Source organism: Hemiscyllium ocellatum, chromosome 8 (genome assembly GCF_020745735.1).
Source record: "Hemiscyllium ocellatum isolate sHemOce1 chromosome 8, sHemOce1.pat.X.cur, whole genome shotgun sequence".
Classification (NCBI taxonomy): domain Eukaryota; kingdom Metazoa; phylum Chordata; class Chondrichthyes; order Orectolobiformes; family Hemiscylliidae; genus Hemiscyllium; species Hemiscyllium ocellatum.
The window spans coordinates 35,178,387-35,239,334 of NC_083408.1; the positions used below are offsets into that span (position 1 = coordinate 35,178,387).

General features: G+C 45.3%; 1 protein-coding gene across 2 annotated transcripts; it reads left to right on the forward strand.

Annotated features, from left to right (window-relative positions):
• The first annotated feature begins 12,057 nt into the window (after window positions 1-12,057).
• On the forward strand, window positions 12,058-60,494 carry LOC132818111 (sushi domain-containing protein 6-like). Of its 2 annotated transcripts, none has more exons than XM_060828808.1 (6): window positions 12,058-12,301; window positions 20,564-20,709; window positions 52,277-52,474; window positions 55,887-56,025; window positions 56,285-56,700; window positions 59,512-60,494. In XM_060828808.1, the coding sequence occupies exons 2-6, from the start codon at window positions 20,607-20,609 to the stop codon at window positions 59,535-59,537; spliced, it is 882 nt and encodes a 293-aa protein (XP_060684791.1). In that variant the 5' UTR covers window positions 12,058-12,301; window positions 20,564-20,606; the 3' UTR covers window positions 59,538-60,494. The 2 variants fall into 2 exon arrangements, with proteins under 2 accessions (XP_060684791.1, XP_060684792.1); XM_060828809.1 differs by having other exon boundaries at window positions 52,280-52,474.
• The last annotated feature ends 454 nt before the right edge of the window (window positions 60,495-60,948 follow it).

A 60,948-nucleotide genomic window follows, 5' to 3' on the forward strand; every position in this document is an offset into this window, starting at 1 on the left:
ACTGAGCATCCTCAGATGCGTGAATGAATGAATTGAATTTACTGTCACGTGTACCGAGGCACAGTGAAAAGCTTTGTCTTGCAAGCAATATGGACAGATCCCATAGTTAAGTAGCATAGATAAGTAAATAATTAGGTGAACAGCAGCAAAAACAAAAACACAGGTGAATGTTAAGAGTTTGTGAGTCCATTCAGTATTCTAACAACAGTAGCGTTAAAACTGTTTCAAAACCTGCTGGTGCATGTGTTCAGGCTTCTGTACCTTCTCCCCGATGTTGAAAAACATTGCCAGGGTGGGATGGATCTTTGAGAATGCTGGTGGCCTTTCCTTGACAGCGGGCCTGGCAGATGGGAAGTTGGCCTTTGTGATTGTCTGGGCCGAGTTCACCACTCTCTGTAACCATCTCCGACCTTGAATGGTACAGTTGCCATACCAGGTAGTGATACATCCAGACAGAATGCTCTCAATGACGCGCCTATAAAAATATTTTAACCAATCCAATTCTGGTGCTTATTAACTTTAGGTCGAGCCAAATATTTTAGCACCTCCACTGCATCAATTTTTAGTGCACCTGATACCTCACTTGTCTTCTCTTTTGCAATGACTGAGGTGGCATATTCTTCCTTGTTAAAGACAGAAACAAAGTGTTCAGTTTGGACCTCAGCCATTTACTCTGATTCCATGTGTAGGTCCCCTTTTTGCCCCCTAATCAGCTTCATCATTCATCTTGCCATTCTTTTACTATTTATATGCCTGTAGAAACATTTAGATTGCCTTTTTATGTTAACTAAGAGCATCATCTCTCACTCTCTCTTTGCCTCTTTGATTTAATTTCACATTTCACCTTTGAATGTTCGATATTGAGTCAGTTGTCATTCATATTATTAACCAGACAATGTCATTTTTGTCCGTATTTTCTGCTTCATTATATGTTCTATCCTTTGGGCATTCAGGGAGATCTGACCTTGGATGCCCTACCTTTCCAGGTTGTGGGAATGTTCCTTGATTTTACCCCAAACATATTTCTTTAAAGGCAGCGCATTTTCCAGTTATAATTTTCCCTGCTCGTCTTTGATTCTAACTTATGTGGGATATGTCCATTCTCAATCCACTACGATTGTTCCTGTTCCAATAAAATACTTCCCTTGGCTTGTTTTTTCTTTCCATTTCCACAGCTAATCGAAAGCTTATGACATTATGATCACGGTTTGCTGCATATTTCCCTGGGACATTTGATGCATTGACCAAACCAGTACTCAAAACCAGATCCAGCAAAACTTCCTGGCTCTCTAAGCCACAGACATGGGACAGGACTTATTGAAAGGCAGGGTTTCCTACCCAGCTCTCTGAATATTCAGTAGGAACTCATCTCCACCAATATCAGCTGCACTGCAGTCACAGCAAGCGGCAACTAGTGGGAGATGGATGGGATTTCTGCTCTTCACTGGGTTGGATGCCGACTTTACAGGATGACTTATCTATGTTGCGGCAGTGCTGGTGACAGCAGTGCCCATGACTGGGACAGTATGCAGTCCCCAACTTAAAATTCCAGATAAAGCACCAGGCAAGTACTCTAGGAGTCATACCAGGCCTGGAGGGGCTGGGGTCATGATGGAGGAAGAAGCACGCATACACCTACATACACGCACACATGCACTGGGGAAGACTTTGGTGAGGGAGTTAGGCAATAGGAAAAGGAAGCCATTGAGGAAGGCACACTCCTCTCTCCTTCACAAAGCTCAAGCACGGTATCCTTCTGGATTTCTCTGCTGTACCAACTATCAACCTCACCCCTCCCTCCCCCATCCCGACTTACTCATTGATTTTAAACATTATGTGGCTGGGCCAGCATTCATTGCCCATCTCTAGTTGCCCTTGAGAAGGTGGTGGTGAGCTGCCTTAGATTCACAGAGATGTACAGCACGGAAACAGACCCTTTGGTCCAACCCGTCCATGCCAACCAGATATCCCAACCCAATCTAGTCCCACCTGTCAGCACCTGGCCCATAACCCTCCAAACCCTTCCTATTCATATACCCATCCACCTTTTAAATGCTGCAATTGTACTAGCCTTCACCACACACGCACCACTCTCTGCATGAATAGGTTGTCCCTTGGGTCTCTTTCATATCTTTCCCCTCTCACCCTAAACCTATGCCGTCTCATTCTGGGACTCCCCCCAACCCAGGGAAAACACATTGTTTATTCACCCTATTCAGGATCCTCATGATTTTATAAACCTCGATAAGGTCACCCCTCAGCCTCAGACACTCCAAGGAAAACATCCCTAGCCTATTCAACCTCTCCCTATAGCTCAAATCCTCCAACCCTGGCATCATCCTTGTAGACTTTTTATGAACCCTTTCAAGTTTCACAACATCTTTCTGATAGGAAGGAGACCAGAATTGCATGTAATATTCCAAAACTGGCCTAACCAATGTCCTGTGCAACCTCACCATGACCTCCAAACTCCTGTACTCAATACTCTGACCAATAAAGGAAAGCATATTGTGAGAAACGAAGCACACTGTTTGATAATTTCGGTCCGAGTAAAATTCTGAAGTAGTTTTTATTCATAAGGTTTTGCAAGCCGGGTGACCACAAAGTAGGCACATCGATCAGGAGGCTACATTACAATTTATACAGTTCAGTTGAGTCTTTCGGTACTCCCCTTTTACTTCATAACTGATAGTTGTATTGCTCTGTGCAGCTGCTAATCTAATCAGCTTACCACATCTGTCTGTGACCTGTTGTTTGCATGCAACCCCCCCTTGAAAGCTGGGTCTTATTACTTTTGCTGACGCAACACTGGGTCTTATTTGGTTATCTTGTTCATACTAACTCCCTATGTGCGTGACAATTGCAACTGTCATGTCAATACATCTGTCTCTACCAGTTGACCACCTCCCTTTTCGTTTAGTTATTTCTTGGTCTACACCCTCGTGATTCCGCCTTGTGATTTTTGCAGAAGCAAGATGCAGCTACTTGTAATTGTTTGTGCAAGTATACCTAGCTTAACATACAATGCCCCACCATGACTCAGCCTTGTGATATTTACAGAAACAACAACCTTCGCAAGCGCCTCTCACAATACCAACCTCCTTCTTCACTATCCTATCTACCTGAGACTCTACTTTCAAGGAGCTATGAACCTGCACTCCAAAGTCTCTTTGTTCAACAACACTCCCTAGGACCTTACCATTAAGCGTATAAGTCCTGCTAAGATTTGTTTTTCCAAAATGCAGCACCTCACATTTATCTAAATTAAACTCCATCTGCCACTCCTCAGCCCATTGGCCCATCTGAACAAGATCCTGTTGTAATCTGAAGTAACCTTCTTCACTGTACACCTCCAGTTTTGTTGTCATCTGCAATTTTACTAGGTATACCTCTTATGCTCACATCCAAATCATTTATATAAATGACAAAAAGCAGTGGACCCAGCACTATCCTTGTGGCACACCAGTGGTCACAGGCCTCCAGTCTGAAAAACAACCCTCCACCATCACCCTCTGTCTGCTAGCTTTGAGCCAGTTCTGTATCCAAATGGCTAGTTCTCCCTGTATTCTGTGAGATCTAACCTTGCTAACCAGTCTCCCATGGGGAACCTTGTCGAATTCCTCATGGAAGTCCATATAGATCACGTCTACCGGTCTGTCCTCATCAATCTCCTGTTACTTCTTCAAAAAACTCAATTAAGTTTGTGAGACATGATTTCCCATGCACACAGTCATGTTGACTATCCCTAATCAGTCCTTGCCTTTCCAAATACTTCTTGAACTAGTGCAGTTCATCTCTTATAAGTTCACCCACAAAATCCTCAGGGAGGGAATTCCTGGATTTTGACCCAGTGATAGTGAAGGAATGCCGATATATTTCTAAGTCAGGATAGTGAGTGTCTTGGAGGAGAACTTACAGGTGGTGGTATTCCCATGTATCTGCTGCCCATGTCCTTCTAGATGGAAGTGGTCATGGGTTTGGAAGATGCTGTCTAAGGATCTTTGGTGAATATTTACAGTGCATCTTGTAGATAGCTTACACTGCTGCCACTGAGTGTCAGTAGTGGGGGGAGTGGATGCTTGTGGATGTGGTGTCAATCAAGCGTGCTGCTTTGTCCTGGATGGTGTCAAACTTCCTGAGTGTTGGTGGAGCTATACCCATCCAGGCAAGTGGGGAGTATTCCATCACTCTCCTGACTTGTGCCTTGCAGATGGTGGACAGGCTTGATGAAGTGAGGAGGTGAGTTGTTTGTCACAGTATTCCTAGCCTGCTCAAAATTTTCAAGCTACTCAAAATACCTTTCCTACTAGTTGGTGGCTGACAGTATTTAACAAATGGTGTAATGGTAATTCTATTTATCCGTAAGCGAAAAGGTATCTCCTGCCTAAAGACAAAACATTAATAAAACTTATCAAAATTGAGCAACAAGTGGAAGATCTCAAAATTGAGGCTTGGCAGGAAATGAATGTCAAGTTGTCATTAATTAATCACCCATTAAAGAGCTTATGTTTGGGCAAGCATGGACAGGCCACCCAAGGCCTCACCTTCCTCTTCGCTCACAAGTCGGGATGAGGTGGGAAAACAGTGGGTAGATTATGCAGAATTTTACAGGCAGGCACACCCCGACCCCACCCGCCCCCAACTCAGTCTAAAAATCTGTCAATGTAAGACAGTAAAAGTACCAAGAAAATGGTACTAAACACATTCCACATTTTCTTCCCCATCCCTACCCTTCAGACTATTAATATTCCAGTCCATATTAGGATCATTAAAACTTCCTATTATCACTTCTCTGTAGCTCTTGCACCTCTCTGTAATTTCCCCGGAAATCTGTTCCTCTCCATCTCTCTTGCTAGTTCGTGGCCTGCTGCGGTCCCCAAGTGGTTTGGTGGTACCTGGATTTTTTTTTAACCCTAGCCACACAGGAAGTGCCTGCACAAAGACAGAACCTGAATGGAACAGTTCAAAAAGGCTATGGGGAGAGTGCGGGTAAATCGAATTGAAATGCCCATCAGCTATGATTGAATGGCTGAGTGGAATCGATGGGCCAAATGGCCTTACTCCCACTCCTAGGTCTTATGGTCTAAAATTGCAGCAATGAAACAGTTTTCTTTGTGAGCAGTAGAAAGTGTATGATTTTGTGTTTGATGTCTGCATTGTTGCCTGGTGTTACTTTTCAGGTGTTAGGTAAGGGGTAAATGTAGGGGTATGGGTGGGTTGCGCTTCGACAGGTAGGTGTGGACTTGTTGGGCCGAAGGGCCTGTTTCCACACTGTAAGTAATCTAATCTAATCTAATCTAATAAGGAGTGACAAGCTGTGGCCAATCAAGTGATTGTTGGAAAGGAATGGAGTGACTCGTCAGAAAATCTCTGATAAGGCAATGAATATCAGCTGGTGCATATTCGCCCACAAGTCGGATGGCAATTTGATATTGACAATCCAACACTGTAGCATACAAACGTGCCAGACCCCTTTATTTTAATGTCCTTGGGAGCATGTAACCAGCAGCTGCACTGTGGACCAAGTGCATATGTGCTACTGTTCCTGATGCCTTTCTGGTGTGTGCACCAGGATTTATAGTGAGGCTTCTATCCCTTCAGGGCATCTCGTCTTTTCCCAATTGGAATATTTATCTTAATCAACACTGCAACCCACTCCAAAGATTTAGTACCCAGTGCTGCCCTGTATAGAGCCCAGGACTTGTCTGCTCCTGCAGCTATTTATCATACTTTGTCCATTTACATTGATGCATCCTAAACTGAATTTAGTTACCCTGGATTGATTCTGATAATCTGCACCTGCCCATTCACCCCTCTTTCAAAGCCATTATGTCCTTTCTGAAGTCTACTGCCCAGGAGTGAAAGCAATGTTCCAGATGGGATATAAGCAGGATTCTGTACAGTTATAGAGTAACTCTCATCCCGTTGTATTCAGGATGACACAGCTGAGAAAAACAAAGAAATGAGCAGTCTTCATTGGTTGCAGGCCTGTGTTTTGACATCTAATATATACGTAGCACATTAGTGGTCCTAACTTTACTTACAGTATGTATTTCCACCAAAACCATTTTTTAAAGCATCTTAATTAAAGAGGTTTCACCTGATTTCGCTATGATGAGTTATCAGAACAAGCTATTTTCCTCTCTGTTTCTTATAGAGTACTAGGAAATGGAATCGGTCCATTAGTTATACCCTGCAGTGTTTGTGTGTGTACCAGAACACAACAGATGGATGAAACAGTTTGCCATATGGAGGGGAGGTTGCATGCAGGGCTTTCTCTGAAGAAAGCTGACCCTCGACGGAAAGGGTTCGTTAAACTTGACCCACCACTTCTCTCCACCTCCTCTCGCTCTGAAAAACGAGATGTGTCAGAAAATGTTTAGTGAGGTTCTGTTGTAAAAGTAATGAACAGTCCCTAAACAGAATTGGCTAGATTTCCAAAAAAAAGCAAAAGCAAGGCTGACTGTTTAAACCATTGATGGATTCATTGCGCTCTCTCTCTCTCTCTCTCTCTGTTCTTTGTGTCTATAAGCGTGCGTTTGTCTACTTTGCAGTCTGTCAATATACACTGATTTGTACACACATATCCAACTGTGTCAAACTTCGTGACTCCTCTCTGTTTCATCTCCCAGTCTTTGCATCTGCGAATCTGACTTAAGGACTTATCTTATTGTCTCATTCTGTCCCTTCATCTGTAAATGCCTCTCCATAGGATCGAAAAGTCTGTTAACTATGCAATTTCCTGCATGCTAAGTGCATTTGAGATCAAATTTGCCATTTTAATAGATGGCATTTATTTGTTTAAGAGAAGCAAAATTAACGCCTATGTTGTATTACTTTCACTTTCCCATTAACCCTGTTTTTCTTGACTTGATTCAATGCGAGAGTGAAATTATGAATGTGTGAGCCTTTTTGACTGTTGAGACTGATTAGCCTTCTGCTTACTGAATCGTATTAGACATTTATTTAAGTAAATACAGAAATGTCAACAATCACCTGCTTTGTGAGAGGTTTTCTATGAAAATTCATGCATGCAACTAAAACCAAGCTGCACCCATAGTTTATCAATGACTTCCATTGGACAGCACTAATTGGTGAGTTATCTGTCTTCTGCTGCAACCTTCTTCATCTCTCCCAAAGAAGCGGAAAGAACACATTCAAACTGCTACAAACAAAAACCACAGACTGAAGCCAACACTTCCCCATTGCAAATTGCTTCACAGCGTAATGCATTTACTCAATAACTTGTTCTGGGGCCCAGATTTGGAAGACAAATGCATTTTAAAAAAATTCGTGCAAGGGATTGTTGTCCATTCCTAATTGCCTCTGAACTGAATGGTTTGTTAGGCCATTGCAGAGGGTAGTTGAGATTTATTTACATTGCTGCTGTAGATTTGGAATCACTTGTAGGTCAGCCTAGATAAGGGCAGCAGACTTTTATCCCTAAACAATTTGGCTTTTACAAATAATCAAGTATGGTTTCATGATGATTATAACTGAGACCAGCTTCAATGCTCCAGCGGCCATGACGGGATTTGAACCTATGACTCCCAGAGCATTGGCCTGGCCATCTAGGTTACTAGCCCAGTGATGTTACTGCTATAAGATCGTCTCCCTCAAATGCTATGTAAAAAGAACTTAAAACGCTAGAACTAATCGTTGGTCCAACCGCAGCTGTGAAGGGAGGAACAGCTAACATTTCAGATCAATTACCTCTTTCTGTCCTGAGGAAAAAAAAATTGAAATCAATAGATTTTAGCACGAAAAATGTATAGGTGGGAGAAAGTACCAAGTGGGAAGTTCTGTGACAGGGCTTGTGCCAGGATTTGAGCCACAGAGTGGTAATGAGGTAAATAACATCAAGCAATGGATCAAAAAGAGATGTAAGTGGCGATAACAGAATCACAACCACCAGTTCCTGTCTGGAAAAATGGGAGCATAATCTGCCCTTTCGGCAGTACCTTCTAAAGTATAGCACCTAGGATTTCACAAGCAATAGGAGCAGGAGTAGACCATTTGGCCAATCGAGTCCACTACAGCCTGATAAGCTCATACTGACCTGCTTGTGGCTACTTTATTGTCCCCAGAAGTCTCGGCTCCCTTATCAAACAAAAAAAAAGCCCAAATCAACCATGATGATATTCCATAGCCCACCCTCACTGCTCACAGGAGTACAGAATTCCAAAGGTAAACAAATCGCAGAGAAATTCCTTCTTGTCTTGCTCTTTTACATACTTCTCATGACTTCAGGACATTCCAAAACAGTTTACAATTAATTAAGATAAAACAAAAAAAAACTGTGCACAATGGGAATCTGAAACAAAAACAGCAATTGCAGGAGAAACTCAGCAGATCTGGCAGCATCTGTGGAGAGAGAAAGCAGGGTTAATGTTTCGGGTCTAGTGGCTCCAAAGAAAGGTCACCGGACTGGAAAGGTTCACTCTGTTTTCTCTCCACTTTTGCTGCCAGACAATTCTCCAGAAATTTCTGCTCTTTGTTATAATCAATTACTTTTCAAGTGTAGTACCTCTGCAAGGTAAGGGATTTGGGGCAGCCAATTTATGGACAGCAAGCTTCAACACAGAGAAATGTGATAATGAACAATAAATGACCTGATAATCTGTCTTTTGTAATGCTGTTTAAAGGATAAATATTGGCCACGATAAAATAGTGCAATGGATATTTTTATGCCCATCTGAAAAGCCAGTGCTAATTATCAATCCTCAGTTATGGTTGTGGATTTTCTTGATCTGTTGCAGTCTTTACAGTGATACCATTGTTACTGATGGTAAGAAATTCCAAATGACCCCCAAAAAAATGGAGGGACAGTAGGTATATGTCAGAATGGTGCGTGACATGGATGGGAACTCAGAGGTGATACCATGATGTTCCTATTGTTCTTCCTATCAGCAGTCAATATAACTATGTTTATAGTCAAGAGGCTGGGAACACATAGGCCAGTTAGCCTACATCAGTCATTGGGAAAATGTGGGAATCATTAAGGAGGAGATTTAAAGAAGCAGCAAGGATGCCAGGAAGGCACAGAAATTATAGACCAGTGAAAACACAAGAGAGTTTGGCAAGGTTAGTTGATATTGATTTTAATGCAAGGAGTCAAACGAACAAAGCAGATGGTTGCGGACATAAATTAAAACATGGGCGCATTATGTCATTGCTGTCCATGAGACATGGCTGAAGAAAGGGGTGGGATTGACAGCTCAATATTCCAGGATACAGGGTCTTCAGTGAAGGAAGTAAAAGAGGAGGAAGAGGAGGTGTTGTAATATTGATCAGAGAATCAGTTACAGCAACAAGGAGGGATGACATCTTAGTAAGCCCCACAAATGAAGCCATAAGACCAGAACTTATAAACCAAAAAGGAGCAATCCCATTGCTGGGAGTGTATTATAGATCTCTTGATTGTCAGAGAGAAATAGATTAGAGTGGTGCTGGAAAAGCTCAGCAGGTCAGGCAGCATTCGAGGAGCAGGAAAATTGACGTTTTGGGCAAAAGCCTTTCCTGATGAAGGGCTTTTGCCCGAAATGTCGATTTTCCTGCTCCTCAGATGCTGCCTGACCTGCTGTGCTTTTCCAGCACCACTCTAATCTGACTCTGATCTCCAGCATCTGCAGTCCTCACTTTCACCTAGTCGGAGAGAAATACGTAGACAGAGTTTAGAGATTGACTTGATTTGATTTATTACTGTCATGTGACAGTTACTGTCAGAGAGAGAGAAAATGAGACAATACACATGAACAGGGGTTAAATGTTTGCTAATGGATGAAGGTGCGTGCTGTGAGGGTCACATATGAGAAAGTTTTCAGCCATCCCTGCATTGCAGGGGAATAAAGAAATTAAGTCTCTCTCTCTCTCTCTGCTGGGAAACAGACAAGGGACAAGTCTGGAGTCAAAAGGAACTGACTGACAAAGCCACACATCTCAAGATATGATTAGATTCCGTACAGTGTGGAAACAGGCCCTTTGGCCCAACCAGTCCACACCGACCCAACCCCCCCAGCTCTATGGGCAATTTAACATGATCAATTCACCTAACCTGCACGTCTTTGGTCTAGGGAAGGAAACTGGAGCAAACCCACACTGACACGAGGAGAATTTGCAAACTTCACACAGACAGTCACCCAAGGCTGGAATCGAACCCAGGTCCCTAGTGCTATGAGGCAGCAGTGCTAACCACTGAGCCAACATACCACCCTTCAACTGCTGACCTGCAAACAACAGCACTGTTGTTATCAGCCAACGTAACTGCCACAAGATCCCATTGTCTACTCTTCATGGAACACACAGACTGATCCACATACATCTTTCTTTATCTTTTTTCTTTTGATCTCAACTCATTTCTAATGTGTGTTTGTGTATGGGTGTTGTGTTTTTATTTTTTCTTGTTTTTTGTAACTAATAAACACTTGCTGGTGAATGAAGAAAGCCTGGCTAAATTTATAACAGATAATGTTTTTCAATACATAATTTCATTTGGTTCCAGCATCAATAAAGGAAGGGAGCCTTTTCAGGTTAATCCCTTGTTGCAACCAATCCAAAGCTGGAGAGAACAGGGAGACCCTGTGTATCCCTCCTCAGCTGAGGGCTTGACAGTTTGACGTATCCAGTGTAGAACTGTAATAAGTTGGTGAACCTCACTCCAGGGACTGGTTGTAACAAGGACCATTAGTAACCTCTGATGCCCCTGTAATTAATGGTAAATTTTGTTAGGCTATGTTCTCCAGGGCAAAGAAAATTAATTTTATACTGAGAAAACATGTTTGTCTAAACTTTAAGGTTGTCAATTCCCAGCAGGAGGAGGTGTCCAAAGCTTCCAAAGAGTGATGTTAAAATCTCAAAGAGTCAAAGGGCATGGTAATACAGGAAAACAATACTTTCAATTAATGCACAGCAAGATCCCACAAAAAACAATGGGCCAGAGAGTCATAAAGCACACAAAGACCTGTCGATCCAACTCATCCAAGCCGATCATGTCTCCCAAACTAAACTAGTTCCACTTGACTGCATTTGGTCTCTATCCCTCTAGACATTTCCTATTCATTTACCTATTCAAATGTATTTTTAATGTTGTAACTGTAACTACATTTATCACTTCCTCTGGCAGTTCAGTCCACATATGAACAACACCATGTGTGTGAAAATGTTGCCTCTCAGGTACCTTTTAAATCATTCTCCACTCACCTTAAAAATATATCTCCTAATTCTGAACTCCCCCACCCTAGGGGAAAGACCTTTGCTACTCACCTTATCTATGCCCCTCATGATTTTATATACCTCTAGAAGGTCACCTCTCAATCTTTTACACTCCAGTGGAAAAAGTCCCAGCCTATCCGTATGACTAAAACTCCTCCTGTCCCAGCAACATCCTAGTGAATCTTTTCTGAACCATCTCCAATGTAGTATATTCTTCCTCTAACTGGGCCACCAGAACAATACACAGTTCAGTACACCAAAAGTGGCCTCATCAACTTCCTGGACAACCACAAAATGATGTCCCAATTCCTATACTCAATGACCTGAGCAATGAAGGGAAGCATGCTAAACACTCGAGGTTATGGCCAGGTTATCTGTTTTTAAGTGATTGGGCGAGAGATGGACACTTGTGGAAAGCCTTTCGAGTAGGGACGCGGGAGCTTTAAAGTCCACCTCAAAGGGCAGATTTGTCGACTCAAGTGCTAGACATTTCCAGCAGTCCCTCAGCACTGCACTGGGTGTGTCAGTCTGGAAGATCTGCTCAAAACCGTGGGGAAGGGGTCGAATCCATGAAGCCAGAAGGCCATTACTGAATCACCAAACAGCAGAAACGGTACAGATTAAACAGCAGCAACCGACTTGTTGCAAATACAGCCATCCGGTTCTAAAGCGGAATGCTCTTAAAATACACAGACCACTTCAGTCCTTTTGTGCAAACGTCACCGTTGCAAACTGACGGGAAATGTGCTGGTAATAAACAGACGAAAAAGACGAAGGATTTGTTCCTTTAAGAATTCGCAAACCCAAAACATGACCGATTTGACCCTGTGTTCTCATTGGTGGAAGCTGTGACGACTGCAGTTGCTGAGAGGAGGAAGTGCGGAGTGGAGGTGCGATTGGGTCCACGGTCCCTGCTCAGCTCCACTGGCGGCCAGATACATTTTGGAATTCTGATACACGGCCTTCTGTTCGGATACATTCTGCAATTGGATACACCGGCTCCTTCCCTGGGAAACTCCCCTGTGTCTGCCATGGGATACAGTGTGAATGTCTGTCTGTGCTGCTAACCGGGCGATCGCTTCACTCGGAGGTAAGTTTCAATCCTGTCTTTGTCACTTTCAGCTGGGCCTGGCTTTTTTCTTTGGGGGAGGTGGTGGTGGGGGAAATGCGGGCTGGTCAATTTCAGGATAGTCAATTTCAACCCGGTCTGGGTTGCGGGGGGAGGGGGATGGTCAGTTTCAGCTCGGCCTGCTTTTGCGGCGACTGGGCAGTTTCTGGATGATCAAATTTTGTTTTCTTTTAAAGCTCGGTTTCAGTTGCAAATTTGCTGGCTTCTTCCCCCCCCGGGTCACTGCAACGGTGGTGGGCAGAGCGGTGGAGAGGAGCAAACTGAATTAAAACCAGCTGAGTGTGTCTGAGTAGACTGATCTGACGAGCCTGTCACTGTTATTGCTATCAAACCCTCTGGGTGTTTCAGACAAAAAATACAGTAAAATCAAAACTACAATGAATGATATCACCCGGGTGAGAGAAAGTTTATTTTAAATATTTCGCAACCAGGGTAATGTTTCGATCCAGATCATAACACACACTTTAACAACCATTTTTAAATGGCGATTGGGTCTGCGCTCAATTTCTCGAATAGGGAGCATCTTTTGTGTGTTTTAAAGGGCTTATTTATAGTTACAGGTTAGCTCACAGGATTCAGTATCTCAGGGATATTTAAGATACATTCTCAGGTTGTGGCCTGTCCGCCTACAACTGTTACTGTATCTAGTCGCTTTAAGTTTGCCGTTTTTTTTCGATCAAACAAACTGTAACGACAAGAAAACAAAACATGACCAGGCCTCGCCTTCTGTTCATTTGTCTACTGACTGGGCCGGGGGCAAAGTTTGGTGGTTGGGGGAGGGAGGGAGGGAGTGTAAGCGAAATATCGCCCGATCAAACCTGGGGGCTGCTTTGACAGCTGTGTGTTTATCGCCAGAGATGATGAGAGATATTTCTTTCTTTTAAAAAAAAACTTCGGCAAACTTGCCTGCTTGCAGCAAAAGTTTTTTTTAGACGAAGCTGACAGAAAAAGGCGAAATGCCTGATAGAGATCACTAAAGCAAAGTATGTACTGTACTCTGCGACAGCACAGGCCCCAGTCAGTGCACCAGCTCTCAAACTGGGTTGGCTGACTGGCTGTCAGTACCTAATCCTTTTAAAGGCAATAGGCCAATAATTCTGTGGAAGGAGGGTCACATGCACACCTTCAGGATCCACCCGTTGACAGAACCTCCAGCCATTTTCAGGTTTTTTTTTTAAAAATCGTGTTGAAATCTCTGATTCAGAGCTGCTAAACTGGGTCATTTTTTTTCAACCCAAAATAAATCAGCTTTCGAATGGGCTTTGTTCACAATTAGTCAGGGAGAAGTCAGGAGGATAGCAAGTTGTACTTATGCAACATCTTTCACGATTGGTTTCACAACCAAATAATTGTGAGGTCTTTCATGTTGGAAACAGAGCAGCCCATTTGCGCATACTGTGACAAACGCCAATGTGATGACCAGATAATCTGGGTAAACGTTGGTCAAGCACAATAATATGTACAGTCCTGTCCTTTTTGGGACCTCTTGCCTCTCCCTGAGAGATCAGTAAGGACCATACACAGACATTGCTGGAGAAAATCAGCAGGCCGGGCAGCATCCGTGGAGAAAAAAGCAGTGTTAATGTTTCAGGTCCTGTGACCCTCCTTCAAGTAAGGACCTCAGGTTAACTTCACACCTGAAACGTGGCACCTCTGACAATACGACATTCGCTCAGTACTGCTCAGGGAGAGTTAGTGGATTTAGAGGCTTAACTTCCTGGGAACGCCACAGTTTTGAGGCAAATGTGCCACTGAAAGAGACAAGGCTGGAGCCTCTCATTAAACCAGTGGGTGACTCTGGACTACTCTTTGGCAGAATGGGATTGGCAAGTGACACCGAGATTCTTCTGAATCAGCTCTGTGCAAGTTTTTTGAAAGCTGTCATTTAATTTGCCACAAGTCTCGGCCATATCGAGGCCGTCACACTGAGCAGAGAATGTGATATCTTGGCTTGGAGGAACTGCTGTATCATTTGAGGAAGAATGACTTTGCGGGTTGGGAGCAGCAGGGATGTGAGGAAATGGAACTTTATTAATGGTGCAGATCATGAGCACAGAAGCATTCAAAATTATAAAGGGTTAGTACACAGTAATTAGGTGCTTGATGAGCAATCAAGACATGATAGGCCGATGCTGTAAGACTCCATGAGTCTAAAGTAAATAAAAGCAGACTGTTTCCAGTGGCTTGCTCAAGAATAAGGGGACATAGCTATGTAAGATTCAACGCAAGGTGGATAAGGAAATGTAAAAAGGCAGGATTATTGCTGGTGTGGGATTCAAGCGCTAACACAGAAGGTATTGTCAGAATTGTCTATTTTCATGTATTTTCTATTCATTGCATGAATGCTTTTCACCACAGCTAAATTACTGTTGTCAGTAATGGGAGCCCTAATTGATTTTTTTTTCTCTCTCAGTTCTGGACAATTTGAAGCCTTTTTCATGCCCATTTCAATGGAAATCTCTGACCAGTGTCAGTGATAGTGCCCAGCTCTGATCGAGTTGATACTATTAAACTCAATGGCTGGTCAAGCCTGCAGCTTTTCTGAACTAGTATTGCTCAGCACTCTACCAAAGGGTGTTCACCCGCTGAGTTAGCTTAGTGGCTGGTTAGCTCTGGCATTCCTAATGCTGGAGATCTGTGAAATCCTCTGGTCTTTCCAGTGAACTCCTTTATGACTGTAAAGTCTAAATTTTTTTCAAAGAGCATCTTGAGAAACCGATGCAGTCACAGCACCTGCTTCCTGTCACCACTTTGTTGGCGTAGTGCGCTTATTTTAATATCAAATATACCCCAAGACAGTTATAGCATTGGTTAGATATAGAGTGAAACTTTTTTATCTGTTCTACACAGACCCATTAAACACTGCATCAAACTTCTGGGACTGCATAGGTTAGACACTAAGTAAAGCACCAGCTACAATGTCCCATCTTTTCCAAGCCAGATATGCTGTGAATTCAACACCGTTAACCTGCAACCTGTCCCTAGATGCAAACACTTTGGCACAAATTTGTGATGAAGTAGAATTCTTGTGTCCTAGGGACCAGTATTACTAATGACAGGGCTCAGAATTATCCAACTATATATTTCTCTTTATATTTCTCTTTGAACGTTACGCTGTGGGAATCTCACTGAGGAACCTAGCGAAACAAAGCCCAATCTGTGCCTGGATAGACCACATTTAGTCTCCTATTGGAATTAATCTTAAGTTTCATCAGTGGGAGTTTTGATGAAAGTGATTGCAATTCTTGAAAAAAGAAGTTGAATTGTTCATTTTCATAAATTTAACTGGGGATTTTATTTTGTTAAATCTGCATTGGGCTGTGTTGTGGGAAGCCTCTGAGATTTAGAATGCAGAACAGACTTTGTTTCACTTCAAGTGGTTACTCATACTTTGTGTAGGCTGTACTTATGCCCACATCATGTTTAATTGTGTCTTAATCACCATCCCTCTCTCAGTTCCCGGTTCTTGCATGTCGCAACCTTAATTTTGTGTCTCTGAAATCCTTCTCGGATTTTCGTTGTGTAGAAGCAGCTCTTTGCTGGAAACCATTTTTGGAGCTTTACTATATGTTTCTTGACCACCTCCCCACCCCGGTCTAATGACAATATCTGTTCAAAGTAAGAAAGTATTTAAAAGTATTGCCTTTCACAATGCCACAATGATGTGCTTTAGTAATTTTTGAGTCGTTATCACTGTTTGAGGGTTAAATATTGGCTAGAGTACCTTGAAAGCGTTGCCTGCTGTTTTGAGCAGTGCTGTGGAATCTCTTCTGCTCACCTGAGAGAACAGTGTGTTTCATTTTAATGTGCTCAATGTACTGTACTGAAGTGTTCAGATGGTAGTTGTCTCTCAGCATGGTCTTTGAACCTACAGCCTTCTGACTCAGTGCTATTGCCTGAACGAAGGTTGGCAAGTTAAGATAAAGAATTGGAGGTTTTCACAACACAAAAATTAATTGTTTTAAAATTCATTCCTGTGATGCAGACATCCTTAGCAAGGTCAACACGTATTGCCCATCCCTAATTTCCCAGAGGGCAGTTAAGATTCAACCATATTACTGTGGGTCTGGAGTTACATGTAAGCTAGACCAAGTAAGGATGGTAGATTTCTTTACCTAAGGGACATTTGTATAGCAGATAGGGTCTTTTTCCTGACAATTGACAATGGTTTCATGGTCACCATCAGACTCTTCTTTTCAGAATTTTACTAAATTCAATTTCCACAATCTGCAGTTATGGTATTTGAACCCAGGTACCTGAAACATCAACCAAAATCGAAAAGTGTGGCCCTGAAAAGTACAGCAGGTCAGGCAGCATCCGAGGAGCAGGAAAATCGGCGTTTCGGGCATAAGCCATTCATCAGGAATGTGTGGGAGTGGGAAGGGGGCCGAGAGATAAATAGGAAGGTGGGGCTTGGGGGAAGGTAGCTAGGAAGGTGATGGGTAGATGCAGGTTGGGGGGGGTGGTAAGTAGTGGTAGGTCAGTGGTGTTTGGGGGGGGGACGGATAGATGGGAAGGAAGATAGACAGATCTGGGGACAATTCAAGAGGGCAGGGCCAAGTTGGAGGGTTGGATCGGGGATGAGGTGGGGGGAGGGGAGATGATGGTACTGGTGAAGTCAATGCTGATGCCATATGGTTGGAGGGTCCCAAGGCAGAAGATGAGGTGTTCTTCCTCCAGTTGTTGGGTGGCTTGGATTTGGCAGAGGAGGAGGAGGCCCTGGAGCTGCATGTCCTTTGTAGAATGGGAGGGGGAGTTGAAATGGTCAGCCACAGGGCTGTGGGGTTGTTGGTTGTGTGTATGTCCCGGAGATGTTCCCTGAAACGTTCTGCGAGTTGGTATCCTGTCTCCCCGAGGTAAAGGAGACTACGTTGAGAGCAATGAGCTCATTTGATGAGGTATTTGGATGTGCAGGAAAATCTCTACCTGCTGTGGAAAGATCCTTTGGGCCTCCTTCACCGCCAACTCCTAGCTACCCAACAACAGGAGGAAGAACGCCTCCTCTTCCTCCTTGGGACTCCAACCACACAGCATCAATGTCGACTTAACCAATTTCCTCAACTCCCCAGATCCAACCCTACAACTTGGCACTGCCCTCTTGATCTGTCCTACCTGTCAACCTTCCTTCCCACCAATACACCCTACTCTTCCTTCTGACCTATCACCAATCACCCCCACCTACATCTACCTATCACCTTCCCAGTTACCTCCCCACCTCAGCCCTGCTCCCACCTACTTATCTCTCAGCATCCCACCCCACCCCGCATTCCTGATGAAGGGCTTATGCCCGAAACATTGATTCTCCTGCTCTTCGGATGCTGCTTTTCCAGCGCCATGCTTTTTGACTCTTGACTCTCCGCTGTCTGCAGTCCTCACTTTCTCCACATTAACCTGGGTATGTGGATTAATGGTCGGGTCCTGAGCTTACCACCGATTGGCCAGAGCACAGTAAATCAGGTAGTGTTCCTGTGACTCCCCAACAATTGGCAAAGAGATGTTATATGGGCATTGTGTCTTTTGCAGCCTGGCGTAGATCTGCATTCACTTGCCCTACTACTGGCGTGGAACTCAAGTCCCAGTCCAGGCCCTGGAGCCCAGTGTTCAGACAGGTGCTGCATTTCTCCCTAGCCAGAGCTGCTGACGTTAGGCTGGAATGGTAAATTGAAAAATCTTATAATGCTTTTTGACGAGTGGGGGGTTCTCAATGGTTTGGCCAACATTACCCTTCAATGACCATCACTAAAAATAGAGAATCTCATAATTCTCACATTGAGAGCGTTCAGCAGGCAAATTGACTATCATGCTTCCTACATTACAGCATAGGCAATGTTGTACTTTCTGCAATGGAGTCAGTTATAAATGGTGCTGTATAAACTCTGTAATTTCAACGTATCCTCAATTGTTGCTATCACAGTACCAACAGGATCTTTTCAGAGACATAAATACTTTAGTTGTGTTTTCTTCCACTTTCTGTGGTAATGAATGAGATGTAAGGTTTGGTTAACTTTGTTGTTCCTCTCTGTGATCTTGCCAGATTCTAGAATGTAAGTACCTGTGGGCTAAGGGACAATAGGGCTATCAGGCCTGGATGATTCATTCCTGGAGACTTTATCACACGGCCTCCTGCCTTCAATCATCCCAGCCCTGCTTTCCTGCCAAACATTCATTTGAACCGCAGCTTGCTTTCCCATTGGACTGTGTGTTAATTTGGCCTTTTTTTTTGGTTTTACTAATCTTCAAGCTTTTTTTAAATCTTTTAAAAAAAGCATTCAAAGGAAGTGAAGTCATTTTTTTAAAAAAAGAAAATGAGTCCTAATTTTTATATACAGGTTCTTTTCAGCTTTCACTTTTGCAGACTCCAGCACAATTCTGGAGGGTTGGTGACCTTAAGTATGCCCTTCACAAACTCCATTCTAACAGTTCTATTCATTCCGCTGTTATGTGAGTTTGTCTCAGAGGGCAGCAATTAATTTGTGGGTGGGGCTATCAACATATAGGAGATAACAGGAAGTGAATCTTAGACTCGCAGAACAGAGAGTGAGTCCCTTGTTGCCTCTGCACTATCACCCACCCTTATCGCAAACAAACAGCCTATGGCCCCTTCTTGATACTTGTAGAGTCCTTCTTAACAACGTCCTATCCTAAACTTTAATTTCTTGTCCCATTATCATCCTTCCTTCTCATTTAATCTGTCTTCCCTTTATAGCTATTGTGGACTCATTCTTTTCCTTCCTTCCCCACCCTCCTAGAAGTCTTTCCCTGCCATATCTTTAGCTTCCAGCTCTCACCAGTCCTGGTGAAATGTCTCAGATTGACGTGCTAATTGTTTCTTCCCCCACACAAGTAGCTGAGCGTTTCCAGCATCTTCTGTTTTTATTCCATCCCGTTCATTCTTCGCAGCATTCGACTGAGTCATTCTCTGGGTAAAAAATGAGGTCTGCAGATGCTGGAGATCAGAGCTGAAAATGTGTTGCTGGTTAAAGCACAGCAGGTTAGGCAGCATCCAAGGAATAGGAAATTCGACGTTTCGGGCATAAGCCCTTCATCAGGAATGTCTAATTCTCTGTCCTCATGTTTAAAGGGTTGAGCCGTGCACTTTCATTGGCGAATTCCTTCTTCTCCTCTTCAGATCATGCATGTCTTCCCTCCAAGTGGACTCTGATTTCTGACACAATTTCCATATGCCCTCTTCTCTTTGCCCTCCTTCCATGGCACCCTGCATCTGCAACTTCCTCCCCAGCAGAGGTTTAGAGAGGAATTGCAGAGCTTAGGATCCAAGCAGTTGAAGGCACAGGAGCCAGCACTGAGACCAAGGAGATTGGGTGAACAAGAGACCATGAGCACTGGACAGAAGGAGGTTACAGCGGTATGGACGCATGTCTCTGTGGGTGGGTTTGAATGAGAGTGAGAACTTTGTGAAGGTGTTTCAAGACTGGGAGCCAAGGAAGGGCACTGAGAGGTAATGGATGAGTAGGACTTGGTACAGGTACAAATATGGTTTTATATGAGCTCCATCTTATGAAAAGTGAATGATTCACATTCCCGGCTGACCGGGAATGAATTGAAGTTGTCCAGGCTTGAGAGAACCTTGGAGCTGTGATGTTAATGCAGTTTGCTGCTTTTTTTGGTAATTCAGCTGCATGATGTTTGAATAATCTTTCACTGTAGCTCCATGAGTCCTGCACAAAGTGACTGTTGAAATCAGTGACTGTAGCTATTTGAGGCAGCTGTAGCTTTGTGGTAGCGCACTCTCGCTGCTGAATCAAGGGAGGCCTGGATTCCGGTCCCATGCCAGGCACTTCAGCATTTAACATAGCTGCGCTACTAAAGCAATTCTGGGCAAGGGATGCATTGTTTTTTGGAGGTGCTGTCTTTCAACTAAACTGAGGGTCCGTCTACTCTCTCAGGTGGACATTAAGAATCCCAGGCATTATTTTGTGGAAAGACTACGGAGATTTGGCCAATATTTATGACACAAGGAGTAAAAGATTTTAAAGCAGATCATCTAATCATTGTGTGGCTGTATGAAAAGTTTTCTGTCTGCCCATTGGTTGCTGTGTTTTTGGCTTTATAGCAGTGACGACATTTCATGAGTAGTTGATCTGACTTTGGGACAATCCACAGTCTTAGAAAATTTGCATTTTCTTCCTTTTTTTTGGTTTGAACTTAACTGGTATATTTAAAACTTTTCTGTTTTCTTTCTTCTGTCCCTTCCTGGCGCAGTTTGAAACTTCTGGAGACTCGCCTCAGATAATTGGGCTGAAAAATGTGCAATGGGATGGTGGGGCGGAAGAGCCACAGACCACACCAAGTAACATTGCTTCTGCTGGTCTTTCTCACTTGCTTCTCCAAAGGATTAGCATCAACTGGTAAGTCTTCAGATCCCATCATCATTTGGTGCCAAGCTGTCATTTCTGAGTCTCTTCCAATACGTGTGACAGTGGATTGAAAACAGGAATGCGTATTTACATTGTACATTTATTTCTGTGTTTTTCAAGGCAATATCAGACAGGGTTGATGAGGTTAATGCAGTTGATGTGGTGTACCTGGAAAACGTCGTTGGGCCAAACTTGATTCTACAGTTGTCACGTGAACCAAATTGGCTTAGCTGACTTTAAGCAGCTCTTGTTATCCAGAACATTTAGGGTTGCTGGCAGGGGAATAATTGTAGGGAACTGTCAGAATGTTTGGCCAATGTGAATCCGTGTTGAGGTGGACTGTGTACGGGGCGTGCTTACCTGGGGGATGTGGTGGACTGTGTTGAGGATGTGCCAACCTACATGGGGGTGGGGGAACGGGGCATGTTGAGGTGCACATCCCATTTGAGCACTGTGTACCGGAGTGCCCTCCTGCCCCACTCGGGGATTTGGCCCGAATGTGAGCGTACGTTGTGGGAGAGGAGGAGGAGGAGGAGGGAGATGCGTGCCCATGAACTGGGGAGTCCCGGGGAGTTGAAGGTGAATGTCAGCACAGGGCTTAAAAAGTCCAAGGACGTCAAAATCTGAGGTCACACGTCAAAAATGGGTCTGCTACCCTTTCAAGAAACAGCAAAATCTGCAGAGCTGCCTCAAGTCCCAACATCTCTTCCTCTTGGAAAGACCATATGCGGAAACAAATAGCTAGAAGCTGGATAAATGCCAAAGTATATCCAGTATCACTTCACTTTTATATTGGCAGAATCTCTCCTCTTGAACACGGCTCCCTCCCAATGCTTTCAATGTTGACCTTTGTGAGACATAGAGTCCTACAGATGTACAGCATGGAAACAGACCCTTCAGTCCTACTCGTCCATGCCGACCAGATATCCCCACCCAGCTCACATCCCTCCAAACCCTTCCTATTCATCTATCCATCCAGATGCCTTTTAAATGTTGCAACTTTACTAGCCTCCACCACTTCCTCTGGCAGCTCATTCCATACACGTACCACCCTCTGTGTGAAGTTGTCTCTTAGGTTTCTTTTCTATCTTTCCCCTCTCACGCTAAACCTATGCCCTCTAGTTCTGGACTCCCCGACCCCAGGGAAAAGACTTTGCCTATTTATCCCATCCATGCCCCTCATGATTTTATAAACCTCTATAATGTCACCCCTCTGCCTCAGTCGCTCCAGGGAAAACAGCCTCAGCCTATTCAGCTCTGCCAATGTGTTGATAATGTGTTCCAACAACAAATGACAAAGACCATTTTGACTTTAGGCTGTCTTTGCCACAACTTCTTCACCCGGAGGTGACTGGCTACTGTATAAGGAGGCCATGGTTCAGGATACACCTCTGTCTCTCTTTCAGCCTCTGGGCGGGATAACTGTGTGGCTGGGTGCTCCAGAGGGAGTTGGGGTGGCCTGCAGCAAGCTTGGCCATGAGGTGGAGGAGCTGGTCTTGGACTGGGGTGGGCAAAGTTTAAACATCACACAACCCCAGGTTATAGTCCCACAGGTTAATTTGGAAGCACTAGCTGTTAGAACGCTGCTCCTTCGTGAAGTGGTTGTGGGCTGGGGTGTTCCCTGGGTTGGGGGAGTTCAGACCTACAGGGCAATAGGTTTGAGGTGAGAGAGGAAAGATTTAAAAGGAGATCTAGGGGTCAACCTTTTCATTCAGAGTGTGGTGTATGTACGGAATGAGCTGCCAGAGGAAGTGGTGGAGGCTGGTACAATTACGACATTTAAAAGGCATCTGGATGGCTATATGAATAGGAAGGGTTTGGAGAGATATGGGCCAAGAAGAAACTTCTGTGAAGACTCGTTTGCTGTGCACGCGGCACCACCGAATATTTCAGTCAGCCCTGTACTCGCCTACACATACCTTCAACCACCAGGCCGTTTTCACAGTTGAGTGAATTGGCAACAGGGGAAAGAGTGTCGACTTGTTAACATTCGCCCTCTCCCGTCCCCCACGCCCACCAGCAAGCTGCCCTGGCCATGCCAAGATTCCAGCTGCCCTGTCAACCCCGAATTTACTTCAGAGGTTGGGCCTGATTGCCGTTGCGAGGAGATGTGTTGCACCATAGATCCCTGCTGGCCTTGCGGGTGTCTCACATTGCTGCCTGTCTTCACACAAGCAGTGCATCAGGCCTTCTGTGCGAGGGTTCTGCCTTCTCCCTTGTCGTGATGCTTATAGGGCAAACAAGAGGCTTCAGGCTTTCTCTTAAAGCTTTCTGAGCCCAGTGAGTTTGGTAGTAAAGCCGGCCTGTCATGCTGGAGCGTCAACTCTGGATGAAGTTTTCCTGACCAGCTTCCCCACAGTGGTCCCTAACATTCAGCCTACACATCCATTCTCACACAACACTAGGAAATCAACACGGTGGGGCGGGAGGGGTGGTGGCTCCTCATTATTCCATTGGCAGTCACTTTGCCCTGCCATTGACAATAATTTTATAATTAACAAAGTTTAAAAATCACACAACACCAGGTTATAGTCCAACAGGTTTAATTGGAAGCACTAGCTTTCGGAGCACTGCACCTTCATCAGGTGGTTGTGGAGAAAAAGACCATAAAACACAGAATTTATAGCACAAGGTTTCAGTGTCAGATTGTTATTAACAAATTCTCTCTTACAAAATGCCCGTTCTACGCTGCTCATGAGCGCCCAGGGAATTAATTTGCTTTCCTGGATAGCTGGTAGCCTCAGGAAAGTGTTTATTGTTCCACATACTTACTTTCGTTATAGTTTGAGAGCAATTTTGGTTTTTACTGGCTCGTAGTTGGTGCTGCATCAATTAACCCTTGCTGGGCAAATATCTAACTGGGAAAAGAGTTTGGTGTGAGAGGCACTCTGGATCAAGCTGAGAAAATACCCCGTGCATCATCTACTGTAGGCAGTGATCGGCGAGTGTTTACAAATAAATCAAAGACGAGCATTAGGCACCTTTTGCAACCTTATGATGGTGAAGTGTTGGACAACAAATGGAACGCATTTCAAATGCCGTCATTGTTGTGATGTCGGAAAACGTAGAGGCCAATTTTGGCACCGCAAGCTCCCACAAATGGTGGTAACCACACAATGATTTTTTTCTTCACACTGTTGTTTATTTTTAAAAATTTTTTTCTTAAATCCTCACACTTCTGCCTAACTGCGGTTGTGCTTAGTTATGATTCGGTGTTGATGAATTTGGCCAAGGTTCCATTAGTCTTGTACAAAATAGCACTGTGGTCTGAAAGGGTGAGCGGTGTTTAAACAGCTCTCCTGAATGACAACCTGCACAACTCCCTGAGCACTGCACCGGGCTTGTTAGCAAGGATCAGGTGCTTAAATTCCTGGAGTGGGCTAAATCCACTACCTGGCATCAATTGGTACTGCAACGTGGCAGTAGCACAAACTGAGGCACTTGGCCACCTGAAGCACGTTGTGCGTTCCCGATTGAGAAAACAGGAACTCTAAAGGGACGTGCAGGTACCGCTGCCGAGAATTGTACACTCTCTCAAATGTGGCAATGGCTTCCCCTTGACCAAATGAGTCAATAATTAGAATGAATTTTTCTACTCCTTGATTAAGTGAACCAATATTTTCTATGTTTACTACCTATTCACTGACAAAAAAACATTTGCCATTCAGTTTGCAGAATCACTGCGTACGTTTTATTTGGGGAGTTCTGCCTTTTGAATTGAATTCTGAGCCCTGCCCTTGGCAAATGCTATCCGTGTTTTACAAGGTGGAAGATTGTTGTACCTCTTAGTTTTATTTTCATTTTAATTGGAGATAGGTAATCTCACTGCAAAACACTAAATGGAGTTTGCTCTGATAAAACTGCAGGGCCAGGCAACGCACCAACATAAGTGAGAAGAGAAAGGAAGGTTCTAGAATGATGGAATTGTTAAAACGCCTCGCTGTGCAAGGTGTTGAAAGCTGATAAAACAGGTTGTAAAATCTACCTGATGAACATCTGAATGAAGTGACAGTGTATATCATGTGACCCAGTGCCCTTTTCCTGTTGAGGTTATTTTCTGTCTACTGCGCAGTCTTTGGTGCAGTCATTTACAGATTTGTTTCAAACAGTTGAACCATATAGCGCTGAGGGAGGCTTGTCAGCCCACGTTCCCCTTGTTCCATCTGCTGTTCTCCTGGAAATGTCCAAACCTCTCCTTTTTCAAATATATATCCAACCCCCCTTTTCAAATATTACCCTTGAATGTGCATCCACTATTCTTTTAAGCAGTGCAATCCAAATTATTATAACTTATTGTTTAAATGTAACCTTTCTTTCTCCTTTGTCAATTATCTTAAATCTGCTTTCCTCTGGTTGCAAATCATCTTGCCATTGGAAATGAATCATTAGAATCTCTACAGTGTGGTAGGAGGCTAGTTAGTCCATGCAAGCCTTCCAAAGAGCATCCCACCCAAACCCAACCCCCCCTACATCCTGCATTTCCCATGGTCAATCCACCTAACCTGCACATCTTTGGAATGCGGAAAGAAAGGGGAGCACCTGGAGAAAACCCTCGCAGACATGGGGAGAATGTGCTAACTCCACACAGACAGCAGTCTGAGCCTGGAAACGAACCCAGGTCCTTGGTATTCCGAGGCAGCAGTGCTAACCACTGAGCCACCGCGTCGGTGCTAGTTTCTCTATATTGACTCATGCAAAACTCCTGACAATTTGAACACTTCTGTTCAGTCTCCCATGTCCTCCACTGGTCCAAGGAGAACAATCCCTGCTGCTCCAGTCTCTCCACATGACAGAGAGCAGCACAGAGTAAAACAAATCGAGTTTCCTGAATACATTTTAAATTCCAGGAAAACGAAACCTCGTTGAGTAGCTAGCAAACCATTGTGTTTGTCAAGGTCTGCGTGCCTGTCATTCCTTAAAGCTGGAGTGTAAAGTTTCCTGTCCCTGACATTTTTAGAAAAAAAAGCAACAATCTCTTTGGAATACCAAAATGGAATATTTGTAACCTTGTGTCTGCCACTCCTTCAGCTGTATGGCTCTGAGACCCTCATCCAGGCTTTTGTTGCCTCTTGACTTGACTTTTCCAATGCGTTGCTAATTGACATCTCCTATTGTCCTTAAATCCGAACTCAGTCGATCTCACTTACCTTGATCCTAACTCAATGAGCCCTCTTTGCTCCTTGCTTGCCCATCTACTGCTCTGTCGCTAACTCCCGTTTGGAATTCTCATCCACATCTTCAAACATTTCTGACTGACGTTATCCCTATGTCTGCAGCTTGACAATCCTTCTGACATTTCTGTGGTCCTCCAAATCTGGCGTTTCTTTGCACGGCCAATTTTCCCTCTCTCTGCAATTGGTAGTCAGCACTTCAGCAACCTTCACTCCCAGCTTTGACATTTCACACTCCCTTTCCTCCCCAATCACGCGCGCACACATGCACGCACACACACTTAGAATCCCTACAGTATGGAAACAGGCCCTTCGGCCCATCAAGGCCACACTTACCCTCTGAAGAGTGACCCACCCAGATGCATTCCTCTATTCTATTATCCTATATTTACTCCTGACTAATCCACCTAACCTACACATCTCTGAACACTATGGGCAATTTAGTATGACCAATTCACCTAACCTGCACATCTTTGGATTGTGGGAGGAAACCGGAGCACCCGGAGGAAACCCACACAGACACTGGGAGGATGTGCAAACTCCACACAGACATTTGCCCGAAGCTGGAATCGAACCCAGGCCCCTGGACTGAGACAGCAGTGCTAACCACTGTGCTAATCACCATGTCGCCCCCTCTTGCTGGTCTCTCCCTCTGCCTTTGCCTCTACCTCTACTCTTGGGAAGGCATTCTGTTTTTGTTTGAAAGGCCTGGACTTTGACATAGCATTTGACTGTCTCTCCTTTTGTGATTTAGTGTTAAATGTTTACCTCGACCTGTGAAGTAGCTGGGGCTGCTTTGCTGTGTTTTAAAGGGTGGTTGATTAAATGCAGGTTGTTGTTGAAAGAGAGAACGGAACAGCCCGATGATAAAAATGGGGTGAGTGGGAGTGGAGATAGAATCTGTGCAACGTTTGGGCCTTTTGAGAAATTACAGGTGTCTGCAATGTTTTTCAAAAGTCATCGGGTTGGGTGTAGGCAGGAAACTGTGGTCCTTCACTAACACATCAATATTGTCAATTTAAGGCATGCAAATATCCAACTGGGACCTTGTTTTTTAGTCTGTGTTGTTCCAGGTGAGGATGTGGTGATGGTACAGACAATATGAACAGTTAATGCATGAGTGGAAAAAAATGATCTTTTAAAAAGTCAATGCAGTGTTGGGAGCACTCTGTCTGCAGTGTTTCTTAACCACACTGTAAGAGCAGCTGTGGCTGGGCAATAAAGATTGCGCACAACCCAAGAAAGAATTGCAGAAATTCGCTACCATGGTGATGAAAATCCAAGTCCATTCTGGCTTCACCTCACGCAAGGCCTTGTTTGTAATTCGAGTTTAATCCCCTCCCTGTGTGGAGGCACTGAGCTGACTGTCAGAGGATCATTCCAGGGAAGTCAGATAAACATGAAACAGAAAAGAACACCAAGGTTCAGTGTGTGTGAGGACCCTTGAGTGTGACAGAAGAACCAGATTAAGCTGATTGACCTCAATGGCCTGTAAATTCTAAGTAATTCCATTTAAAGGTAATGTAGCTACACTATCCCCCCAGCCACTCTGTGGTAATGAGTTTCCATACTCTAACAAGTCTGTGTGAATGCGTTTCTCCTGAGTTCCTCCTTGGGATTCATTAGTGACTAACTTTAGATCTACAGCCTCAAATTCAGGATTTTCCCACAGTTGGAAACGTCTTCCCCACATCCCCCCCCCGAATTGATCTCTTTTAAACATTGCTGCTGAGTCACTGCTCCCTCATTTATCTTCCCAGACAGTTCCATCATTGCTGATCTCAACATCCTCTCTCTAATTGCACTCTCCTTGTAAATCCTTCTTCCACTGCCTGTACGTCCTTACTGTAGCCATAAATCTCAGAGCTATGTACCTTTGTGAGTGATTTTTATGAATGGCAGTCATTCCTTCGTTGAAATAGGCCCTCAAATTTAAAGTTTCCTTCCTAATTCCTCTTTGATTCACCACTTTTAACCTTCTGGCCAGTTATAGAATTATGCAGTACTAAAACACACCCTTCAGTCCAACTTGTCCATGCAGACCAGATATCCCCAATCAACCTGGTCCCATTGGCCAGCATTTGACCCATATCCCTCGCAACCCTTCCTATCGATGTACCCATTCAGATGCCTTTTAAATGTTGTGATTGTACCAGCCTCCATCATTTCCTCTGGTAGCTCATTCCATTCATGCACCACCCTCTGCATAAAGAAGTTTCCCCTTCGATCACTTTTAACTCTTTCTTCTCTCACCTTAAACCTATGCGTTCTAGTTTTGGACTCCCCCACTCTGGGGAAAACACCCTTGGCCAACCACCCTATCCATGCCCCTCATGATTTTATAAAACTTTATAAGATCTCCTCTCTACCTCTGGCGCTCCAGCGAAAACAGCCCCAGCCTATTCAACCTCTTCCCGATAGCTCAAATGCTCCAACCCTGGCCACATCCTTTGTAAATCTTTTCTGAACCCTTTCAATATTTTTCCTATAGCAAAGAGACCAGAATTGCGCATAGTATCCTAAAAGTGGCCTAACTAATGTCCTGCACAGCCACAACATGACCTCCCAACTCTTGTACTCCATTCACTGACCAATAACTCCATAAGACCGAGGAGAAGAAATAGTTGTTGATTCCTGATGAAGGGCCTTTGCCTGAAACATTGACTCTCCTGCTCCTCGGATGCTGCCTGACCTGCTGTGCTCTTCCAGCACCAAACTTTCAACTCTAGTTTTTGTGTCACACTTGTACCTGACTCTGTTCCTGGGAAGTGCTCAGTATGTTTTATTGGTGGATAGACACGTCAAGAGAGAAAAGCTTTTTTTGCTCTTACCAACAAAGGGAGGCTCAGTGGTTCACACTGCTGCCTCAGCGCCAGGGACCCAGGTTTGATTCCAGCCTTGGATGACTCATCTGCATGGGTTTCCTCCAGGTGCTCCGGTTTCCTCCCACAGTCCAACGATGTGCAGGTTAGGTGAATTGGCCATGCTAAATTGCCCATAGTGTTCGGGGATGTGTAAGTTAGGTGCATTAGTGAGGGGTAAATTAGAGTAATAGGGCAGGGGAAATGGGTGTGGGTGAGATGCTCTTTAGAAGGTTGGTGTGGACTTGTTGGGCCAAATAGCCTGTTTCCACAGTTTAAGGGTTCGATGATAACCGAGCACAGATTTTGCTCTGATGAATTTTGTTCATTCAATTTGGCACAAAAGTACTCTGTCTGTAAGTAGGCCGAAACCATCAGTTTTGAAGCTGTTTTTACATGAGATGATGTTGACACCTCGTCTGAGACAGAGAGTGGCTAAACCAGTTTGCAACAAAGACCTGTGGGTTTTTTTTGTTGTTGTTGCTGAGTTTCTTCTGAATAGTATTGTGTGCTGTTTTCTTTCTAGTTTTTGTTTGCTTTCATATATCTGGCGAATTGTTGCCACATGACTCACTCGAGTGATCAGCTTTCACTCCCCCACAATCCTCTAAAGAGAATCAAAGGGATAGTCATCTGTGATGGGCCTCAGACAGTGCTCTGTACTCCATTTGATCGACATATACACTTGCTGCTGCAGGTCAAGGGTCACCAAATGACAACCATAGGGGATCTGGTCACATTGTCTAGCCCAGCCCCCGTGTCCCCAGTTGTTAAACGACTGGCACAGAATGATCCATTGTCAGAGACCTTGCAGCTAATAAGGTTACAGACATATAAAGCTGAGATGACGGTAGCTGAGGTTCCAAGTCACTGTGTTGTTTTTGTACAGATGGTGTGAGATGAGTCTTCCCCACTGTCTGGGGTGTTAACTGCAATGTGTTGCTGTGCACGAATCATTTTGAGGGCAGATTAATATGGAAAGGAAAATGGTTTCAGACTGGTGCAAAAGCAGTCAGGACTGAACATGTTTTAAAAGACAATATATACACAGTTTTTGATGAAGTAGAAAACCTCTATCTGACATGTTGTCTTTGTATGAACATGTTTGTCTGTGACTCTCTCTCTGTGTCTCTCTCTGTGTCTCTCTCTGTGTCTCTCTCTGTGTCTCTCTCTGCGTCTCTCTCTGCGTCTCTGTCTGCTGTTAGGACTCCTCTCTGTCGCAAGGGATTCGCCGGGCTAACACAAAATAAAGAGATTTTTAAAAGCTTTGTCAGTCTCTTCGCCCACTGCCCCTCTCCAGTTTTGTTTCTGATTTTTAGTCAGTATCTGAATGTTTCCTGCTTTATTTTTCAGTCTATGTGTCACACACACACACACACACACACACACACACACACACACACACACACACACACTTACACACACACTTTCCTGCTCAACACTGTTCCCACATTTACCAAATAGTTTGTGGTCTGGGGCAACTCTCAGCCAGGGGCCTGTCGGTGAAGAATTTGGAACAGTCCCTTCAGAACAACTGGCTGCAGAATTCAGGAACAGCCCACATCTTGAACTTCTCAAGGAAGTAGCAAATAAAATAGGGGGAAGTCGCTGGGACTCGGTTTACAGGAATCGGGATTGTGAAATCGATGTCTGCAAAGAATGCTGAAGCAGGCAGTGCGACCAGCTTCACTAAGGAGCTGTGTGTGTTTCTGGAGGGAACTTGAAAGACAGTGGGTAGGATCGGTGATGTTCCAGACCAGATGCCGGCTCACCTCTGCGGTGATCTGCTGTCTAACCGTCGCTGCAGAATTTTTCTTGTCTGGTCATTCTTTTGTGGGATAGAGTCCCTATAGCGTGGAAGCAGGCCATTCAGCCCATCGAGTCCACACCGACCCTCTGAAGACCCATCCGGCCTACACAATCCCTGGACACGATGGCCAATTTAGCATAGCCAGTCCACCCAACCTGCACAACGTCAGCGGTGTACAGGGCCTCGAACATTAACTACATGGTAGGAGTGTAAAGGTAGAAATAATTGGAGTTTATTAGATAACTATGGTGAAAATCATGGAATATTAATCTCCATAATTGACTGGAAAAATCAGATGGGCAAAGTGAGCCAAGATGAAGAGTTTATGGAATATTTTCGGGATAGTTTCTTGGTGTGAGTGCAATCCGATTTTGACAAACACCCTGTATTGCCCTTGAACCGAGTTCAAGATTTCCTCCCCTGAAGGACACTTGTGAGCCAGATGGGCTTTTCCGACAGTCGGTCTGTAGAATGAGTTAGTTGGGTTTGAAATCCTGCCTACCAGCATGGTCAGCTTTGAACCCATGTGTCAAAATGTCTACCCACTCCTTGGCATTGTGAGCCCAGTGGCATTACCGCTACCACCACAGCCTCCCCATCCACTGATCTGGGCTAAATTCCAAGCAGGACACCTTTTGGGTTGGAACAAAGAAGAATCCTAGAATCCCTACAGTGCGGAAGTAGGCCTTTCGGCCCAACAAGTTCACACTGGCCCGCCGAAAAGTAACCCACCCAGACCCATTCCCCTAACCTATATTTACCCCTGACTAATGCACATCACTTACACATCCTTGAACACTCTGGGTAATTTGGCATAGCCAATTCACCTGACCTGCACATCTTCAGACTGTAGGAGGATACCAGAGCACCCGGTGAAAACCCACGCAGACATGAGGAGAGTGTGCAAACTCTACACACAGTCGCCCAAGGCTGGGATTGAACCCACGTCCCTGGCTCTGTGAGGCAGCAGTGCTAACCACTGAGCCACCATGCCGCCCTTAACAGGGAGAGGGGACGTGGAACCCACCTGCCTCAGCTATTGGCTGCTGTTCTGATGGGCTCTGGACGATGAGGGCCCCTGTGGTCGGACAGCTTGCAAAGGCAGAGTGCACCTCCAGTTGAAGGTGGAGGAGGGGGGGTATGATGGATCTTATTAATTATGAAGGGAGTGGATGTTTTAGAAGCAGGGAGGTTGTTTCCATGGATGGGTGAAGTTAGAATGGGGAGGAGAGGTGGCCTCAGAAATAAGGGGGAAGCAGATTTGGGAGTGAGCTGAGGAGGAATGTCTTCCTCCAAAGGCTTGTGACGATGTGGAATTTCCAGCCCAGTTGAGGCCTACCTCGCTGAATGTCTTTAAGGCAAAGATTTTTTTTTTGAACAGTAAAGGAATTAAGGGATATGGTGAGAGGGTGGGTAAGTGGAGTTGAGGCTATAAAAAGATCAGCCATGATGTTATTGACTATTAGAAGAGGCTTGATGGGCCGAAAGGCCTACTCCTGCTCATAGTTCTTCTATAGCCCAGCAGAGACACTGGAGTGAGAATACTATTTAAATGTGTTTGACTTGAAAACTTAATTCTCCGAACAAAATGCTGATGGTGTTGAATATCCCCCCCCCCCCCTCAAAAATGGACTCTGAGCATCAGGCATTAGATTGTCAACATCCAAGATTTCAGGTGCCTCAATATGAAGAATAGCATGAAGGGTCTTGTTCATGTCCTAACCAACATTTGTCCCTCAATCAGCTTCATTAGAACAGATCTCCTCATCGTGATCCAATTGCTGTTTGTGGTTGCTGACTGTACGCACAACTCGCTCTGAGTTTCCTGCATTACAACAGTGACGACACCTCTAAAGTGCCTTGGGCTGTCATGAGGCAGGGAGTGGGTGGCTGTTGTTAGGGAGCTGTTGCTTAGAAACTGGTTTCTCTGAGCGAGACTTTCAATGTAAGGTGGAGGAGGGGACTGGGAAACACTGAGGCCATGGGGATAAGGAGGGAGTTGGGTCTGGGTGGGATGCTATTCGGAGGGTTGGCGCATACTAGATGGGCTGAATGGCCTCTTTCTGCACCGTAGAGATCCTATAATCAGCTGAAGGGGCATCCGTGATATCTAATACACAGGCTGAGGCCGTCTCCATCCTCGTGACTGTGGTACATTGCCTGGAATTGAAACTGCTCAGAAATGCAGTGGGCTTGAGGGTAAACTGACCCATTCCCATTGCTTGGTGTGTATGTGTGCGTGTGTGTGTTTTTTATCAAGGCACTGGGCCATGGAGGGGATCCTAAAACCTGCTGTCTGTCCCTTTTCACAGTTACAGCTATGGTAGATGCCCATTGAGTGGGGGCATGTGCCCGTTGGCACTGTAGAGACCGGTGGGCACAGTGGAGCTGGGCTCCCTCATTATCCCAATGTGATAGTTAAAAAGAGTAGAAAGGTCGAGAGGGGGTGTTTCTCATCATGGAATGTAGCTCGTGACGTGGGCAGTGTTCCTGTCAGTGTTTGTACGTTAAGAGCCGGCCTTGACCGAGCCCTGTTTCCATCAGGAAAGAGACAGCTGGATCCTGAGGAAATGAGCTCATCTGTCTGTCTGTGTGGGCAAGCAGCAACCCAGCATCTGTGTGTGGGGGAGGGAGGGGACTGTGTGTGTGTGTGTGTGTGTGTGTGTGTGTGTGTGAGTGACAACATCACAACCTTCTCCTGTCTTGTTGATTTCCAATGACCCCCATACACTGCTGCACAGGGGAGGCTGGAACTGAGGAAGTCAGGATTGTTGACTGGATGGGACTAAATACATATCACTGTACTTGGTTCGTTCTGTCTGTCTCTCTTTCCCACCCCCCCACCTCTGTACCCCTGTCTGTCTCTGTCTCTCTTCCTATCCACCTCTGTACCCCCTACCCCTGCCTCTCTCTCCCTCATTCCCTGCCTCTCCCTCCCTCATTCCTCTCCCACCCCTACCCCAGCCTCTCTCCCTCCCCCACCCCTGCCTCTCTCCCTCTTTCTTTCCTCCTCCCACCCTCGTTTCTCTCCCTCTTTTTTGTTCTCGCCTCTCTCCCCCCCCCTCTCTCTCTCTCCCCCCCTCTCTCTCTCTCCCCCCCCTCTCTCTCTCTCCCCCCCCTCTCTCTCTCTCCCCCCCCCTCTCTCTCTCTCCCCCCCCCTCTCTCTCCTCCCCCTCTCTCTCTCTCCCCCCCTCTCTCTCTCTCCCCCCCTCTCTCTCTCTCCCCCCCTCTCTCTCTCTCCCCCCCTCTCTCTCTCTCCCCCCCTCTCTCTCTCTCCCCCCCCCCCTCTCTCTCTCTCCCCCCCCTCTCTCTCTCTCCCCCCCCCTCTCTCTCTCCCCCCCTCTCTCTCTCCCCCCTCTCTCTCTTTCTTTCTCCCCCCCCCCCCCCCCCCCCGTGGATGAAGGGAGTGCCCAAAACCTATGCTACCCAATATTCGACATGTCCACTTTATCTATGGTTCTCTCAAATTTATATACTTCTATTAGGTTGCCCCTCAGCCTATGTTTTCACTAGAGTGCCAATCTAAATTTGTCCAACCTCCCCTCGTAGTTTCTTTTGCACCCTCCAATGTCTCCATATCTTTCCTGTAATGTGGCAACTGGAACTGCACACAATGCTCCAAATGTGGTCTAGCTAAAGTCTTGTACAGCTGCCAATGCTTATACTCAATGCTACAACCAATGAAGACAAGCATGCTGTATGCCGCCTTTACCATCTTATCTACTTGGAAGCAATTCTTCATGGATTAATCGACTGATTACCTCCTCATTGCTGAGTATAATGTGGATATTGCCATGACTACAAGGCCTACCCATCAAGGACCTGTAGGTTGATGTATAGTTTGTGATGCTTCCTTCTAAATTTGTAATGATTATGTTAAAGCAGATCAATCAAGCTTTCCAACTATACTTTAGAGAGCAGGTACAGGCATGATGGGTCAAATGGCCTCCTTCAGCACTTTCTGAAATGCTACAATTTATACTTGTATACCTGCCACAGCGGTTCAAGAAGGCCATCACCTTCTCGAGGGCAACTAGGGATGGGCAATAAGTGATGCCCACATCCTGTAAATAATTCCCATAAAAGACCTGAACCTAGTGGGCCCCTAGAGGCCAGGGCCTCAGTTATTGGGTCCAGCTGAGTGCCCCTCACTGTCCTAGGCCTTGTTACTATGTACCCTGGATGATCCAGCTTCCAGGATTTAAGGGTTATTGGCAGGATTAAGAAGCCATATAAAGGAATCCAAGCTGAAGTCTAGGACACTGCACTAGGAATGAGGTATTTTGTTTCTGGGCAGGGCTGCCAACTCTAGCCTGAGATATTCCAGGAGCTATCAGAGGAGGACATGTAGTAGAAAGCTCATGGACCATGAGTGAATGAAACGAGAGAAAGTGGGGGCGTGGTTTAGAAATATTAAAGTATGTTCGGAGTAGGGAGGGAGCATTATTAGCACAAACCCGCTGAGCTGAATGATTTTCACCTAACACTGTGAGGGGGAATGGTAAACCCATCTCCACTAAATTCCAACCAGGAGTCTGAACTGTCCCTCTCCTAGTTGTTATTCTTCAGGAACAGAAATCTACAGTGCACCCCAGCCTGCCTGGTCCAATCCCAGCCCATCTTGCTGTGAAAGAGTTAAAACTGAGGAATGACTATATCCCACGAACGCAAGCAGGCTAACCGCTTTCAATCACAAAGGAATAAGGCTGACCATCTCCCTTGTCGTCTTAGTCATGCAGCCCTGGAATATTTCTGAAAATAAAGCACAATTTATCGAAGCTTTTCTGGCTCGGACTCACCAGGACAATTCGCAAGACTACCAATCTCAAGGGAAATCAAGATTTATACTGTATAAGAGGAAAGGGAGTTGCCGTGGAGGATAGAGCAGTTAATGATTGGCAGTTAATTTCCAAGCTTTGTTTAAATTTAACCTAAGCAACTTAACTTTCATTGTACCCTGACATGGTGCAACAAATATTTGTCACCTATTTTATTGAGTTAAAGGTTTAAATGTGTCCTGTATATCTTTCTGTCTGTAAATAAAAGGGCCCTATGTATTAATGTATATGTAAGTGCACTACACTGTGAGCGTGACTGATGATGGTAAACTGGGATGGGCGCATGTATCTTCACATTCACCTTTGACTTTTTAACATCAATATTCTGTGATTGTCCTGATGAGCGTAAGATGATCAGTTTCAACAAAGTATTTTTATTCCTACGAACACTCAACAATATCTATCATAGTAGTACATAGTTGCTCTCCAGCAATAGTTTGCCTTATTAGGGTGACAGCTGCCTCGCCTTAGTGTCTCTCTGTCTCTCTGTCACGCTCGCTCACTCACTCACTGACTGTGTGTGTGTGTGTGTGTGTGTGTGTGTGTCACTCTCTCTCACTGCTTCCCCCCACTCCCTTTCTCTTTGGTATGTGACTGAGTCAGATTATGTCTAATACTGCTCCTTTCTGTGGAAGTGTCTTGGGACATTCCTGTTACGTTAAACAGTGCCAGTAAAACTTGTTTCTTTCCAAGTATGGGGCTGATGCAGTTGGAGAGAGTCCAGCCGCTGGAGTGTAAACTTCCCATCCCATCCGGTTCTCTCTCTGGTGTGAAAATATCTGGAGGGGAGGGGTCCCCCCCCCTGCCCCCCCCCCCCCCCCCCCAAATCTGTTAGTGAGTGAGATTAAGGAAGCTGATCTCCTTATAGAGCATGGAAGCAGACCCTTCGGTCCAACTAGTCCCTGCTGAACACAATCCCAAACTAAACTAGTCCCATCTGCCTGTGTTTGGCTCGTATCTCTCCAAGCATTTCTCAATCATGGACTTATCCAAATGTCTTTTAAATGTTGTAAATGTACCTGCAGTCACTACTTCCTCTGGCAGTTCATTCCACACCCAAACCACTTACTGTGTAAAAACAAAATTGCCACATATGTCTTCTTAAAATCTTTCTCCTCACATCTTTTAATGTATGCCCCCTAACCTTGAAATCCCCCACCCTAGGGAAAAGACAGCTGCCATTCACCTTATCTACACATACCCTTGATCTTATGAACCTCTATAAGGTCACCTCTCGCTCTATGCTCCAGTGAAAAATGCCCCCATAAGACAAACTCTCCTTTCCTGGCAATGTCCTGGTAAATCTCATCTGAACCCTCTCCAGCTTAAAAATATGCTTCCTATAACAGGGCGTCCAGAACTGCAGACAGCACTCCAGAAAAAGGCCACCTCCATGTCTGTAGAATGTCAACTCCTAATGTCAGTGTTGCTAAATCACTGTCAGTTGGCCAACATCTTGGATTTGCAATCTCCACTTGTCCACCAGCCGCTGGGTTTGAGAGGGTGATGCTCAGCATTCCACATTTGCTTTCCAATAACCTCCACGCTGTAACATGATGACAGCTGCTTGCTATTTTCACTTGGCACTCCTGCGTTGAGGTGACCTGGCTTTGCCTGAATGGCCATTTATCAGGAGTGGGTCTACCCATTGAAGCGAGATAAATGCTCTCCCTACCCCAAACTCTGGGTTGGTCCTGGATTGAGACCTTGCGATTACTGTCTGGCTGGTCTTGAACACAGTCAGCACCAGGTGTGGGACCCAGATGGCAGATTTGGTGCCAGCTTGCTGCTCCACCAGCTTTCGGGAGTTGGTCTTTGTTGGTTATTTATTACTTTTTCAAAGATAAGTACATTCACCAGAGCCCTGATGTCAAAGCAGTGCTCCTGCATAATGAGAGTGGGAGTTTACATTGTGTCGCTGTGTGTCTGGGTGAGACTTGAAGCCGCAATCTCTGAGTGCAGAGAGCGTTTACCCAGTGATCCTCAGCTACATACAGGATAACCAGAAACAATAAGCAGACACAATGACTGGGCAGAATTCCCTCTGCATCAGCTCACCCCCACTCCCCACTCCCCTCAACATCCGCTGGCTGGTAATGTTCCTTTCTCTCGAAACTGGTGAAGTGTCAACAAACCAATCTTTTCCCTCCCTGGTCTGATGAAGTCCACAGGTTTATTGCCTCTCAAATAAATAGGACGCCGACTTTGCATTTCTGCGGTTCCAGACCTCCCAATGCACCTCACAGCCACTTAATTACTTTTCAAAACATTGCATTAAATCTTCTCTGGCTAAGTGTGAGTTGTATGGAGTCTTTTTTAATTTTGGAGTGGTTTTCACTGTGAGGGCTTAGTACAATTTTCTCACTCTTCCTCTCCAAATACATCTCAGTAATTACCTGTCCCATCTCTGTATTCTGATTCCATCCAGTCTGTCCTCAGAGGATACCCACTGAAAGACTGGTGCCTGTGCCATCTTTTAAAGACTGCTGTGCACCTGCACAAGTGTTGGCAATCCAGCATTGGCATTGCAAAATGGCACAGCAGCCAAAGATCCACGCTGCTTTAGGGCACAGTGGATGACTCCTTTGCTCGTATACCCCCATTCTCTCACTCTAGTTACTGTTTCACCTCTGGACCCCACACTTTGCCTGTTCACAGTTACATCCTGTTGTGAATATCCTCTCTATGTCATTGCTACCCTGTCCCAAAGTTCCCACTGGACACTCCCATTCCTTCTGGTAATGATCTCCCTGCTGACCCCTACTGGACCTCCTTACACTTCACCTTAACTTTCAATAGATGGATACCCAGGATGTTATTTGTCGAGACCTCTGACCCACTTTGATGAGTAGCCATGACTGACCAGGCCCTGACCGCTGTGTTTGCAGCTTCCCTGCTGATAATGTGCACTTCCCTTGTCTGCCTACAGGACTGACCATGACCTGCTTGCTGGGCTGTGCGGGCATTGTTCCCTCTGACTGTGCGTGGGAAGACTGTGCCTGTGATAGAAAGAACCAGGAACCCTGCCTGACCGAATTGAGGACCCACCATCTGCTCAGTTTCTGACACGGTTATTTGGTTGGGCGAAGGTGCTGTTGTGCTTGCCACGCAGGCAGCTGGCATCTGCTGGAAGCATTAGATTGATGTCTCTGTGCTGTTCATAAACAAAGCACCCCACCCAACCTCTGGCTTGGGACAGATCTCTGACAGTAAGTAGCGTGTCTGTGCAAAAGGGCACATCAGTATGGCTTCGCTAGTAATCCGTGACTGAAGTAATAATGTGCAAACTGGTATGATATGGGAGAGATCTTGCTGGTTGGCATTCAGTGAATGAGCTGAGAGATGTGAGCAGGGTGGCTGTCCCTGTGTGCTCAGTGTCCTTACAGCAGCCCCTTGGTGCTAGTTGCTGACGTGAGGCAGTGTTTTGTCAAGTGGCCTCTGAGCAGCATTCAATTAGCAACCTACTGCTGCCCAGCCAGCAACGTGCCTTACTGACTGACGAAAGCAAAAAGAGATGCTCCCAGTGTCGAGAGGCCTGGCTGGAATTCTTGACTGATTCTGCTGCAAAAGCGCCCAAAGCCCACGTCGCTCCGGTTCCTGCAAAATTCGTTACTGCTGTGTTGCAGCAGCAGGAGCTGACCGCAGGCCGTTCAGCCCATCGAGCCTGCCCAGGCCTAACTGAGCCTCTTATCCACATTATCACCATAAACCTTTATGCTGTTAGTGATCTTAATTTTATCAGTCTCAAAGACAGAGCTCCCGCAACTCTGTGGAGCAGAGAATTCCAAAACTGAGAGTTAAAACAAAAAATCCTTCTCATTTCAGTCCTACACAGCACCTCCGCTCCCCCTCCTCCCACCCTTGTGCCCCCCATTCCATATCCCAACTCTGTCTATCCCTTTCAGTACTTTTTTGGGGTTCAATGAGATCACCTCTCATTCTAGAGAATGCCCTGGAGAAATGTGCACAGCAAAGTGCTATAAACACAGCACAGCGATCACTTTTCGAGGTGTTGGTTGAGGGATAAATATTCGTGTGTGTGTGTGAGAGAGAACCAAGCATGTCTTCTTCCAAGCAACCACCTGGGATCCTGTTGCAGGAGGAGTTAGGATTGGCACCTCGCCAGGGAGATGGCAGCGCAGCCTTTCCTGCGTAGGCCGAGACTGGTGGGCAGTCCCTGTGTACACTGAGATGATAAGAGTGCTTTGTGCCTTTGTCCAAGCATTCATCAGCTTCCTTGATCCGCACCAATCCCCACCCCCTGCACCACCTTGGCTGGACTGGGCACACGTCAATAGGGCACAGCATTTTTTAATGGGACGGCTGTCAGAGTCTGAGGGGATGGTCCATCTGGCAGGAGGCAGCTGGCTGTATTCCCCAGCATTAAGCCTGTCTTTGCCACCAGCTGCTGCCTCCTTTCTTGCAGTGAAGGCTGGATGAGTAGGGAGTGGGGGAGGGAACCAGGCCGTATCTCGGGCCTGCAGCAGCTGCTGACAAGATGTGGCTTTGTCTCCCCCGATGTGAAACCTTTTATTGCTCACACACTGAGGCCCTTTGGTTACTGACGCAATTGAAAGTAGGGAGAGAAACATCATAACCTCAGCTTCCGCCCCGGCCCAGACTCTTATCTTGATGCCACTCTGGGGCACCTTACTTTGTTCAGAGTAGCACCAGGCTGCAGTATGAGAAAGTAACAGTGTCACTCATATCTTAACATAACAACTGCCTGCAAGATAAGGGTCATGTTCTATAGAGATGAGGCATTGACATGCTGAGTGAATAAATAAGATAAGATAATGTTTTCTCTTTCTCTCTCTCTTTCCTTTTATTAACTGGTCTTTCCTTTTCAATTTTCTTTTTCTGTTTTTCCTTTTCTCCTTTCCCTGTTTTTTGTCCCCTTTTCTTTTTATGGCTATCTTTCACACTCCTTTTCTCGCCCTCGCTCACTTTTTAGAGCTGCCATTTAGGAATTGAACTTTCTTCCTCTCGTTCCATATATTTCCAATTGACAACATTCTGGACAGTTCCGTCCTTGGCTCTGAGTGTAAGCTGACTCTGACTCAGTAAGGCTGTGACTGAGCAGATTGGGAACGTCCTCCTGCCTGGTTATGGGGTTACCCGCTCCATATCCTGAAATCCCTTGAACTTTAGCCTCTTTTTAAAGCCCATGCCCCCCCCCACCCCCCCCCCCCCCCCCCCCCTTCCCCAGTTGTGTTTTACAATGCAGCAGTGTTCACTCTTAACCTTTAAGAAGACATGTGATGTGAATCAGAACAACTGTAAAACAAACATCAGGACTGAACCTTGGACCCAATTTGCAAGCTCCCACCGCACCCGCCTAAACCCTGCATCCATCTCAATCCCTTAATCCTGATCCACTCGCTGTTCCCAGCCTTCCTGCCATTTCCCAGCCCTTCCAACTAATATTTGCCAACAATTGCTGTGCGAATGGGACACGGTGTCAAAGATGGAAGGCCAGAGCTGATGTGCTTGTTGGTTCAGTGCTATTTGAACCAATCAGATGGTTGACTTATTGTCAGGTGACGAGTAAATGTCAGCAATTGATCCTTGCGCTCTATTGCTGCTGTTGTATCTGACCGTGTGATCTGAATGTGCACTGTAAATAAGTTTAAAGTCAAACCATGCAGCATTTCCAAACAGCACACCATGCATGTAGGTGTAGGACACAGTGAAGGAACAAGATTAGAGTGTGTTGCTGGAAAAGCACAGCAGGTCAGGCAGCATCTGAGGAACAGGAGAACCGACGTTTCGGGCAAAAGCCTTTCATCAGGGAATGATGTACCCACTTTCGCCCACAGTGAAGAAATGGCAGTGCAGAAAAGCTTGATTCACATTTTATCGCCAGGAAGGGAAAAAAAATACACCCGAGGGGCCAGTGACAAGCGGTGCCCTCTCTACAAGAATTGTATTGGGGTGGGTGGGGAGAAGCATGTGCGTTTATATGGAACCTTTCCCCAACATCAGGGCATGCCAAACGCCAGGGAGCCCACATCAACTACCTGGTCACTGGCAGTAAGGTGAGAAAGGTCGAGCAGCCTGTTCGTGCACAGTGGGATCCCAGCTGTGACAGTTTCCATGATGTTGAGAGAGGGGCAGACATCGGCCTTGGGGGTTCATCAGGATGAAAAGTCCTATCGAATGAAGCTGTGTGAGGATGTTCTACAATCTTCAAAGTTTACTATCTCCTTAATAGTGCCTCCCTGTGGTTGCTGAACACGGCATGTTCCTTGCTCGCTTGTGTCTGTCGCCATTTACAAAGGGACCAGCCAACCTGTGGGTGACATTCTGGCTGCAATCTTCCAGATTGCCCCAACGTCCTGACCTCTCTTGGCCTGGGGGGGTGTGTGTGTGTGTGGTGTGTGCGTGAGTGTGTGTGTGGTGTGTGCGTGAGTGTGTGTGTGTGTGTGTGTGGTGATGTGAACTCTGACCGAAGGTTCAGCTCGAATTCACTGCCTCTTGATTAATCATTGACAGACTGCAGTCAAATACAGCTCTCCCCAACCGATCCCAGCCTCCACCACCGACTGCACCTCCAAGTGAATCTTTGATCATTTAATGAGGCTGGAACCTCTCCCTCTGCTTGCAGAGCTGAGACATGACTCTCTGCCCCCTCATCCATTCTGAATTGCTCAGGGAGAGGGCTCCCTGTTCCCTTCCTCACCCAGGGGCTGCCCTCCTCCATCTCCCCTTTCAGTTGAGAAGTGGTTGAAATGAATTCCCGAGGAGGATGTGTGGCTGCGGGTTCAGTCTCCTGTGTCATGGTGGTTTCTATGGCCTCACGCAAGGGTGACCACACATCGAAACAGTGCTTCTGCGAATAACAGTGCGACTCCCTGAACTTGTGGAAAACGCCACATAAGTATAGATTTATTTTTTTTAGTTAAAAATCACACAGCACCAGGTTACAGTCGAACAGGTTTATTTGGAAGCACTAGCTTTTGGGGCGCTGCTCCTTCAGCAGGTGGTTGTGGAGTACTCCGAAAGCTAGTGCTTCCAAATAATCCTGTTGGACTATAACCTGGTGTTGTGTGATTTTTAACTTTGTATACCCCAGTCCAACACCAGCATCTCCAAATATTTATTTTTTTTAATTAGACCTCAGCTTGTTGATGCCACATGCTGGCAAGACCAACATTAGTTGCACATCTCCAGTTGCCCTCAAGAAGGTGGTGGAGGTGAGCTGCCCCTTTAACCGCTGTAGTCCATGTGCCATAAACACTCCTTTGACCAAACAACTTATATAGTTAAAAGTCACACAACACCAGGTTATAGCCCAACAGATTTATTTGGGAGTAGCTACCTGATGAGGAAGCAGCACTCCGAAAGCTAGTGCTTCCAAATAAACCTGTTGGACTATAACCTGGTGTTGTGTGATTTTTAACTTTGTATACCCCAGTCCAACACTGGCACCTCCATGTCATATATTCATATAGCAGTTTTACTCACCTCCTGACTCCCCAAAGCATGTCTACCATCTACAAGGCACAAGTCAGGAAGGTGATGGAATACTCCCCACTTGCCCGGGTGAGTGCACCTCCAGCAACACTCAAGAAGACTGACGCCATCCAGGATAAAGCAGCCCAGTTGTTTGGGAACACCCAGCTCCTCCTATCGCCAACACTCAGTAGCAGCAGTGTGTACCAACTACACAATACAATCCACCAAAACTCTTCAGCACCTTCCAAACCCACAACCATTTTCCTCTAGAAGGACAAGGGCAGCAGATAGATGGGAACACCACCATCCAGTTTCCCTCCAGGCCACTCACCATGCTGTCTTGGAAATATACTGCTGTTCCTTCACTCTCCAAATCCCAGAATTCCTTCCCTAGTGGCACTGTGGATCTGCCTACTGCGCATGGGATGTAGGTATTCAAGAAGGCAGCTCACCCTCTCAGGGACAATTAGGGAACGGGCAATAAATGTTGGACAAAACCAGTGACATTGATGTCTGATGAGTGGATTAAAAAAGAGTTCTGAGGAGTCTCACGAAGCATTTTTAGAACAAAATCTGCCTCGTAAAGAGATATTGCTTGGTCAAAGAGGCAAATGGGACTAGATTAGGTTAGGAAATCTAGTTGGCGTGGATGAGTTGGACTGAAGGGTCTGTTTCCATGCTGTAAATCTCTTTGACTGTATGCCAGAGTTAGCAAAACCCTGAGATCTCGCAGAGCTGTGGGACTGCAGGAGGCTCCGCAGATCGGAGTGGCTGTGAAACGATGGAGAAGTTGTGAAAACGAGGATTTCACTGCAAGGCCTTGAAGTTCAGTATACGTTTCTAAGCCAGGGTAGTATGTGACTGGGTGCTGGTGTTCCATTTCACTTCCTGTCCTTGTGAATCCTGCTGGCTGGAATGACGAGTTCAAGCCAAGTGAAGTCAAAAGCACCCTAGTGTGTTGCAGCACCAGATTTTGTCGAAAGCACAACCTGCTATTTCCTAGTTATCTACATCTCCCAATGGGCAGCAACTTCTATTATACTAAAGTGATCAATATTCATGTGCCAATTCTGCATGTGTTTGGCAGAAATCTAGAACCAGAGATTCACAAATCCTATGTTTTCATAGACGCCTTAAATGATGAGGTCAGGTTCACCAAGACTAGCTTTGTATTTCTTCCAGTATATGTGATTAAGGTTGATTGGCATTCATAGTGATATATCTTATAAATATAGTTACAAATACCAATTAATATAATTTTAATGAGTCTATATATAGATATACATCAGAATACAGAAATAAGTTATTAAACAAAGTACTGCTTTTAATTTTCAAAACTCTGCTTATTAGTGTGAACATGCTCAGTATGAAGTAGACTGGTGTGAGCAGACAGATCCATAGATTGCAGAGTGACTTAATTGAGAACGTTTAAGATGATTGAAGCATTTGATAGTTTCTCTTTATCTACCCAATTTGTCCTGGGGGCCAGTGAGGGTGGAACGTCACTGGATGCATTCAGGTTGTTAGAAAACAAGATTTGCAATAAATGAATGGACGTAGCTGATCCCAGGATCAACAATTTGATTTTAGTTTCACTCAAAGGTTAATGGAAATCTGAAGCTAAATCATTGGATCGTTGTGTCAATTGAAAATGGCAGAAGTTATCAATAGGTTAGGAGAATGGAGCTGAGGGACAGATCATCTTTGGTCCCGTTGTGAGCTAGAACAGACCTGAGGGGCTGAAGGACATCCTTCAGTTCCTCTGCTTCTAACTGTTGTTGAGAATAGACTGAGTCTATTTAAACACTGTGCTTCACAGCTAGGATTCTGAGGCAGAGTTAACGAGAGAAAAGATGCATTACGCTTACTTTGTGTCTTTCAAGTTGGGGGATGCCTTGGGCATCAGATAAATTGCTTTGAAGTGTCGTTACTGTTGCTGTGGTGATTTGGCACAGAAAGCAAACAGGATGGTGGGGGGCTAAGTCCTAAGGTGAGCGTGATGCACTCGAGCATCTCGAACTGCAGAGGGATTCGCACAGGCCTGCAGGAAACCTATCCTTGGCACCGAATCAGCATTTCCCGAGTTGAAAACAGATGCCAGGATTGGAAGCTGAGAAGGAGAGATTTGTATTCCAGCCTACAGCTGGCTCCTAGACAGGTCAGTTTAGTCTGTACCCCCGTTCCTCCTGATCTCCAAAACCCAAAACTGTCTGAGACTGTTTCGTTTCTTACCTTCTGGTGATTTTCACCGATCCACCCTTGATGGCTATGCCTTCAGCAGCAGATGACCTAATCTACAGAAATTCCTCCCTAAACTACAGAAAATCCTCCCAAAACTCATCTGCTTCCCCCTGTCCCTTTAAGGCAATGGTCTTTCACGTCCTGTCCTTGTAAATTCCACTGGCTGGAATGATGAGTTTAAGCCAAGTGCTGACTTAGTATGTTTAAAATTAAATCAAATCAAATGAAATTAGAAGCCCTTTGCCCTGACTCAGTCTCTCTCCTTTCCAGTGTAGCCTGCTTGCTATGTACTCTTCTGTTTATCATCTGATCATACACCTTAATCATGAGCTGATCATGCAATGGTACAGTGCTTATCAAAGTCTTTCAAAAGGTCTAAACCCTATCCCCTGCCTGAGCCGTTGTGTCTCCAGATCAAAATTTGTGTTAACTACCATGTTGTCCTGCGAGACAATGCTGTGGAGTTCAAGGTGCTATGTAAGTATTGTTGTGCCTGCTATTATCTGCCATTTGCTGTGTAGGATGCTGTCACTGGCTGTCTACTGATACTCCTCTTGCACTGACTGATCCTTTCCTTCTGTGAGGACGTGATGTCCCTTTGGAGTTATTTGGTAGGGGCAGAAAGGGCTGGAAAGCTCAAGAGCTTTTTATTTCCCATTGGGCCGTTTTTCCTTTGGGAGTGGAATGCCAGAGTTTTGTCTCCAGCTTTTAAATGGCGGTTAGTGATTACTTTCCTCAATTCGGGATGCCCCTGTTATATAGCAAGGATATAAAGTTGGAGAGGGTTCACGAGAGATTTACCGGGATGTTGCTGGGAATGGAGGGTTTTGAGACGTCAGGAAAGGCTGGATAGGCCGGGACGTTTTTTACACTCCTGGAGTGTAGGAGGCTGAGGGCTGACCCCCTTATCGAAGTTTACAAAATGCTAAGGGGTATAGATAAGGTGAATGACATTCTCTTTCCTTAGGATCAAGCCTGAGAGCATATTTTTAAGCTGAGAGGAGATTTAAAAGACATGAGGGGCAATTTTTTTTTTACACACACTGATTCATGTATGGAATAGCATTGCAGAGGAAGTGGTGGATGTGTTACAACGCTTCAATGTCTCTTAGATAAGTACATGAATAAGAAATGTTTGGAGACATAGGCAGGTAGGACTAGTTTAGTTTGGGATTATGGTCAGTGTGGACTGGTTGGACCGAAGGGTCTGTTTCTATGCTGTATGACTCTATAACTTTGAGACAATCTTTCCCTTTCACCGAGTCTCTTCCTGAGGTTGTCTCACTTCCCTGCAGTCCGGCTCCTCTCCCTGCTGAGCCCATTGTTTTCTATTCTCTCTGACTTTACTGAAGTTGGGTTTAAATAGGGGAAGCGATTGCACAAAGAGCTGATTATCCTTACACGGTGTAGTAATCCAGCCACTTCCAATATTTCGTGACAAAGTCTTTTGTGTAATCCTCGGATGATTCACTGGGGAGTTGGCAAGTCGCAAAACTAACCAAGCCACAGCTTTGTACTTTTGTTAAACCCTCATTCAGTCTGCGTGGGGACAGCGCCTCTGCCTCTGTCTGTGTAGCTGCCACTTTGCCTACCTACCTTCACGGCAAGAGAGTTTCCCTGGCATCATGCCAGTGAGTATCCCCTGACCACCGTCATCAAAACACAGGCCGCCCAATCATTTTTGGGTTACTGTTTGTGGGCTATTGTTTGACACAGATTATCTGGCTTATAATTATGTTGCAACAGTGACTGTGTTTCGGAATTGGATGTGATGCAATTAAACTAGTTCTGAGATGTATTCCCAGACCTGCTGAGTGTTTCCAGCAATTTCACTGTTTGTTTCTGATTTCCAGCCTTCATACTTATTTCAATTTTATCTCTTTTCACTCGTTGCCACGCACTGCCTTTTTACTCTCCTCCTCTACCTTGGTCTCATTAAACTCTCTCCTTGGTGCTTGGCAAGAATCTGATGGAGAAAGAGACATCTGGACACTCTTTTCTATGCGTTTGCGTGTGTGTGTGTCTGTGTACATATGAGTGTTTGTGTGTGTGTGTGTGTGTGTGTGTGTGTGTGTGTGTGTGTGTGTGTATACCTGTGAGTGTTTGCTTTTGTATATACACGTGAGTGTTTGTGTGTATGTGTTTGTACATGTGAATGTTTGTGTATGTTTGTATGTGAGTGTTTGTGTGTGTATGCACCTGAATGTTTGTTTTTGTATATACATGTGTGTTTGTGTGTGTGTTTGCACGTGTGTTTGTGTGTGTGTATACGTGTGAGTGCGTACGTGTACCTGAGTGTTTGTATATACACGTGAGTGTTTGTGTGTGCATGTATACACATATGAGTGTTTGAGTGTATATCCATGTTAGTGTTTGTGTGTGTACATATGAATGTGTGTGTGTACACATGCATCTGTAAGTCTCCTTCACTTTCTCTGCCCTGTCTGCCCCTTATGTCTATGTCCTACTTCTTCCATGTGTATACATCTGTGTCTGTCACAATTGTGTGTTTTCTCTCTCTCTCACTCTGACTCTCTCGCTCTCCTTTTCTTATTGTTCAATCTCTCTCTCTCTCTTTCTCTTTCTGCTCCTTTCCCCACACACTCTATTCCTGTTTCAGGTAAAGTCAGGGTCAGTCCATGACCGTGTCTATTCTGTTGTTACAATTGTTTGTCTTCTCTGACCATCCTGCAACAATGGACATTCCACTAAGGGCATACTCTGGAGAGGAATGTTGCAGCTGTCAGGGCCTGCTGCTATTATTAACCCTTCTGGCACTCAGAAAGTGTTCAAACAACTGCCTGAGATCACTGTTGTATTGTCTGGGACAGGCACCATAACTACAGTGCTGCTAATTGAGTAATTTGGAGATCTGAACTTCTGGAGGAAGTCAGCCAATGGTAGCGATAACATTTTAAAATCAATAGGTTAAATTGAGAGGTAGGCTCGGAGGTGGTGAGCAGGAGGGAGAACCCGGAAGTTCCTTGAGTATACTTTGCAGGAGAAATGTGCCTGGCCTGGTCTACATGTGATCACAAACCTACAGTAATGTGACCAAGCAGGACATAGTTGTATCAATAATGAGATGGAGGAGGGTGCATAAAAACTCGTTGGAGGAAAAACTGGGGGAAAGAAATGAAGAAATATCGTCCATTCCAAATGTGGTTCTGCCTCGGAAATAATAGTGAACACAATGATACCGCCTTTATCTGGGCGGAGTGTGTGTGTGTGTGTGTGTGTTTGTGTGTGTGTGTATGTGCATATTTGTTTGTGAGAGAGCATGTATGAGTGAGTGAATGAATGCACAGGGGGATTGGGAAAAAGAATAAGCAATTTGGACAGCCTATAATTGGTGCGTTTTTTCCCCCATTGGGATTAAACCCAATCATAACATCTCACAGGAGGGCTGTTGTGATGCACTGGCCATGACCCTACCACTGAGCTGGGAGGTCCAGGCTCATCTGTTCCACAATTTTCTAAACAGGACCAATAAAATAAATCTGAATCTCACAGGATCAGAGGGACTGGCCTTACTGTGTGAGAGAGTTGGATTAGCATTAGGAGAGTTTCAGTCAGTAATACAGGGTGCTGGGGGAGAGGGGTGACTGTGTGAGGGAGCCGGATTAACATCAGGAGAGATACAGTCAGTAACACAGGGTGCTGGGGGGGAGAGGGGTTACTGAGTGACAGTGTGAGGGAGCTGGATTAACATCAGGAGAGATACAGTCAGTAACACAGGGTGCTGGGGGAGAGGGGTTATTGAGTGACAGTGTGAGGGAGCTGGATTAACATCAGGAGAGATATGGTCAGTAACACAGGGGGCTGGGGGAGAGGGTTACTGAGTGACAGTGTGAAGGAGCTGGATTAAGATCAAGAGAGATACAGTCAGTAACAAAGGGTGCTAGGGGGGGAAGAGGGGTTACTCAGTGACAGTGTGAGGGAGCTGGATTAACATGGCATTGGGCACTGTGAGAAAGCCTGAGAGGGTATGGTCAGCAGGTGCTGCCGGAGGGGGTTCATACTGTCTTTGGGCGGCTCTCTCTGTGATCTCCATTTACACCAGCACAGCATTAATTGTGATGATGCTTCATTCCTGATATTATTGTCGAACATCATTGTTCTATCGCTGGAATGTACATTAGTTTCTTGATGCTGAATAAATACCAGTGGATTGACGACATAATTGTACAGTACCTGAACAGAATGAGTCTTTTGGCTGTTGCCACGGTGACTGTTTTGCTGTTTAGTATCTGCAGCACAATAGAACTCTCAATCATTTAATGCTGTTTGTGACCTCAGGATTCCCAAAAGCACTTGACAGGCAATGCAGTAGTGTTGAAGTTATAGTGAAGGAAACATAAGAGCTAATTTGCGCGCAGCAAGCTCCCACAACAACAATTGGATGCCGGGCTTGTCACCCGGTAATGGTCGGCATGGTAACCAGGATGTTGTGAAGAACGTTCCCTCCAAGTTGTATCCTGGTTCTTGAAGGGGTGATGGGAGGAGGACTTGTGGGTTGACGGATTGGGAAATCTTGCCACATGTCTCCCAATGTGTCCAAAATGTGGGCAGCATGGTGGCTCAGTGGTTAGACCCAGGTTCAATTCCCGCCTCAGGCGACTGACTGTGTGGAGTTTGCACGTCATCCCCGTGTCTGCGTGGGTTTCCTCTGGATGCTCCGGTTTCCTCCCACAGTCCAAAAATGTGCGGGTTAGGTGAATTGGCCGCGCTAAATTGCCCGTAGTGTTAGGTGAAGGGGGCTAAATGTAGGGGAATGGGTCTGGATGGGTTGCTCTTCGGCGGGTCGGTGTGGACTTGTTGGGCCGAAGGGCCGGTTTCCACACTGTAAGTAATCTAATCTAATCTAAAATCTCCAGGAACCATGCCATGCCCCTGCCCTGCACAACTCATTAGTTGGGTCCATGGCATTTGACTCGGGAGAGCCCGTTAGTTGCACCCTCCTCCATCTCCACCCCACCTCACCTCATGAATCTGAGGAACTGGCCTCATCCTGAGATCTTACAGGGGGTCTGCAGAGAACCATCGAGGTGGTTTCATGCCACCATTATCTTTTGGGGTAGTGAACCAAGCCGTGAAAAGGGGTTTCAGTTGAACAGGTTTTTTGTCACGGTAGGTCAGCTGTCCAGATTATTTACTCCTCCCCATAGAGATCCACAAAAATTAATTCCACATTTATTGGACCTTATTAATTCTACGTCCCCTGGGACTGATCGGAGTGAATGTGCCACAAACCTCAATTACCCTGAACTACAGTGGCAACCAGGGCCCTGTTAATATTGCAGGGCACCAAATCTCTTATTGAATTGGACCAATCTGTTGAAGCCGAAGTGGAGGGACTTTTCACAGCCTGCAGTAAGCCCCTTTTCAGTTTGGCATGGGCTTCATTCCCAGTGTTAACGTAACACCCAGCTCCCATCGACACAACTTAATGGTTCTCTGCACTTAGTTGACTGACTACATAGCTCAGAGCTTCATGAAGGGTCTACAATTAGTTGTGTTTCTTTAGTCGATCATATTGTCATCAAGGTGAAGGTATATTAGCTCTGAGAACAATTCTCCCAGACACCCAGTGACATTGTTCACTAGTCCCCTGACAATGTCATAGAGATGTACAGCACGGAAACAGACCCATCCATCCAACCTGTCCAGGCCGACCAGATATCCCAACCCAATCTCGACCCACCTGCCAGCACCTGGCCCATATCCCTCCAAACCCTTCCTATTCATATACCCATCCAAATGCCTCTTGAGTATTACAATTGTACCAGCCTCCACCACTTCCTTTGGCAGTTCATTCTATACACGTACCACCCTCTGTGTGAAAAAGTTGACCTGTAGGTCTCTTTTATATCTTTCCACTTTCACCCTAAACCTATGCCCTCTTGTTCAGCACTCCCCCACCCCAGGGAAAAGACTTTGCCTATTTATCCTATCCATGCCCCTCATAATTTTGTAAACCTCTATAAGGTCACCCCTCAGCCTCTGACACTCCAGGGAAAACAGTCCCAGCCTGTTTAGCCTCTTCCTATGGCTCAAATACTCCAACCCTGGCAACATCCTTGTAAATCTTTTCTGAACCCTTTCAGGTTTCACAATCTCTTTCCTATCCAACAGTGGCCTAACTAATGTCCTGTACAGCTGCAACATGACCTCCCAACTCAATACTCTGACCAATAAAGGAAAGCATACCAAATGCCACCTTCACTATTCTATCTACCTGCGACTCCACTTTCAGGGAGCTATGAACCTGCATATCTGTGGAAAGGTTGACTCTGCTGAATGTGGCCAATACTATAAAGCCCTACTGGAGTCACCAGTTTTGTGGCCTTTTGTAGATGTTTTAATGCATTGGGCACCAATGAAAAACCCAACTGTGCCCATCCAATACATCTCCCAAATCAGCTAGCCAAGCAAGATTTTAGTTCATTGTCTGAGTTGATCACCTGAAGGTGAAAGTTAAACATGGGAGCCACTATAGTTTATGCACACATAATCTCGCATCAGCAGCCTCTTGCATTTGCATAGTTCTGTTAGCTTTGGTAAAAATTAACTCAAAAGCCACCTCTATTTGTTCTCTCTTGTCCTTTAAACCACTCTGCAAAACCCACCTCCCCACATTCTCATTCTTTGGCCTAGACCATTTTTATTACCTTCCTTACATTTTTTTCAAAAACACTCCTGGAATATGGACCTTGCTGGCTGGGCCAGTGTTTATTGGCCATCTCAAAACCCCCTGAAGAAGGTGGTGGTGATCCGGCTGCTTGGACCACCACCCAAGGATACTGTGAGCAACGGTGTGGTCAGGCAGAGGGGTTTGCGCAGTGCCTTCAAAGGAAGGGAGAATGGGAGAGAGACAAAGAGGTTTAGATGGTCAGATCGCAGGGCCAAGGCATGCATTGTTGCCAGTGGTGGAGGATTCCAAATCAGGGAAACACCAAGGTCACCATTAGAGGAAAGCAGGGACCTCTCAAGACAATGTCTGGCCAGGAATCATTATAGATAAACAGGCACAAACATGATGGATGAATGGTACTTGGTGTGAGTTAACCTGTCGGGCAGCAGGGACAGGGTCTGACCCTTTGGGTTGCTTTAGAAAGGGCAGGTCCATAAATGCTCTGTTTCCCATGTTTGCTAATGACTCTTTATGTCTATTCCCAGCAGTCTGCCGGCAGCCACTGCAACCGGAAAATGGAGGCTTTGCGTGCCACCCCTCACCATGTGGCAGCTTTGTGTCCAGCACAGTCATTGAGTACTTCTGCGATGAGGGCTACACTCTGAAGGGAGACTACAAGTACCTGACCTGTGAGAACGGAGAATGGAAACCCGCGATGGAGATCAGCTGCAGGCTGAACCCAGGTCAGTATGTGCCAGAACCTGGAATTGTATTCATCGTGTGCCTTTCATGGTGATTAGATGCCCCAAAATGATTCACAGCGAAGAAATTATAGGCGTAGAGATGTACAGTCCAGAAACAGACCCTTTGTTCTAACCCGTCCATGCCGACCAAATATCCCAACCTAATCTAGTCCCACCTGCCAGCACTTGGCCCATATCCCTCTAAAATCTTCCTATTCATATACCCATCCAGATGTCTTTTAAATGTTGTAATTGTACCAGCCTAACCCATTTCCTCTGGCAGCGCATTCCATACACGCACCACTCTCTGTGTGAACAAGTTGCCCCTTTGGTCCCAAATAAATCTTTCCCCTTTCACCCCCAACCTATGCCCTCTAGTTCTGGACTCCCCCACCCCAGGGAAAAGACTTTGTCTATTTATCCTATCCATGCCCCTGATGATTTTATAAACCTCTATAAGGTCACCCCTCAGCCTCCGACGCTCCAGGGAAAACAGCCCCAGCCTGTTCAGCCTCTCCCTACAGCTCAAATCCCCCAAGCCTGGCAACATCCTTGTAAATCTTTTCTGAACCCTTTCAAGTTTCACAAGCTCCTTTCTACAGGAGGGAGACCGGAATTGCACACAATATCCTCTTTTTGAAATTTTTGTGAAAGAGACGAGGCAACTAGTTTTTGGACAACAAATTCTCCCAGACATAAATCAGACAGAGGGTGGAACACCCTTAAACTGTGTTGTGCGTTGGAATCTTTATAGTTACCTGATTAATAGAAGGGATTCTCTTCTCAATGCCTTCTCTGACAATGCAAGACTCCCTTAGTATTGCATCAGGAGTACAGAGGAATTATCCGACTATCAATTAGACTACCAATTATCCAAATTTTGGATTATCCGGCAAACGGGAGGCACGTGGAAGGGGTGGGGCAGCTGAGTTGGACTGGGAGCAGGGGTGTGGACAGGGTCGGACGGTGGCTGGGGGCGCGGTGTTGGATGGGATTGGGGGTGGGCGGCAGGATGGCTTGGGGTGGGCGCGAGGGCTCGCACGTGGTGTGCTGCTGCCTCGTCTCCTTTCGGGGAGCGGACTTAACAGAAAACTCTGAGCCCCAGAAGAAAGGCATTGAATCGATTAACCCGAATAATCAATTATCCAAACGAAATAGTGCCCACCCATCTCGTTCGGATAATCAAGGCTCCTCTGTATTGGGTTGGTCTATGTGCTCATGTCTTCAGAACTCAGGGGCTTGAACCCACGGTTCTGGTGTGGAGTTTAGAGGCGAAATGTTTTCCTCAGTTAATCTTGGAGTTTGCTGGGCAAGCCAATATTTACTGCCCGTCCCCAGCTGCCCATGTGCATTGGGCTGGATTATGACTTCAAATTTGCAGACCACATAAAAATTGGTAGGAAGGCAGGTTGTAACAGGGATACATCAGTTCACAGAGAGATATTGATAGGTGGCACTAAGTGGGCAGAAAGTTGGCAAATGGAGTATAAGGTGGGAAATGTGATGTTCATTTTGGAAGGGAGAACAGAGTATTACTTAAATGACGAAAAACTGCAGAAAGCTGCACTACAAAGGACTAGTGTGGACCTACGCATGAAACCACAGAAAACTAGCACACAGGTGCAGCAGGTAACCAGGAAGGCTAATGGAATGTTGGCTCTTACTTCAAGAGCATTGGAGTATAAGTGTGGGGAAGTCTTACTGCAACAGTACAAGCGCAGGTGAGACCACATCTGGAGTACTGATGGCAGTTTTGGTTCCCCTATTTAAGGAAAGATATAATTTCATTGGAGGCAGTTCAGAGGAGGTTCATCACGATGATCCCTGGTATGGAACGATTGTCTGATAGAGTCATAAGGTCAAAGGCTAAACAGGTTGAGAGTCCGCTCACTGGAATTTAGAAGACCGAGGGGTGATCTCATTGAAATGCACAGGATTTTTAAGAGGCTGAAATTCTGAGTGGATGTTTCCCTTCATGGGAAAGTTTAGCGCCAGAGAGCATAGTCTCTGAATAAAGAGGAGCAAACTTAAGACTCTGATGAAGAGGAGTTTCTTCTCTCTGAGGATTGAGAGTCTTTGGAACTCTTTGCCACACAGCGCTGTGGGAGCAGAGTCCTTGTGTCTATTTGAGGCTGAAATAGACCCTTAATCAGAGGGGAAGAAAGGGTTACGGAGAAAGGGCAGAAAAATGATCATCGGGCATACCAGGTCAGCCATAATCCTATTGAATGGTGCAGCAGGCTCGAGGGGCCAAACAGCCTACCCCTGTTCCTGTTTCTTTATGGTCTTATCGTGTTCAGGGAAGCAATGATTTTGGTGTGACTGCAACCACATCAAGGCAGAACAGGTCAGGGCATCAGTGAGTTTCATGAAATTGCTTCACATGCACATTAAACTTACCACAGAATTTGATGTGTGATATTTAACAATACAACTATCTAATAACATAACAATTGCTAATGATGGCCAATCAGTCTCTCTGGCCCAGAAAGTGAATAATTAAAAGTAAGAAGTCTCATCCTTAAGAATGTGAATTGTTCCAGTGACTTTGTTTTAAATTGACGTTTTAAAAAAAGTATTTTTTTCTTCCTGTGTGCATAAGCTTCACTCTTTCTTTGTGTCTCCCGCAGTATCTCTCCACGTATGTCACATTGCATTTCTGACTCTCTTTCTCTCTCCCTGTCTGTTACAGTGTGTTTATGTTTCTCTCTCTCTCATTCTATTTGTTTCTGTCCCTTTGCTCCTCTGTCTATGACTTCCTCTATTTCTCTCTGTCGGTGTGTAGCTCTCTCGTGCTCTTTCTATGTATTTCACTCTTTGTTTCTGTCTCTCTGTTTCCGTCTGCCCCCTTCATGCTAGCCCCATATGGTGTCACAAATGTGCAGATCCACATTTGTAAGCCTTTGCTGTGATGGAATCAATTCCCCAGAAAGTACATTGGAGGCAAGGGTGGGATTTATGTTCTGAATATTTTAGATGTTCAGAAACTCCTTAAGTGGATTTACATTTTTTATTGGTTATTATTCATCAGGGCTTATGCCCAAAACGTCGATTTTCCTGCCCCTCGGATGCTGAGCACCACACTCTCAACTCTGATTTCCAGCATCTGCAGTCCTCACTTTCCCCTCTGATGCCTATTTAGTATTGATGCTTATTATGCTTGATTCATTAAAGCCTGAATGTGGCCTAAGAAAGAGTAAGCAAACTGTATAAATTACTGGAAGCATGGAGCAGATATTTTAAAGCATTGAATAATCGTTCTGATACACTCACAACTATGCACATCTCGGAGGTATATAAAATATACAAGAAATATGTTGGTAATTTCAGTCATGGCTGAGTATCTCAGATTATTGAATGCGTAAATGCAGCTTACTGATGTTGAAGCTCATTCTGTTTAACCTCCATTTAGATAAAGACACAAGGGCAACGATCGGAGTGCCAACGTTATCGATAGTTGCTTCAACTGCCAGCTCAGTTGCCCTGATCCTCCTCCTGGTAGTTTTATTTGTTTTGCTGCAACCAAAGTTGAAGTCATTTCACCACAGCAGGTGAGTAAAGAATGGTCAAAGCAGATGTGTGTGCATGTCTGTCTGCAGGGACGTTGTCAGTCTGTGACAGGGGGAGGGGAGGCTTTGGAAGCTTGTAACTGTGCAGTATTGGGTTGTGATAATGGGAAGTCACCCAGGGTGTAATTGAAGGGGCAAGAATGGCCCCTTCCTGTTTTTGATTCTCCTCACAGTTTCCTGAGGTTTGGGCCAATGAGCTAGTCGCATTGTGTTTAACCACGTTGTATGCATCTGTCACCAGGCGAGATCAGGGAGTGTCAGGCGATCAGGTGTCCATTGTAGTGGATGGGGTTCCTGTGTCTCTTCCATCATATGAAGAAGCTGTGTACGGCAGTTCTGGTGCTGCCATCCCGCCTTCTGGCTCGCGGGTACAGATCGTCATGGCGGAAGGGCCAGTCCCAGGTGAAGACGCTCCAGAGGAAGGTGCCCACTGCAGCAGAAGTGCTGATGACTGCCCAGAAAGTCCTGGTGACTCTGAGGCCCGTGGCAGTGGTAACCGGTCAGAGACTGTTCTGATTCATCAGCCTGCCTTCTCGTCTCCTGCACACTCTCGTAATTTGGTGATGAGGCTGTCTCTGTCTTCTGACACCCAAGACTCTGAGAGCAGTGATGTCCAGAGTCTTCTATCTCTCTCCTCCCCTGTGGGATCTACTGATGGTAAGCAGCATCTTCTACAGAGCTTGATGTTTTGCAGGTCTTTGTATAATTCATCCTCCACTTTGTCAGTCAATGTGGGAAGTCCTAGATTGTATGAATTTGCATACCAACATACATTTGCATGTAAATATTTATCTGTTTCCTTCCTTGTATCTCATTTTCCTTGTTCCTCATTGTGTACTCACTTATACCTTTTGTCTCATTTGCTCATTCAGTAATTACTTGAAGAGAGACATTTTCGGAGTTGCAGGGTTAGGAATAGGATTGTGGCATGGGTCTGACTGGATTGCTCTTGCAGAGAGCCAGCCTTGACACAGCAGGCTGCATGGCCTCTGACTGTGATGTAACTATTGTCTGATTTTATATTTGTATCCATGTATTTGGGCCTTTTGGCAAAGCAGTAATTCCCTGTCCCATTGGTTGGAAGCAGTGCAATGACATTGTACCAGACAATTACAGAATCCCTAGACTCCCATTCACCAGAAGAGGGAGACTCCCCACTGGAAAGTCAGCAATGCAGAGTTAGCCTTTTGGTCTACTGAGACCAGGAACCTTTTAATGTTATAACTTATCATTTCTGATACTTTGTCAGAGATGTACAGCATGGAAACAGACCCTTCGGTCCAACTCGTCCATGTCAAACAGATATCCTAACCTAATTAGTCCCATTTGCCAGCAACTGGCCCATATCCCTCCAAACCCTTCCTATTCATATACCCATCCAGATACCTTTTAAATACTGCAATTGTATCAGCTTCCACTACTTCCTCTGGCAGCTCATTCCATATACACGCACCACCCTCTGTGTGAAAACGTTGCCCCTTAGGTCCCTTTTATATCTTTTACCTCTCACCCTAAACCTATGCTCTCTAGTTCTGGACTCCTCTATCCCAGGGAAAAGACTTTGTCTATTTATCCTCTCCATGCCCCTCATGATTTTATAAACCTCTATAAGGTCACCCCTCAGCCTCTGACGCTCCAGGGAAACAACCCCAGCCTATTCAACCTCTCCCTCTCACTGAAATCCTCCAACCCTGGCAACATCCTTGTAAATCTTTTCTGAACCCTTTCAAGTTTCACAATATCTTTCTGATAGGAAGGAGACCAGAATTGCACGCAATATTTCAACGGGGCCTAACCAATATTGTATACAGCCGCAACATGACCTCCCAACTCAATACTGTGACCAATAAAGGAAAGCATACCAATCGCCTTCTTCACTATCCTATCTACCTGCGACTCCACTTTCAAGGAGCTATGAACCTGTACGCCAAGATCTCTTTATTCAGCAACACTCCCTACGACCTTTCCATTAAGTGTATAAGTCCTGCTCTGATTTGCCTTCTCAAAATGCAGCACCTTGCATTTATCTAAATTAAACACCATCTGCCACTCCTCAGCCATTGGCCCATCTGATCAAGATCCCATTGTACACTCATAGAATCATACAGCACGGAAACAGACCCTTTGGTCCAACTAGTCCATTCCAGACATAATCCCAAATTATCCCACCTGCCTGTTCCTGGCCCATAACCCTCTAAATGTTTCCTATTCATGTACTTTTCTAAGTGTCTTTTAAACATTATAACTGTGCCCACATCTTCCATTTGTTCAGCAAGTTCATTTGACTTGTTACCTTTATTAATTGAAACTCACAGGCTGAATACTGATGAAGTGTATACATCGAATGGTTACAGACCCAAAGAAGCCCATTGAGCTCGCCATATCTGTGCTAGCTCTCTGAAGGAGCATTTAACTTAGTGCCATTCCTGCCCCTTCTCTCATGTTCTTCCTTCAGAGATAATAATCCAATTCCCTCTTAACTTCCGCAATTGAAACTGCCTCCACCACACTCACAGGCACCACATTCCAGCTCCGAGACCTTGAATGTAAAGGATTTTCTTTATGTCACCATTGGTTCTTTTTCCAACTCCCATAAGCATATGCCCTCTGCTCTTTCCACTAAAGGAGGCTGGTTTTCTCTGTCTCGACCCTTCAATGATTTGAATATTTCTACCAAACCTCCTCCCAACCTTCTCGAATCTATCATCATAACAGGGGATCCTCATTCCTGGAATTATTCTTGTAAACCTATTTTTTCACCATCTCTAATGCCTTCACTTGCTTTCAAAATTGCAGTGGCCAGAGCCAGAACCTCAACGTCAATTAATGCTGAATAAGTATATGTAAAGGTTTAACTTGACTTCCTTGCTCTTATACTCTATGCCCTTACTGACTAAGCTCAGGGTACTGTATGTTTTGCTACCCGGCTCTCCCTGTTCCAAACATTAGCTTAGACCAGAGGAAGAAATGAAAATTTCCATAACGAAATATGCAACAACATGATTTATTTAACATAGTAAAATGACCCAAGATGTTTCACATGAGCAAGATTGGACAGAAAATATCAGACTCTTCCCCCTCTACCTTTTGATGGTTTGCATTACACTTAATAGGCTTTTGCACATAAATTATTCAGTTGGAAACATGGGTGATTCGTAGGCGGTGTTTAATAGATGAACAATACATACTACGGATGATTTGATGATGGGGAGAGAAAGCATTATTCTCTGTAAGAACGCTTGTAGATATAAAAGAGAAAAAGAAGGGACCACAAGTTGGTTTCAAGGACTGCACTGTGGGATGGATGGATGTGGGGCTGGAGGAGGTCAGAGAGATAAGGAGGGGGAAGCTAACTATTAACTCTTAAAGTTTTAGATGAAGATGATGTTGTGCCTGTGGTAAGGCTGCGAACTAAAAGCTGATGATCAGTTGATTCTTAACTCAAGCCCTGTTCCCTTTTTGTTTCAGATATTCCTCTGCTTAAGGATGCTTAGAGGGACCTCTGTGGCTTTCTCCTCCTCTTCCTCGACCTCCTGAACACTCGGCTCTCCATCTCCAATTAAACTGACTCAAATCCTGTAACAGGAGCTGCAGTAAAGACATTGCCCTCACTCTGCTGAAGCCCAGTATGGACATGACTCTGTGACTCAGTCGCAACTACATCCCGGACTGGGAACATTCTGGCTATGGAGATGCTGCCTTCACGTGAGGTTAATGCTGGGAATGGTCACCCTCTAGCGAGCGACAGATAAACCTGATATCCTTCACGACACAGGATATAGACTAGATGCGGAGTGGTGGTGGTGTCCCAACCTGCACATCTTAAATGCTCTTCCCTCACCCCTGTTTTGGTCTTCAGTACCATCCCTGCTTCCAATGTCTGTCACCACTGCCTAGTCCAGTTTATGATAGGTTAGAAGGCTCCATTTACTACTTAATCCATTCCCTCAGACAAGGCAGACCATACAAATGTCAGCTCCTGGAAGTTAAGTAGCCAGCTTGGAACTTAATCAGTCGATTAAGTTCAACATCAGAACAAACAATTTGACCCTTTTATTCCATTTAGACCAGGTGCAATCGTGTTTCCAGGTCACTGCCACTAGTTTGCGGTTGATTTTTTTTTAAGGGAGATATAACAGAAAAGATACTTTTGGTTGGATAAGGAGTGCTGCTCTGCAAATATACCTCTGGGGTGGGATCAAACAAGAACCAATTAGTGAAACCCATGTCACTTGCAATGAGTCACAAACTGGGATGCACTATTCAATAGCTAACCCCTGTAGAAAACGGATTAGAGCCAGGTTCTCCCTTGGCTTTTGTGCAAGCGACATTCGGCCCACTGACCTTTTGAACAGCATCCAGACCCACCCTGTACCCTACCCCTGTTACCTTGTGTTTCCCACAGCCAACCCACCTAACCTGCACATCTTTGGACTGAGGGAGGTGGTGGGGGGGGGGGTGGGGGGGAGAAGAGAACCCCCGCAGACATGGGGAGAAGCATGCAAGCTCCGCATGGACGGTTGCCAGAGGCTGGAATTGAACCCAGGTCCCTGGTGCTGTGAGGCAGCAATGCTATCCACTGATCCACCGTACCTCAGGCATAAGCTGGACTTCCCCTTAACTCAGTATCTGTGACCAGGAAACTTTAATGGTAACTGATGAGATGAACAAAGAGGAAATAAAGAAATAACTTGCATTTATATTGCACCTTTTACAACTTCAGAGCATCCGAAAATGCTTCCCAGCCAATGAAGTAGCTTTGAAGTGCAGCCGCTGCTGTATGACAGGCAATTTGCACACAATGAAGTCCCATAAACAGTTAAGTGACCAGAGATTCTGTTTTACTGTGTTGCTTGAGGGATACATATTTGACTTAGACACAGGAGAGATGTTCCCTGATCTTCG

Excerpts from the sequence above, each read along its gene's own strand:
- LOC132818111 (XM_060828808.1), top strand. The coding sequence starts at position 20,607 with ATGTGCAATGGGATGGTGGGGCGGAAGAGCCACAGACCACACCAAGTA. Across the intron at positions 20,710-52,276 it reads CAAAGGATTAGCATCAACTG|CAGTCTGCCGGCAGCCACTG; the intron begins GTAAGTCTTCAG and ends GTCTATTCCCAG. Across the intron at positions 52,475-55,886 it reads CAGCTGCAGGCTGAACCCAG|ATAAAGACACAAGGGCAACG; the intron begins GTCAGTATGTGC and ends ACCTCCATTTAG.